Below are 69076 nucleotides of genomic sequence, written 5' to 3'. Positions count from 1 at the left end.
TTAAACCTGTGCCTTGTTCCCTCAAGTTCCGTACACATAACATGCATTACATGAACCGCAGAGACACTGTGGCCAAGCAGGGGACCTGGTCTATCTGCTCTCTCAGGTAAGAGAGTATGGCAGCCAGGCCCCTGTACCAGGCCCAATACACTAGTGCCGGTTGTACCCCCCTGATGGCCACCCTACTTAGGACAGGCTTACAGCAACGGGGTCCGTGGAATTGGCAGACAGCAACAGGGTTTCTGGAATGGGCAGGTGGCAACAAAGTCTCGTCTGAAGGAGACAACAGTATTGTACCAAAGAATAATTCAGGATTGTTGCCACAGCCCATGCCATGGGTCAAAATCAGAGAATCAGCTATGGGATGGAAGTACATAGGATCAAGGCCAGAAACTACAATGTTCTTGTAAGGAAGCTAGGATCATGCCCAGGTTATAAAGGTTCTTTATTGCTGGAGTGATTAACATGTGAGTCAGGAGCAGGCCAGCATCTCATGTCCATGGGGAGGCAGATAGTCCAGCAACCCAAAAGCCACCTGGTGGTGTAAAAGATGAGCGTGCTGCCTTCCATGGCTCCTTTCAACCATATTCTTATAAAAAGTGAACAAATCTAATTCTTTTTCAGGTGGCCGTTTCTTGGAATTTTGTTATTTCACAACATAACTGGAACCATTTGAACAAATATTCAAAAGAAGCTATGATTGTCTTTGAGTAAAACGTTTCTTTTTTTGCCAGAGCACTTAAGCTTTGGTAAGAAGTCAGTGTTACTGGAAATCACACAGGAGGTTTTTATGATCCAAGTTCAACATCAAAAGTATTTGCGAAAAAAATGAATATGAAAATGGTTCGCTGGTCGCCGGTGCAGCAGACAATGATCCCACTCCTTTAATGTAAGATGAAATCCAATAACATTTTTATTTATGTGGGGCAATTCTCCTGCACCTTCTTGTGCTTCCCTCCACTGGATGAGACCACTTTCTGGGGATAAGTGACATCAGCGCAGGACATGACCTCGTACATGACACGATGCTCTGCTCTGATATCAGCTGTCTTCTCCCCAAGTTTCCTGCCATAGGCGCCAAATTCTAACTAAAGTAATTTGGAGCAGCATTCAGTAGAATGTATTAATTGGTTTGGAATGTTATGAAGCCACTGACCAGACCGTAAAATACTATGGTGTATGAACTTTTGACTTAAATTTACTCAATTTAAGATTTTTGTAACTAATACCTGCGTTAGAAACATCAAACACCCCAACCCACTCCCAGAAACAATTCTTAAATCATGCAAAATTTTGTCTCATTCCTAATTTTGGAACACAATTGTCATGTGACACAGGAGCAGGTACCAGTTGGTTGTTGCCATAGAAACTGGGAAAGCTTCTTGATGTCTTGTCCGAGTGAAACAGCCTGTTACAGTGAAAGTGGGGGGGACTTGGCATTGAGCACCCCACTCATTGAGAAAGATGCCATGGCCTACCCATTAATACAAGCTAAAGAAGGGGGTGGTCAATGACTACTTCAAGCCTCCATCTTGGTTAGGCGGCAAGAAGTAGGCCATTCAAAAAAGCGAAAGTATAAAAATCTTAAAAATAAGTGTATATTGGGACATATGGGGCAAAATGGTTCTTATCGGCCATCAAATTCTATGTCTCTATGTTGTTTCTTAATTCTCTGATAAATTCTGTACCAATTAGTGAGCAATGTGAGAATGCTGGCATAAAGACCTGTTTCCGGACTAAGTTACATCCATTTCCTTGTTAATAAAGTGATCCAGTTCCTATTAGAATTTAACTGCCGGATTATAAATTTAATTTCCTGTAATTGGGTTTTGCAAACAGCTGGGATGTAACCCTAGTTATAAAATGTCTAAAGGTCAACAAAGCTATACCAGCCATGAATTATTTATTCCTTATTTTATAGCTATATGGCACACCAGAGGGCAGAGAAACATAGAACCAGATAAGAACCATCCGGCCCATGTAGTCGGCCCATTTTTCCTGCTCTACAGACACAGACTTCGAACGGTCCTTGTCCTTCTCTTAGATTAAATCCCCTCACTGCAATGTCTTCCATTTATCTACTACTCTCTCAGTATTTTTTTTTTCTGGAAACCACTGGGGTTTGAGTGAAGCCTTGAAGTTTAAGAAAATAATAAGAATTTCGTTTTTTTGTTTTTTTTTATTGGACCAACATAGGAAAAAAAAGACGTAGAGTCTCATGAGATTTTGAGACTGCCGAGGCGTCCGCTTCAGATATCCTTGGCTTTGCCCATATAATGACTTTGTTTCCTCTCAAGTACAAAAATACATTAACAATATTTGTTGACATTTAATGTACATGTTTTTTATTGTAAACATATAGATTATTTTTTAATTATCATATTTATCTCACAATATATTATGAGAAAATATCCTTTACCCCAAAAGTTGAAATGAGCTTCACCTGTAAAGCTTAGCCCAAGGTAAATACGCCTTTTTTTTTTTTCTTTTTCATGGTTCATTTCATAGACTTCAAGGATGGGTCATTGAATCTGATCATCAAAGTATATACTTCTGTAGCTCCATTCTCTGCCTTGTCCACAGGGCCATTGGCAAACTAGGCAGCCACCTAGAGTGCTCTCCTGGTGGGGAGAGCCACCATCATATTTTTTCCTGTATGCATTAAAGGAGGGTGGTGGAAAGAAAGTTTGGCTGGGGTGTTAGATAAAGCTAGAAGCCCCAGTGCCAGCCGTGCTTGTCTGCCTGCAACTTGTAGCCAACCATTTCAGTTCCTCCTAATTTGAGTTCTCTCCGCTCCGAAATGTGGGTCTGATCTGAACCCACAAAGCCAGCCGCTGTAAGTAGGTCCCTAGAAACTTACGAGGAGAGGGAATGTGACCTTTACAACTTCCCGGGGAAGGTAGACAGTCTTCACAGTTGAAAGGGCTGAAAATGTTTGCTGCTCAGATAAGAGTTGCTAAGGGGCACCAAACAGCATGATGTGGGAGGGGGCGACAGGCAGGCATTCTTGACATTCCTAAAAAGTGCTCATCCACCCAGCAGATTTTTATCTGCAATCCGGTAACTTCCTCTAACATCACCGCCATGGATACAGAACAGGTTAAGTCATCTGCCCGTGACAGATAAAACATAAGAATGACCTCACAGATGTAAATGATCTGCCATGCTCCAAAAACAAGCTTCCATGGGAACATCTTGCCCCCTTATTAAATGTGTCATGGGGAGGCGCACGTGTTTATCTATGGCACGGATCAGACGACTCATCCAATTCCCCACATCTGTGAAGCCTCACACTTCAACCGATTTAATCCCTATTAGAATAACGAATTGACAGAGATTCCAAGACTACCTTTTTTGGGCTAATATTTAATAGTTTAGGGTGTTTTTTAAAAAAGCTTAATCCTCAGGTTTTGGATCACCAGTTCCAATTAATAAAAGCTTCCATGTGGATAACGGATGAAAACATGTAGCTAAAGATAGAGAATATTTGGGAAAGGAAATGTCATAAAATAGTCGTATTTTGTCTTCAATAACATTGACCTTCTGAACAATAACATGGCCATTGTTGGCTGACTGAAGGTGTGCTTGGCACTGTCATATTTTCCGGCACTTGGATTGCCTTTCACAAGACATTGTACTGCACACGTGAAGTGAATATTTTATTGCCCTTTTTATTTAACCTGGAAATATGGTTAAAGCCCTGCGTCTCTCAACAAAAGTGTAAGGCACCCAGGGGTATATACAGCACGGAAATTACTGGATGGGTCAAATGGTTCTTATTTGCCCCCAAATTCCTCGTTCCTAGATCTGAACTTTCTGGCCCAGCTGAAAATATTTTACGGTCACATAGCCATCACAAGCCACGTGGACCACAATGAGTTCTAAAAGCATTACTGGCAACGTTGCATCCGTACCATTTATTTCAAAAACACATGCCAGTTATATTTATTTTACTAAAATGAAATGTTTTTCTCGAATAACCATAATACGCCAAATACTTTAGCAATGTGAAGATAATTTTTGCATAAACATGCGCAATTAGACATATTATCATGATATCGAATATTGTGAGAGGTAAAATAATAAGAGTAAAATAAATATTTACGTTCATTTGGCCTGGGGGGGTCGTACAGAATGACTACGTTACAGGAAAAAAAAAAAACAAGTGGCATAACAGAGATTTCAAAACGAGATGAACGCATGTTGGAAAGTCCGGTTCCCAAGCCGTTACCTAATAGAACTGGATAATCAGATATATAAGGGGAAGTCCCATGGAAAAACAAATATGGCGAGCATTAGATACAGCGATGTATATAGTAATGTAGATCAGCATTGACAAAAGATGGTTTAACTCATTTTGTTCCGATACACTCCTATGGGTGACTTTCCCTGCTCAAACACCGCACTGAGCTTTACTCCATAGATCTTCATTAGTGATAGTATCAGCGTCTGGGTAATTGAAGGGGAACTCCCATCATACTTTTACATCCGTTTATTTCCTATGCTTGTAAGGAACACATAGGTAATATTTGTTGCAAAGAACCACATAAACAATAACTTTATCATTTATTCTTATGTTTCACGCAAGTATACCTAGGAACCCCAGGGGTTAGCCTAGGGGTAGCCTTGGGGTGGTGGCACCTGGGTGCAGTATTTCTTCTGCATCCACCCCATCGGTAAGTAACATGCACATACTAACATGCAAACTTGCTCTAACACCAACTCACCCTAGCATCCAAACATTCTCTCTAACACCATACACTTACACACTGCTCCCTCACACGTACACAGTCACACTTACTAACTTGCACAGCGACACACACAGGGCCGGACTGGGACTGAAAAGCAGCCCTGGAAACATTTGGAGAGCAGCCCCATATAGTTTATCTCGCGATTGAGCTCTTATACCCACACGCACCCCTTATACATACCCGAGTCACACTATTTGCCGTACAAATAACTATAAAACATTCTTTTTATCATATTATTTGTATTAAAATACCAGAAAGCAAGACTGTTAAAAGGCCCTAATAAATGAAATATATTACACATAATGGAATCAAAACATTTACTACTGCAAACATTTTTAGATTGAGACATTTTTTGTTTTTATTTCCTTTTATTTGCCAACCTGCCAACAGCCCCTTCTACCCGCTTTTTATTTTCTTTTGCACAGAGCCCCATGTCAAGGAGCTTTCAATTACTTAAGTTAATAGAACCTGATTAAGTTAGTAGAATCTGATGTCTTTTCGTATTGCAGGGTACATCCAGAAAACAAACACAGATCAATTCTGGTGGAGTGCCAGACATCTGCCCCAGGCTTGCCACTCTGCCCCCTTTTAACTCCCTATATGCCCCTCTGCCTCCAGAAATGCCTTATACCCCCTATATGCCACTCTTCCATATAGGGGGTTAAAAGGCATTTATAGAGGCAGAGTGGCATATAGGGGGTTAAAAGGCATTTATAGAGGCAGAGTGGCATATAGGGGGTTAAAAGGCATACCATGGGGCACTCCAGAAAAGCCTTATACCCTCCTATATGCCACTCTGCCCCATGATATGCATTTTAACCTCCTATATGCCACTTTGCCTCCAGAAATGCCTTGTAGCCCCTATATGCCACTCTGACTCCAGAAATGCCTTATACCCCTATATTCCACTCTGGCATTTAGGGGGTTAAAAGGCATATCATGGAACAGAGTGGCATATAGGGGTATAAGGCATTTCTGGAAGGAGAGTGGCATATAAGGGGCATAAGGCATATCAGGGAGGCAGAGTGGCATATGGGGGGCATAAGGTTTTTATATAAAAAAATATTATACAGTTTGTTAAAAAAAAAAAAATTTGTTTATTTACCTTCTACTTCTTCCACTTTGGGGCTTTTTCATCCTGGCCTCCGTCCTCTGGTAGCTGCAGGCCGCCGTTTTCTATGTTGACAGGATGTCAGTGACAGGACATCCGGTGCTCCAGCAGTCTGAGTGTGAGGGGGCGGAGCTTTCACCCCTCACGCTCCACCCATCACTATGCGGCCATCAGATTAATGGAAATTTAATCGAAACGGCCGATGCGTGCAGCTACCGGCCGGCCGGAGCTACTTTAATACTTTTTTTTTAAAATTGAATATGCCGGATCGGCTTGCCATATAAAGTAAAATAAAAAAAGTATTAAAGTAGCTCCGGCCGGCGGTGTCAGCACGCATCGGCCGTTTCGATTAAATTTCCATTAATCTGATGGCCGCATAGTGATGGGAGCAACATGAGGGGTGAAAGGTCCGTGCGAGGGGGCGGGGCTTTCACCCCTCACGCTGCTCCCATCAGTAGGCGGCCATCGCACACGGCCGCTGAGTGCTGATGCTGCCGGCCGGCGCTGCTTTAATACTTTAATAAAAAAAGAATTGAAGTAGCGCCGGCCGTTTAGATTAGATTTCGGGCAGCCGCCCGGCCTACGAATCTGCCAGCCCACCGGGAAATTTCCCGGTATCCCGGTGGCCCAGTCCGGCCCTGGACACACACTTCCCTTTTTATACCTTGACCCTGCTCTTGGGGTTATACCTTGACCCTGCTCTACTTCCATACAGTAACAGACACACGCTACAACACCATTCACTCACACACAACCACTAATGCTAACATCATATGCATACACATTCTAACACCATATACTAACACACACACTAACACCATACAATAATACAGATGCACTCACTCTAATACCATAACTTACACCATACCATAACTTACCATACATATACACCCTCACTCTATACACAAGTGTCTAACGTATACATCTATACAGGGCCGGCCGAAGACTTAACGCCGCCTGGGGCGAAGTTTAAAATGCCGCCCCCCGCCGACGCCGGGGGGGGCGGCATTATCTACCCCCCCCCGGTACTTACCCTTAAACAGTCCTGCGGCGAGTCTCCCTGTGCTGCCACGGTGCCGGCTTGTAATGCTGAGCGCCGGAAATTCGCGTCACTTCCGGCGCTCTGCATTACGTGCCCCTCTCTCTCTCCTCCGCTTCAAAAAAAAAGTGCCCCGCCTGGGGCAATTGCCCCAGTCGGCCCCATTGTAGGGCCGGCCCTGCATCTATATATGTGTGTGTTTTGAAATACACCTCATAGGCATGCCACTTTTTTTTACACTATATACATTCTAAGGGTATGACAAAACAAGAATTCACAGACTAAGAGACTATATCACCAAAAGTATGTGGACTCCCCTCCTGATTATTATTATTCAGCGGATTTTTATTAAGTGGATAAAATCGAGCACATAGGCAGCCATCTCCAGAGACAAACATTGCCAGTCGTACTGACAAGCTGAAGGAGTTTATACATGGCACCACCTTTATACATGGACTTTATAGGACACCACCTTTGCCACAAGTCAGTTTGTGAAATTACTGCCCTGCTAGATCTGCCCCGGTCCCCTGTCAGTGTTATTACTGCGAAGTAGAAGCATGGAGTAACAACTGCCACAGTAGACCACACCGCGCACTCATAGAGCTGGATTGCCGAGTGCTAGAGTGCTTAAAAATCACCTTGTAGCTTCACTCACTACAGAGTTCCAAACTCAAAGCAACATCAGCACAACCGCTGTGTGTCGGGAGCTTCATGAAATGGGTTTCCATAGCTGAGCAAAGACAAAGATCACTGTGCGCAGTGCCAATCGGGTGCATTGGGAACACCTTTGGGATGAATTGGAACGTCGATTGTGAGCCAGGCCTTGTGGTCCAACATCAGTGCCTGACCTCACAAATGCCTTTTAGCTGAATGGGCACAAATTCCCACAGACGCACTCCAAAATCTTGCGGAAAGCCTTCCCAGAAGAGTGGAGGTTGTTACAGCTGCAAAGGCGGTCAACTCCATATTCAGTGGGGTTGAGGTCAGGGCTCTGTGGAGCTGGTCAAGTTCTTCCAGACCAAACTCATCCAACCATGTCTTTACGGACCTCGCTGGGGCAGGGTCACGCTGAAATAGAAAAGGGTCTTTCCCCAAACTGTTCCCACAAAGTTGGAAGCATCACATTGTCCAAAAATGCCTTGGTACGCTGAAGGGGACGTACAAAGACGTTTTGGACAATGCTATGCCATGTGAACAGAGCTATGGGAAATTGGTATGTACATTCCAAGGATCCAATAACATACTACTACTTTTGGAACACATCACTTTATGGAACGTTACTCTGTTGTGCCGGTATACATGGAGGACATTTGTTGTTTGGTCATTGTGATCCTTTTATGTATGGAACCCACTGTAAGTGCTTTCCAAATTGAACAGCCGGCAGGCAAACTGTTTTTAGCGTGATCATAATTCGCTGAAATATAATACGTATGTTACATAGTTAATCTGTGATGCATTGTTAACCATGGACATGTGTGAGCTGAGCGAGGCATGAGCAATACAGGCTGACGGCTATACTGCAGACTTATTGCACTGATGCTGGCTTTTGTTTATAAATGGTGGTTACTATGGTAATGGACGTTCCCGTCCCGGTGCCAGGACATTAAACCTCCAGGTGGTCCTTTGCTCTCCTTTTTTTTTTCCTGATTTGGGTCGGGGGTGAGTATTCTTTTGGGTTGGATTTTTTTCACTTGTGTACACGGGAGCGACTGAAAAATCAAGATTTTTGTAATACCTAATTATGTAATAATAAGTTCAAAAAAATTAAATATGCAACATAATCACGGGGATATTTATGCTCAATTAAAAAAAACCAAAAAAACAAAATGGCCTTATTTAGGATAATACTTCGGCTTCGCGGGCACCGTGCCCGACATTAGCTCAGGCTAGTAGTGCCCAAGAACCATAATAAGGAACACAAATCCAAAACTGTATGTACGTTTTTCTGCTCTTCTGCTTCAGGTAACAAACACCTACTTAGGCATTCTTTTATTTACTTTTTATCGCCCAAAAACTAGAACTGCTTTAAGAAGGAATCAGCATGATATTTTTCAAACATTACCTGTAAAGCTGTCTTTGTTCTGGTACCTAAACCAGTTGGAGAACTGCTGTGACCTTAAAGAGGGAGCGATACAATACCAGTCTTTAAAATAGTGCCTGTTCCCCTTTAACAGAGATTCAAGAAGCACAAGTTAGGCGCAGTTTATCTTGTTACTCTAGTGGCCATGTGTGGAATTGCACGTAAAATAATCTCTCCCTGCGTGATAATTGGACAGGGTTTGGAAAATAGAACACTTATACTACTCAGGTGTCTCTGTTTAAAAGGGACAGTCCCTCTTTGGGACTTAAGCCCCTTCTTCTCCTGTTGTATCTCATTTCTGGGAGCTCAGAAACTTTGCTGGGCATAAGTGTATCGCGGTATCTACAGCCCCAAAACCCACGTTAGTGCATAGAAAATGGATTTAAATTGAATTATATACTTCATGTACATTCTTCTAAATGTCTTACTCAGCTACATAAATAGATAATAATAGGTCACAGAGTTACATAAAAACTTTCTAGATTGTAACCTGATTTGAGCCCAAAAAAAATGTTAAAATTGCTCTATAAAAAAATTCAAATTGCCATACCTGGGAACTCTCCGGGTGTCGCCTGGAGACTACGGGTAAAGCGTCGCTTCTCTGGGTCACTGCGGGGAAATTCCTGGTCGCGGGAGTGGCATTGTGGCACGACCCACTACCCTCCAGAAATTACGTGTGTCCTGCGATGCCAGCTCCCCAAACAGCTAAACAGTGCCATCTTGGTCCCCAAGCAGTTAAACAGTACCATCTTGGTCCTTAAACAGCTAAACAGTGCCATCTTGGTCCTCAAACAGCTTAACAGTGCCATCTTGGTCCTCAAACAGCTAAACCGTGCCATCTTTGTCCCCAGTTTCTTATTGTCAACCTTGTCCCCTAACAGCTTCACATTGCCAACCATATCCCCAGTTTGCCGACTTACCCGACTGAAATCTTCAGAACACTGGGCCTCTCTTGACCCCTCCATGTGCCCCGACACCTTGCTGGTTTCCCACTGCTACACTGGCACCACTGCCAGTGCCGCTCCAAGAAATTATCGAGCGGCGCTGGCTGGCTCAAATCTTTTTCCGACGGTCAGGGGCGGCTTCTTAAAGTGCGGCCCCAAGATTCGACTCTGCTGAGCACTCTCATTCCGGGACAATGCTTTGTGAAGTCCCATTGTGGGACTCTCTGGGGCAATCCGGGACGTGTGGTCACCCTGCTCCTTCTCACTCACTCACTCACACTCCTGCGATGCACCTTGCTGACGTTCTGTGACCCCACTGAGCTCACACCTACTGAGTTAAACCAGCCCTGTTTAAAGAATTTGGACTGAGATTTATTATGATTTGGAAATCAGAATATAATTAATCCATTTCTACATTTATTGTACATCACTGATTATACTTTTTTTTTAATTGACAAAGTCTCGTATTTTAATAAGCATAGAATGGTTTGGTCAGTAAATCCCCGGCACGCTGTGTGTTTGTAAATCACTCCTCAACTCGTGTTATACCTGTATGTGTAAATGTATATTTCTTTACCACCCCGCCTTTATATTGTACGGCGACTCGTAATATGTTTTTAAATAAAGAATAATGAAAACACATTGTAATCATGACAGCCTTCTCTCTGGCATGGCTCCTTTAAGAGATGCTCCGCCCCCTCTCCATGACATCATACAGGGAACTGAACGAGGAAGTGATTTGCTCACATTGTACATAGGAAGTCAACATCAAGACAAAACTACAACTGTTACGCTGTCATCTGTGATCAGATAGGACAGAAGACGGTCGTCGGGGCCGGATACCAGATCGGATACGGATTACGTTGCCTCTTTCACATGACACACCAGGTACGGAGGCGATAAGGGGGGCAAATAAGAAGGTCCAACCTTGAGTTGCTTTACAGGTATTTTGGTCAAGTAAAGGTTATTATTATTATAGAAACATAGAATGTGACGGGAGATCTGCCCGTTTTCGCTAATGTAGGAACGTAATCAGTTCTTGGTCTCGTCTTACATTTGGGAGCCGTACGCCTATCCGCTGCATGTTTAACCTCCCTTACTGTGTTAACTGTTACCGCTACTGCTGGGAGGCTGAGCCACGTATCTTTTGTGTTGTATTTGTACAGGATGCCATCCCTGCGAGGACCAGCTGGGCTGCTCCTCCGTCCCATACGCAGACCTGTGGTTTGTGGGAGATGAGGGAACGCCTGGGGACCGGTGGATTCGGATATGTCCTGCGTTGGATCAACAAGGTGAAAAGCGGCTTTATTGTTGCGTGGTATGTGTGTATGTGTGCGTGGTATGTGTGTATGTGTGCGGTGTGTGTGACTGGTATGGTTAGGATGCTGTGTCACCCGGCAATTATTCTAATTAGCAAGGCATGTGCCCTAGTTTAATCTTCTTGTGACATGTCTGTGCCGACCTGCTCGGTGTTACAGGAACGCTCCAGCCATAACACGTAGGATATCTGAGTGGTCCACTTGAGTTTGCATGTTGCCCATGTTACAAATGGATGGGAGGAGGTTCTGTAGAACTCTACTAATGCCAATCAGTAGCAAGAATAGTTTCACCATGGAGGAGAAGGGCAGCTTCTGCAGCGGGACTGCAACTTCTGTTATTATTATTATTTATTTTTGTTTTAGAAGGGTTACATTAATATGCGTTATTCTAACGTAGCGGCGTCAGGAACATTAAACTGCCTCTTTGCCGATACTGTTCCCCTTAAGCCTGCTGGGTTTGTAGCATGTTCATTCTGGTCTGACAGGTGCTGCTATCTTAATAATTTATCATTCTGATTGACAGCTCTCGTCTCACGTCCTCATTTTCCATCTTTCTGCAGGAAACCGGTGAACAGGTTGCTATCAAACAGTGTCGTCAGGAGCTGAGCCCCAAAAACCGGGAAAGATGGTGCCTTGAAATTCAGATCATGAAGAAGTGAGATTGGCCTCTGTTTTTCCTCCCCGTTGGTCTCTCCTTTGCTTTTTTTTGTGCCCGCCATCGCGCCGTCCCATGTTTATAACATGCTTTATTACATTAATCATACATATTTTATTTATCTCTTCTGTGTGTTCTGTTTATCTTGTTTTTATAACCCCTGTGGATAAAGAGGAACTGCCGCATTCCAGACTATGCCCAGTCCAGTTTCCTATCCGTATAAAACCCAATTCTGTAGCTGTAGAGACATTTGCTCATTTAACACAGGATTGCATATCCTTGCCTCTTTATCACTCCCATCACTCCTTTATCACTCCCATCACTCCTGTGTTCCAATGGCACGTTGGGTTCACTGATCCAAGTTTAACTTTAAAAGGCTAATTTATTGTTAGAAACCCTTTCGCAATCGTGTTACAGCCAGAAATTTCCTTGTTTTCCATGAAAACAGCTGAGTGACCCCAAACTTTTTTACGGTAGTGTATATTCTTTTCAGTAGCTTTTCTTTGCTCCATGTCCATGTTGTTGCTGCAATTCACGCTTACATTGTTTAAGAATTCTACCAACCTTTCCACTTTTCCTTTTTATATTCTTGTCCGTGGTTCTTTTCTACGCGTCTCGCTCCCACCAATCTCTAATGTTTCTGCTTTCTTTCTTAGGTTAAATCACAAGAACGTGGTCTCGGCCCGTGAGGTTCCGGAGGGGTTGCAGAAACTGGCCCCCAATGACCTTCCACTGCTTGCCATGGAGTACTGCGAGGGTGGAGACCTGCGCAAGGTGTGTGGTTTTTTGTTACATGCCACTTGCTTGAAGTGGATTGTCTGCGCAACAGCCTAGGTGATTGCTATGACGTAGCATTGTGTGCCGACTGTACTCAATACTAGCTTGGGTGCTTTCTGTATACTAGCGTGTACACATTAACCACAGAAAATACAAATATACAGACCGGAAACCACACTGAGCTGATTGTTCATGGCAATGCTAATGAAGTCTGTTCCCCTATAGACTTTCATTAATCACTGAGTCCAACTGGGTGCTTGAGACCGAGGTATTCTATTATTTACCAAAAGGCAGCATGATCAGGAGACAGGGTGTTTGTCTAGTAGATTGGGATAAAATAACAGACCTAGAACACATACAGATGGCTAATGTGCAGCTGCTAGAACTGTTTAGGGGAAAAAGTACAATATTTTTAAAAGTCATTTTAACCTGTAATAAAATAAATGTCGGGAGCTCCCCTTTAAGTGATTTGTCTTTATTCTAGTACCTAAACCAGTTTGAGAACTGCTGCGGCCTTAAAGAAGGAGCCATCCTGACCTTGCTCTGCGACATCTGTAAGTATGCAAAAAAAAATAACCTTTTATGCATCACTTGTGATGTCACAATATTTTTTTTTTATCTCTCTCCAAGGTAGTCGGGGTCTTGTCAGGTCACGGAATACTTCTAATCTATACATGTCTTTCTCCAGCCTCTGCCCTACGGTATCTCCATGAGAATAGAATAATCCACAGGGATCTGAAACCGGAAAACATTGTCCTACAGCCGGGAGAGCACAGGGTGAGTGTATGGGGGTATGGCTTAAAGAAGGGGGCAAAAGGCAATGTCTGGGATCCGTTATGAATGTTAGTCCAGGACTGAGCATCGAAGGATTGGGCACCAGCTGCTAGGATGGGATGGTGCTAGGAATCTTTGGGATCTGTTCACTAAAAGGGGAGTTGAAATGAAAGCTGTGGTTTAAACTCCTTGACATCACTACGCATTGTGAAGGTCCAATCCCAATAACCAAGAGCTGGCCCTGTATAATGTAAAGGGTAAATCAATAAAATTTCTCCAGTCTCTTCACCTGTTGAGGACCAGCCCAGCTTTTCTTCTTGTTGGACCCTGCCAATGTTGGGCCCTCATCATGTATCGTGAACTGAGTAAGTTAAAAACCACAACTCTCACACTTTAACGCATACGATAGCTGGTGGTCCCACCCCATGTCATTTAAGAATTGGGGCAAAATATTCTAGAATGGAATTGGAAGCCTCTGAGTGGGAAGGGTCGAGGTGAGTCGGTGGTCGAGGTGGGTCGGTCAGCGACGAGACGGCTCTGGATTTGATCTGATTAGAGGTGGTTTGTTGCACAAAGTGTTGTGTGAATGTGTATTACACACAGTAATACCGGGGTGGCTCTAGGTAAATGTGGTCCTTTTTTTTTTTTCCCAGCTAATCCATAAAATCATTGACCTGGGATATGCCAAGGAGTTGGATCAGGGCAGTCTATGCACCTCCTTCGTGGGCACCCTGCAGTATCTGGTAAGTGATCAGTATGTTTGGGGGTTCACAGGAATTATGAAGCCCTTCTACAGGCCTTTCTGCTCCTCCGCCATGCAGCCCATACAAATTGCAATACGATGCCACCAGGCAAAGAGAAATGGCCCCATCAGCCCCGTGTTCCCCAACTGGCACGTTACACTTACACACGCTCGTGCTACAAAACGTACACTAACGCACATTTACACACTTATGGTAACACAGAGACACATATATACTTGTGCTAACATGCATTTACACACAATCATGCTAATACTCACACTTATATATATACACTCATGCTAACACACATGCAGAAATGCAAATACACATGCACACTCATGCTAACACATACATACTCATAGACAGTCATGCGCACATTCCCTCTAACACACACTCACTCATACTAACACATGAACATTCATGCATGGATATATACTCTAACTCCGTTATCATCTCTCTCGTTCTTTCCACACCTTTCCTTACCTTCCCGGAGGCTTCTTTCACCGCGGGTTCCCGCTTCTACAAGTGGGCTAGTCCAAGTTGGACCAGCCATTTTTTTAAGAGTTTTGGAGCAGCCCACCCCTGGCTTCATAGATGAGGAGAAATAAGTTTTGGGGGGTAATTATCATCTAATGATTATGTAAATCTTGACAACATTATGTTAACGTGGCTGCTCCTACGGCAGGTTTTCTGATACATCGCAGTACTTATTTTGTTACATTGTTTTGTGTATTATACTGAAAAGAAAATTAAAGAATATGGAAAAGTGACACCAATTAATCAATTCATTTGTCTTCCTTTGTGGATTTCCTAGTTATTTCACGGCCCCTTTTTGCCAGCAAATGATTTAATAACGGATGTTTTTAAGCACCATGTGTAGAAGTATCAGATCCCAAGGCAATTTTCATTATTTCCTATTTGAATTATATGCATTCATCCTAATCTGGGGACAGGGAACGCAACATCTGGCAACCTACCAGCGGGCAGCCTGAGCATGATAGGAAATGTAGCCTACAGCAGCCAGAAGAAGGGTTCTGTGTCCAGGGATTTCATTTCCCTTACCATTCACCCCAGGGACACCCTTTCATTATGTTATACAATGGGGCCTTATCTACCTCCCGTGTTATTCCAGCTATATGGCACTGATTGCTTATCTTTCCCTAAGGGCTGTTTCCTTCCCAGTTTGCAAACACCAAAACAAAACAGACAGAATAAACACAGTAACAGTAGTTTCGGAGCTTTAAGGTTGGTGCATTAACCCTTTCTGGCATATGGGGCCGCCATAGCAGAGTCCCTTCATCTGGCTACCTCCAGCATACTTTCAGTACTTTGAAATGGCATCTGTTGACCTTTCTCCATTTGGAGTCTTCAGAGGGCCGAAGCACACAAGCAACATTAATGGAAGTGCTTTTACGAGATCGTTTGTAAACATGAATGTAGTCTCCAATACCAGGGGTTTGAAGCTATATAAAGGTCATTGATAGACATGATAAAACTTAAAGGATAACACCCATCATCTGACACCTTCCAATACTGGTTTATTACAGCTGTATAGTGTTTTGTTTTATGTGTTAGGTCTGTTAGACGGACACATTAAGGTCTTCTCATACTGCCTTTTGTTAAACAAAAAGAATATCTTGGTCCTAATCACCCAGAGAGACTCTCTGACTAAAGAAGGTCTACGAAGAGAAAGGTCCATTCTCTCACCCTCTGCTTTTTTCTCAATACGTGGGTTTGTAATCCCTCCCCAGGCCCCCGAGTTACTGGAGCAGCAGAAGTACACGGTGACCGTGGATTATTGGAGTTTTGGGACACTGGCGTTCGAGTGCGTAACAGGATTTCGTCCTTTCCTTCCCAACTGGCAGCCAGTGCAATGGTGAGACCGCATGGTGGAACGGGCTTTCCTTCCCTGATGTCTAAAGCCAACCAGCCTTCCCGTTCTGCTTAGCTCTGTCCGTTTTGACCCGGTGACATGCGAGCCGGCTCCAGCACTCCCGTTCATTTAAATAGTAGTGTTTTCCTGTCACTGATCTGTCACTCTGGAGCTGCAGCTTCTCCCAAAGGGAAGTCTTTTTTTTTCCCCCACCTTGTTAATTTGATGAATGCATCACAAAGTAATTACGACATAGTTATGGAACTGGTGGCGTGTATTTGGGGTACAGGCACGGAAAGGTGCGTGAGAAGAGTAACGAGCACATCGTGGTGTATGAAGACCTGTTGGGATCGGTGAAGTTCTCCAGCTTTCTACCAACGCCCAACCAGCTCAGTCCGTAAGTGGATGTTTCCCGCGTTGCCTGTTCTGTTTCTCAAAGAAAATGTCATTTTTCTGGATATTGGGTGATTTACGACGTCTTTTATCTCTCAAGATTTTGGCTGTATATGGCATGATAATCTCTGTGGAATACTCGTGCCATCAGCATGTAAGGTTGCCCCTCCAGAAAGGCTTAGGGGTCTATCGCAATAAGTATGTATTATAAGTGACCGGTTAAAATAGTTTTATCACCAGGGCAACCAGTGGAATGCGCCTGCAACAATTCAGTTGGTTGCTATAGTAATAAACTCTAGAATCGCTTTTGAATATATGACCCCTGCTGATTCTAAAATAAACACTATAGTTTGGTATGGAGTGTAACGAGAAAAATAGAGAAATAAAGAGAATAAAAAGCACCACATTTTAGTATTAGGAAGGGTAACATTTTATAAAATAAATGTTAAATAGATAAAAACAAAAATATGCATAGAAGTTACATTTTCGTGTTTTGGTTTTTATCATACTGCCTTCTGGTAAACTAAAGAATGCCTCGGTCTCAATCACCCAGAAGGACTCTCTGACTAAATAAGGTCTCTGGAGGGGCTTTATTAGCCTAAGCAGGATTTCATTAGCATTGACATGGTGTGTTAGTCCTAGAATGGAGGTGAGCCGGGGATAAGGAAGTAATTGGCAGGTTTTGCCACCAGCTGCCACCTCCGGTCTCCTGATGAAGTATTCGCTTACTTTTAGACTAGTTACCTTCAATTACAATTACAAATAATGATGGTAAAAGCTGTGCAGTTGGTAGTCATCCTTAACTGTTGGACTTTGTATTAAAACCATGACACTCGGCACGCATGATAAATTATAATGCTTGTCACCCTCGCTCAGGATCTTGGCTTCCAAACTGGAACGTTGGCTCCAGCGTATGTTAATGTGGCACCCCAGACAGAGGGGCACTGATCCGCAAAGCCCTGATGTGGGCTGCTTCCAGGCTCTGGACTCCATCCTTAACCTCAAGGTAGGTGATGCACATTAGCAAAAACATCAAGACGGGAAACTAAAAGGTTGTGATCTGAGGAGGAGAACCAGGTAGGAACCAGAAGGATCTAAACAGTTTTCTCTTCCTCCTAAGATTACTCCAGGCAGCTGCGGATCAGCCATTTGTCTGTGTTCTAAATATTTTATTTGTATGTGTTCTAGCTATTTTATCCCAGCCCAGTCTGTTAGACAAATGCCCCGACTCCTTAATAATGCTGCCTGTAATTAACAGTAGAATGGCTCCGTCTTAATCACATTCTGACTAATGAAAGCTAACCGACATTACTGTATACGGAACTGTACTTTATTTTCCCACGGGATATCTCCTTTTATTTGCTGTAGTTGCTGTCTGTGCTAAACATGGTATCGGGCCGTGTGCATACCTACCCCGTGACGGAGGAAGAGACCCTGCAGTCTCTGAAAAGTCGTCTGGAGGAGGACACAGGGATACCAGAGGAGGAACAGGAGCTTCTACAGGCATCTGGACTGGCTCTCAACCCTCTCCAACCCCTCGTGCAATACGTGTCAGACCACAGGGTGAGGGCTTGCAAGCCACAGGTTTACCCATCTAAAATGTCTTGTATGTGTGCAAAAAGAAGAGGTGATAAGGGAGGAGGAAAGCCTTAGCCCATGGGAAGAACGTAGAGGTGGAGCAGGGGAGTATTCCACGTTCCCTGGTGGAGGATATCCAAGGAGAACATCTTCATCTTCTCCTTGGATACCTTTAGCTTACACGATTCCTGGGTGCTGACGTTGGGTATTGGGATGGAGACACACAGAGGCTGCTGCGAAATACCTTATTAAATGGGGTACTGTTTTTGTTGGCAGATTACCGAGGCCCGTCAAGGAGAGAGCGACTTGATATTTCTCTTTGATAACCGGAAGACAGTGTATGAGCCTCAGATATCCCCACGACCTCATCCAGACAGCGTCGGCTGCGTATGTGAGTAGCACAGTAACGAGAGTTGGACCTTTTTTTTTATTGTTTTGAGTTCAATTTAGTTACGTCTCTTGATGAATAAATATTTTGGTACCAGAGAACTGTCTTATTACCTAGCTGGACGCGCCATGACATCACGGCTGCACCTTCGCTTCTGTTTTCCAGTGCAGGACCCCAAGCATCAGCTCACCTATGTCCAGCTGCGCAGGGTCTGGGGTCAGATCTGGCAGACCATTCGGGCCCTCAAAGAGGACTGTACCCGCCTGCAGATGGGACAGCGTGCAACTCTGTAAGAGGGGGACACCTCATACCCCATTCCTGTATAAGTAATTGTGGATGATCGTACACAGTGGCCACTTAACAGCTTGTATATCAAAGTATGGTGGGCAGGAAGGAGACCTTTGACAGCAGTTTTAAAATTTCTCGTATCCGAGTTGTAATCGGCTTACCAAAAGATGGCCAGCTCCTGGAAGAGAAACTTTGGTTGAAGTGGTCAAAATAATTTAGAGAAACAAGTTCTTCTTGGACCATACCACTTCCAGGAGCAAGGAAGCTCTTTGTACAAATACTGAAGGTTTTATATATATATATATCCTAACGAATATACCGGTAGTTAAAGAAAATCATTGTATGTTTTTAGGGTGAATCTTCTGCGTTATAATACAGAACTTTCTAAAAAGAAGAACCTGATGACATCAGAGTGTGAACAGCTAAAAGCCAAGCTAGACTTTTTCCGGAGCAGTATCCAGATCGATCTGGAAAAATACAAGGAACAAATGGAGTTTGGAATCAGTGAGTCCTGAAGCTCCCTATTCCGGGCGTCTTTAGTATAAACTTTTTATTATGTCAGTTGAAGAGATTTGGTAATGTGAAAGCAAAAACTATTTCTGATTTCTCTATCAAGACAGTGTTACACTATAACTCCTGAAAGGAGAAATGTGCATTTTTCTGTAGAGGGGTCTCAGAGACATTTAGATCTACCGGTAATTTTGAACCTTCATTATTACTCGCTCTTTCCTCAATTATTAATGATAATACTTGTTTGGCTTTTAGCGTCTGAGAAGCTACTGTCTACTTGGAAGTATATGGAGAGTGCAGTGGAGCTGTGTGGGAGGGTAAGTAATATATATATATATATATATATATATATATATATATATATATATATATATATATATATATATATATATCTCTGAATATGCTCACTTTAAAAATGGGTCAAATGTAGTGCTTACCTGTATGTTTCACCTTCATCAGGAGCAGGAGGTACAACAACTGGTAGAAAAAATGATGGAATTACAGACAGACAGCGTCGATTTGCAGAGAAACCCACTTGGCAGGAAGTATCGTGGGACGCTTGATGACATGTAAGTGATTCCTTTTTAAGAAGAATAAATACGTTGAATACATTAGTTCTTTTGACTGGATTTCCTGATCTGTGCTTGGAACCTTTTTTTGTTTTGTTTATAGAGAGGAACAAGCTAAGGAATTGTATCGGAAATTGCGAGAGAGGCAGAGAGGTAAGCAGTCTAGAATTTGGCTTGTGGAAGAACATTCTGCTATTCTGGGAGCCAAGGAACTATTTTTATTACTAAAATAATAATAATTAAAAAAAAAAAGTTTTCTACCATATTTTATTTAAAATAAACTGTTCTAGTTTTCCTATAATGGTTTTCATGCAGCAGCGTCCATGAGAAAAACATCCTGACTCATTATTATACTGCCTTCTGGTAAACAATAGAATAGCTCAGTTTGAATCACCCCGTCAGACACTCTGACTAATGAAAGTCTACGGAGGACCAGACATCATTAGCATTGCCATAAAGAATCGTGTTTTGAGCGGGGAAAGTCAGCCAAACCACCACGTTACTGACAACAATGGCGGCCTCCAGGTCTGTAGACAAAAGAAGTTTATTGGGAAAAAAATAGGATAAAACCAGGTTTCAGTCAATGCTAACCTACAGTACTGTATACAGCGCTGGGGTTTAAAGCTTACAGTGAAAAATATTTATTTCTATGTGATTTTAACCCAGATCTGATGTGCTGACATCTGATTCCACCTAAAAAAACAAAAAATGTAGACCTTAACTTATACAACATCAACCCACGTAAACACATGAATAAACCAGGACTTCTGTTCCATCTTATATATGGATACAGGGTTACTTGTAAGGTATTTCTTTTCAGATCAAAGGACAGGAGGCGATAGTCAAGAGATGGTTCGTCTCCTACTCCAGGCTGTCCAAAGTTTTGAGAAGAGAGTTGTGCTAATATATGACCAGCTCAGGTATATAATATCATCTTTGAATACTCCTTGTATTTGCGGATTGTGTTGTCCAATACAATCATTCTTACCTTTTTGTTTGCAGTAAAACGGTGATGTGCAAGAGGAAGGCCCTGGAACTCTCTCCAAAACTGAAAGAGGTCATGGAGCAAATGAGACAAGATGACCAAATGGTTGTAAAAAGACAGGAGAAGAGGCAGCAAGAACTCTGGAATCTCCTGAAGATTGCATGCGTGGGTATCGTACATTCTAACAGGACACCTACCCATCAAATACATGTTGGACACTTATTTCTAAATGAATATGTTTACCTACCCAGCCAATGCATGCCCTGTATGAGAACGTTGTCCTCAAACAATGACCCATCAGTGCCAGTAGGTGGAACAGCAGTTTTAAGACGTTGGTGCTTGATGAACCAGGAAGTTCTGGATTCTTCAACACTGCTATTACAAATGTTGACAAAAATCTATAAAAGTGTCTTTATTTTTCCCCGTTGAGTGTAAGCGGGCATTATTGTGGAAGGTATTTCTTTAACGCTTTATGTTCTCCGCTCAGAGTAAAGTGCGCGGTCCGGTCAGTAGCAGTCCTGACAGTTTGGTTACATCCAGGATGGCGGCACCAGCCACGCTGCTTTCGCATCCTCCAGTCCAGTTAGCCAGCCCATCCCAAGAGCATCTCAGGAAAAGGTGAGTGGAAAAACAGCAGATCATAGATCAGAGAAGTAGCAAGAATTTGTAAGAGGGGGGGAATAATCTGTAGGATATAAACAGGAAGAAGAAAATAGGTAGTTGAAAGGGCTGTGTGTAGTAGAGACAGTGGTAGCTTAGAGAAGATATAGAAACAAAAGATGAGATTGGACAGCAGGAGAGAAGATGGAGGAGATGCAGGAGATTTCTGGTAAATGGAAGGAGAGAGGGTAGTTGCTGGTTAATGACAAACAGACGGCAGGCAAGAGGGTAAGAAGGGTGGTGAATGGCAGGCGAGTTGGTGAAGGAGGCTGGTGGATGGCAGGCGAGTTGGTGAAGGAGGCTGGTGGATGGCAGGCGAGTTGGTGAAGGAGGCTGGTGGATGGCAGGTGAGTTGGTGAAGGAGGCTGGTGGATGGCAGGCGAGAAGGTGATGGAGGAGGCTGGTGGATGGCAGGCGAGAAGGTGATGGAGGAGGCTGGTGGATGGCAGGCGAAAAGGTGATGGAGGAGGCTGGTGGATGGCAGGTGAGTTGGTGAGGGAGGCTGGTGGATGGCAGGCGAGTTGGTGAAGGAGGCTGGTGGATGGCAGGCGAGAAGGTGATGGAGGAGGCTGGTGGATGGCAGGCTAGTAGGTAAAGATGGTGTTGGATAGCAGGCGAGAGGATGGAGGAGGCTGGTGAACAGCAGACGTAGAGAAAGTGGTGTTGAATTAAAGATTGGAAGTGGAAAGGAATAATATATATCTCATTCACAGTGAGGAACTTCTCTCTGAGTCCCGGAGTCTGTGTGGGCAACTGGAACTTTCAATGAGAAACTTCTTGACAGAACGGGACACAAGCCTGGTGGTAGGTATCGTGAAAAGCCTCTGCTCTCGCCCTAGCACACACGATGTTCTATACTGCAGAAAACTAAAGGGTAGTAAGTTAAATCTACACTGTTTTAAAATAATGCACAATGGGCTTAAGAAAGCCGAACCCCAATTTCATAACAAGATCGAACTACAAATTATGTATAATACATGTATGAGTAATGTATGTTATTATTATTATTGTATTATTCATATAGCGCCATCATATTCCACAGCGCTGTACAATGTATAACCATGTATACACACCGATGTCCCATGCCTGTCACATCGTAACTGGAGATACATTTCAGTCTTTAGATTGGTCATGGCTGTCGGCTCAGGAGGAGCAGTTGGTTGGACATCAGAGCACCGGAACGTGAGACCCGATGACGACACGGAGGAGAAGGCCGTACGCAGCATCACATAGAGGATCGTCAGACGCACTTAGCGACGCGCACTCGTCTGCTTTGTGTCCGGTCCCGATTTATAGAATTATGAAATAACGTTGGGTTCCCATCCAGATCTGCGAGTTGCTAGCAATATCCAACACAACGCGACAAAAGGGTTCTTGTGTTATTACCGATTAGAGGCAAGTAACCGCAAAAGAAATACTAAAAAATTTATATTTTTTGTACTTGGTTTTTAGCGGTATGTCCGTATCATAACTATTTTTTTTTTTTTTTTGTGAAATGGCATGTAAAAAGGAATATTTTGGGATTGTCCTTTTTGAATAAATGGATTTTAAAATGTTTTGTTTGGTTTGCTGCATTATTCCTCAGTGGTGAGATGAGCCACAGACAAGTCCAATGATAAAAAAAAAAAGGATGGTCGAATGGTTCTTATCTGCCATGACATTATGGGGCTCACACACTTCTATACATTATAAGGGGCAGACCCCAGTGAGCTTCCGAATGATTGGGTGGACCCTGCTTAATGCATAATTAAATCAGTGAGACTTCAGGAAGATCACCCTACTGATTGAAATATGCATTATGTGGGGCCAGCTCTGCCTTTCTTGTAGCAGAAGCTTTCTAGTGATGACCCTGCATAATGCATAATGAATTTAGTAAACTCAAACCACCTGCACACTTCCCTTCTTAAGTGAATATCTCCCTTAATCATTATGTATGTAAATGCACTCTAAAGGGACTAAGTATTTTAACACAATAACTGTCAAGGAAGGATAAAGGGTTCAACCAGATAACTGCGTTGTATTTGCAGTAATTACCATCCGTCCCGGTTTGGTTGAAAAGTCTTAAAGAGTTTTTTGCACACAAAATGCACATTGTCATGGAGGGCTGGATGGCGGCTGTATGGGCAGACTGGCGGAGTACGGTTTCACGTTAGCTGGGAAGGTACACAAAGCATTATGTGAATAAGCAACGTGTGGCTGCCGCAATTTGCCTGGATGATGGACTGGGGCAGCAGAAAACTGTTGAGGACAGAAATCTCCTAGGAACCACCAGCGTTAATTATATATTATATATATATATACATTTTTTTTTCTGAAGATGAAGCCCAAGATATGTCTTGTATTTAGCCACGCGCAGTTACTGTCAGCACCATGTAAAATACATACCCACCAGTAAATAAATCTGCCATTGTGTGCACCCAATATACTGCTATCAACCCTATGACAAAATCAATTGATATAACCAGATCATCATGAGCATAGTTTTCTATTCCATAAGAACAGCCAAGAAAATCAGTTGGATTGGCATTTTGTCTTCGTGACAAACCGCTATCTCTCATACCAAATCCCAGGTTCCTAGAGGTCTTGGATAGTCCAGTTTTGTCAGATTGTAAATATTACTAAGGACCATAGGACACACACACACACACACACGCACGCGCTCACTCCCTGAATATTACACATAATGCTTGGTTTCACCCTCATGCTCAGAAAGGTTTTGTATAGTTTAAAAACTAATAGAAAAAGATTTGAAAAAAATGACCAATGTGACTACTGTATAAAGCGCTGATGTTTCATTTCATGCTGAATCCCTTTTGTTTCTACATGCTTCATGCCCAGACATTGGCTAGTCCTGCCTGGTATCATGGATAATGTACACTTTGTATTATTATTGGTATTATTTATTGTTTTGTATAGCGCCATCATGTTCTGTAGTCCTGTACAATGTATTTAACTAATCCTTTGAACTTTTATTTACTGCTGGGCACTTGTATTGTGCATCTTTTTTACGTTGTAAGCCTGTGAGCCGGGCCCTCTTTACCTAATGTATCGGTTTGCCAATGTCTGTCAATTCTAGTTTTATCAGACCCTTTGAATATATGTAAGCAGCCCTGAGTAAATTGTCGGCTCAATATAAATAAAAGATAACAATATCTCTGATTGCCCAGTTTTAAATGGCTTATGAAACAACTGTATGTAGTAACCAATCGTGCAGCACGGAGACAAACGCAAGTCCTTGTGATGCAGAATGTAAGCAACTTGTACCACGTTAGCTGTAGAAAGAATATAGGCAAACACTGTGACAACGAAAGCTTTATCGGCCAACTCGCATTAGATCACGAGACTATCTAGCGTCTCAAAGCTTGCAATCTAATGCAATTACATGTATGTAAAGAAACACATCAATGTTTAGCGCAATCCAGTTGTTATAATATTGTGGATTTATATAGCGCCATCATATTCTGCAATGCCGTACAATGGCTAAACGGGACATAACGTAGTGAATTACATAATTAGGATTTACAGAAACAAAAGGTAAGGAGAGCCCTGGTCAAAGGAGTTTACAATCTAGAAGGAATTGGGGTGTATTGCAGAAGAGGTATGTCTTTGCATGGACCAGCCATATAATTAAATCATACTGCTCAGTACAGATGGAACTCTCTTGCTCTGATAACATTATTCTCTGAACGTACAATACATGCTTAAACAGAGAGCACTGCATAGTCAATAAGTCTCAATAAAGTACTGCGCATGTGCAATAAAAAAAAAAAACCGCCGGAAGTATATTCCAGTATATTTGCATATAGCATTTACCAGAACAGCCACTCTAGGCGTCTTGCGGCTCTATGGTAAAAGCCGCGCTATAGTGGGCAAATGATCCAATTGGAAAAGAGAATCATACGTGGAAAACGACAGCTGGGCGTGGTTTAGCGGTGAGTAGGCCGTGCCCTGGGCGTGGTGTGTTGGTCACATGATGCAGGCGGATCAGCGTGACTTGAGCGCATGCGCAAAGTGAGGTGAGACGCAGAGACCTTCAGCCAGGGAGAGGTGATAAAGGGGGCGAAGAGACGGGCATTTGTTTTTCGGGTGTGGTATAAATGCGTTATCGGGTGTGGATGCAGTTACATATTAAATGGGCACGTTTACTCGGTAGATAAGGGATTATTAGAATAAGCAACTGGACGTCGCGAAGGTTATATAATCAATATAACGGTTACCGCATAGACAGTGTCCGCCGCATAGAGCAGCAGTGACGTAGTATGTGTGACATTTGTAGGATGCATATAGACGGACGGTGACCCGGGGGCATGACCCCGGACCGTATACTAGCACTGCATCACTTCCATAGTGACCTAATTAACGTTACCTTTAAAGTGTCAAGTCACAGAATGTCACCTGTCAGGAATATGTACCCTGCCATCAGCATACAATGTGTTAACCTGTATGTTATAATGTGTGTGATGTGTGGACTTGTATGTTTTGTGTTACAATGTGTGCGATCCAGGTGTAATGTGCAGACTTGTATGTTATGTGTATGGTCCCGGTGTAATGTGCAGACTTGTATGTGATCCCAGTGTAATTTGCAGGCTTGTATGTTAATAACTAATATGTTTTGTATGATGCTGCTGATTGGCGGTGGTTCATCATATTATAAATAGAAAATGATTGTTGCTTTTGTGTGTTCAGACACGGAGTGGTACTCGTGGTGATTAGTATTATAAAACATGCAACGAGAAAAAAGCTTTTCCCCCCGAACTACCTCTTCAGAAAATTGCTGATCATGCAGCATTTAAAGGGACGGATTAGTGTCGTCCCCTCTAAAGAAGAATGCAGATTAAAGCGCTCTGCGTATTTTACTATGAGGTTCTCAAAAATGGGGGGGGGGGTGTCTCTTAACCTGATGTAGAAGCTGCAGCCCGGCAGCTGGCTTCCTTTTCCTGGGTCTGACAACTCTTGTCATTAATCAGCCAATCAGTGGCAGGGAAATGCTCCAATTGAATGCAGTGGCAGTGCTTTCTGCGCATGCTCATAAGGGACCAGCGCAGGAGGTGAGTATATCATGTGTGTGGTGTCTGTCCGGCCGAACATATCTCGGGGGGGATTCTGCTGAATCCTCGCGTACGATGGCTGGCGTGTCCCATTACATAGATGCAATGAGGCGTGTGGTTGGCTGCAAGCTGATGTGTTCGATCAGAGGAAATGGGTTAATCGTGTGTGTCTTGTGTGTCCATCCCTAGAGCCCTGGGGCCTGGATAAAAGCATTCAGTAGGAGTATCATGAAAAAGAGAATATGGTGCAGAATAGTTAACACGTTTATGGCGGCATATAATGAGTTATAGGGTTGTTGTGGTGATTACCAATGGGAGAAGCTAAAGCTTTGGTGCATATAGAAGTGGGAGGGGTTATTGAGGTTATGTGAAGAGAGGTTATAGAGAGACAGAGTTATAGAGTTATGTGTTATAGAGAGAGGTTATACGAACAGGCTAAATACACACGTAAAGTTCTGCTGAATTGCCTTAAGCTGAATTTCTGTGGAATGGAATGGGAATCGTGCGCACGTTATTCATTCACCTGCGCATGTGATCTGATGTGAGGTATGTTACAGCCCAGCTCCACGTCTCATCCCAATGATATGGAATCGTTAGAGGGGTACAGAGAATGATGCGCGGAGTCGTGGGAAAAGGTATAGACTACATGTGGCGACCAACGTTACTTTGTAACGATGATTTCTTTCCTTTCTCAGGAATCATGGCAGTGCCACCTACCTACGCAGACCTGGGCAAATCATCCCGCGATGTTTTTAATAAAGGCTATGGTGAGTAAGTGAAACGCGACTCGTTACCGCAGAACCTGTTATCATGGTTAGAGTAGACCTGCAAGCTCCTCAGATCGTCATCTCACTTGGTCTAGTAACTTTTTTTTTTTATTTTGAGTCTTTCCTCCAAGCCTCGGATAAAGACGGGAAAACCGAAATATTCGTCCCATCTAGTCTGTAAAAATCCGGTGTATGTAGAAATGACCTCGCTGAATGAACGTCTACCGTAAAGAATGAAAACGATGATATTCTTCATTGAAATGTTTCTTTTTGGGGTTTTTTTTTTTGAGCAGTTGTGCTGCCCGCTGTGATCTTTGCGCGTTTCGGTGTTTTTGGGTACATCGGGAAATATCAAACTTGTAGCTTCCATAATCTGCAACCTGCCCTTTGGATGATGAGCATTGTAGTTCAAATGCCTCTTCTTGCCCTTTCCTGCAGTCATGCCCGGTGATGTGCATAGTTATCAAAAGGCCGCCCCGTAGCTGCTATGTGTAGTATCGGGAGGAGCGAGCGACTCGTGCCGATGCCGGTACTCGCCTTGATGAGGTTTTTTTCTTTCAGGGTTTGGCTTGGTGAAGCTGGAATTGAAGACCAAATCCTCCAGTGGGGTGGTAAGTAACCGCGAGACTCGATCGCATACTTCAAGGGGTGGTTTTTTTTTCCTCTTTTAAATATAAATATTTAATGCATGTTTACATTTTCTCCTTTCTGGACGCTGCCTTGGAACTTCTGCAGATGGTAAGACCTTACAGAGCATTTACTAGGATAATAAAGCCTCAAAAGAGAACTTTCACCCAATTCCTGCTTTGTAAATAAAGTAAAATATGTTTTTAATTACCTTATGGTAACTAACTGCATTAACACTAGATTAATGTGCATTAGATGTCTCAGATCTAAAAGAATTTTGTCATGTAACCAAAATACTTGCGTCGCATAGGACTTAATAACGTAAATTGTTTTATATAGCGCCATCATATTCCGTAGCGCTGTACAATGGGTAAACAGGACCTAACAAGTAGTATGTAACAATTTGACTTACAGAAACAAGCTAACAATTTAGAGATTGTTGGGGGGTATTACACCAGAGGTAAAAGTGCCGTCGTTGGGGGATGCATCAACCACACTAGTATAAAGCGTTGCAGGAGAGGGACTGGGAAAGGTGAGCTAAGGACAGATGGCTGGAGAACACGTTAAAACGTACCGCTTCTGGTTTACAGGAATTCACAAGCAGCGGCTCATCAAACACAGACACCGGGAAAGCAACTGGAAACCTTGAGACAAAATACAAGCTGAAGGAAGCCGGCATCACTTTCACCCAGAAATGGAACACGGACAACACCTTGGGCACGGAAGTGGCCATCGAAGACAAGGTGAGGATGGTGGCCGCATTGCCCAGGAGGGGGGGGGGGGAGAGGCTCTTTAAGAGGGTGAAAGATCTAATGATGTGACGCGTTCCTCTTTTGTACAGTTGGCTAAGGGATTGAAGCTCTCCCTTGACACTGCGTTTGTTCCTAATACAGGGTGAGTTCTCGCATCTCCTGCTTTTATAATGTTAGGTGTTCACACGTCATTAAAAATTGCTTCTCCTGGACAACGTCTTTATTAAATGTATAATTTTCCTAGCCGTCTTGTTGCCCCACACCTGGGCCATGTTACTCTTTGCCGTCTTCTCATATCTTTTCATTTACTTTTTCTGCTTTTGATTAAAATGTACCAATATACACTATTAGAGATTATGATTATACAACGTTGCACATGGTTTACATTACTCTTGGGATATGTATCACATCTTTTGTTTTACCAACTACTGTGAAACTGTGTAATTTTGAGTAAAAAAAATAATCTGTCTCCTTTTAATTAGTCTTTTTTTTTTTTTTTTTTTTTTTCTTCTTCTTCTTCGATGAGCAATGTACGTTGGCTATTAGAGTTCACCCTCTATCTTCCTCTCTTTCAGGAAAAAGAGCGCTAAGCTGCGGACCTCCTACAAGAGAGACTATGCCAATCTGGGCTGTGATATCGACCTGGACCTGGCAGGCCCCACCATATATGGTTGGGGAGTCCTGGGCTACCAAGGCTGGTTGGCTGGCTACCAGATGGCCTTCGACACGGCCAAGTCTAGGCTGGCACAAAACAACTTTGCACTGGGCTACACCGCAGGAGACTTTCAGCTGCACACTAATGTGTGAGTTTGCAATCTGTGACTGCGTGTTATGTATGATGAATCCATGTTACATACAGAGGGATGCTTAGTATCTATACACGTATGTCAGTTATGTGTACACTGATAAAGAACCCTGTAGGGTTACATGTTCGGTGCAGCGTATGAATGCTGGTTCATGGCATCATCTGATCTTCTCTCCTTCTCTATCAGGAATGATGGCACCGAATTCGGAGGCTCCATCTACCAGAAAGTCAATAAGAATATAGAGACTTCGGTGAGCCTGGCGTGGAGTGCCGGCAGCAACAACACCCGCTTCGGTATTGGCGCCAAGTACCAGCTGGACTCGGACGCCACCATCTCTGTGAGTGAGAACTGTGATTTCGTAAGGATTCCTGTGCTATGTACAAGAGAGACCAAGGATAGGTTTGCTTGTAAAACTAACGAGCCAAAATAAGGTGTGCTGAACTCGGATATTGGTTATTTTGATCTGCAGTCCCCATTATAACATCTGTTCTTCTGTCTCTGTTTCAGGCTAAAGTTAATAATGCCAGCTTGATTGGACTGGGTTACACACACACCCTAAGACCTGGTGAGTAAAGGATTTCTTTATGTCCAAAAACCGAGACCTGCGCAGCCCTCTGCAAGGGCAGATGGGGTTTCCACCATTTAAACTACTTGCCGTCCTCACTAAAAATACTGCTTTCTCACAGGTGTGAAGCTCACTCTTTCCGCCCTGATCAACGGGAAGAACTTTAGCTCTGGTGGCCACAAGGTAGGCCTCGGCTTTGAGCTTGAAGCATAATGGGAAGAATTCGCAAAGGATCCAGGAGTAATCATTCAGACCCCAACCCAGACTCCCTCCAGTGTTTACAACACAGACGGGATTTTAGCCACACCAAGAATACTCAAGCAGTGCCAACATTACTCTGATACGGGAAACACCGTGCGGATGTTCAGGAGTAGCGTTACCCTTGGAACAAGAAGCTGAAGAGTAACACAACACTCCTTAGTGACCATCTTCACATTATTATAATGAGGAAACACCAACCAGAATTCTAAAGAGCACTACAGACGTTTCTACAAATTTATCAACTTCCTGAACACTACCTTAAAAAAATATACACTATCTCTCCCCTTAATATATATATTATATACAGTTTTTGGTTCTCTGCCATTGTTCTAGAATAACCTGCTGCCATTGCCTTGGTTGTAGTTATTAACATAAAGTCCCCCGTTTATACATTTATTTTTTTGTTTATTACGCCCCCTTCAGGATTAATCCTTGCTTTTAGTGTATTCATATGGAAGTTGTACATCCGTGTTCTCCTAGTTGTACGCAAACGAGGGTGGAGGGGGATCCTCTAAAGCCATTTGGGGTATTTATATATAATTTGGTCCTTGATGTGGTGAAGATGGTGGTCACATGTTCTGCGGTAATAACAGTAAATGCACACCCCATTACCCTTGAGTGTTTACTTGAGTTATTGTTTAGTTATCACAATAAAGATGGCCGCTGCACACTGGATGGTCTGGTTATAATTTCGCGTTATGTCTTCCCTGGGGCGTGTATAGCCCTTTGAGAGAATATTATGCTAGCCTTGGGAACCTTGAAAGGTAATTTAACAGTCAACTAGAAAAACAGGATTTATAGCCCGAGTTTGAGGTCGGGCTTTAAGAAAGTTACATAGTCCATTCCAACGTGTTAACACGTTCCTGCCCATGAACATTAGAAGTATATATTCCCTTTGTGAGAAGATCCCTCATCTGGCCCTTGAGGTCTGACGGTCACTCAGTTGTGCTGGATGTTTATAAGGATATCCTGAAATGGTCTGAGTGCAGCTCGGCAGGTGATATGGAGGGAAGGTGTTGGTACGCGTTCCTATGATATGCAATAAATATGAATAATTCTTAATTGGGTCCGACAAGAATGAACTGAAACTCTGCTCCTCAGCTCCCGTAGTGCGTAGGAAACGAGTGCCTGCGGGTAGCTGACCTGGGAAGCTCCCGGATATACCCAATATCTTCAGGTGGATGAGACCAGGGCTCTCTTGGGCTTTTAAGGTGTCCGTGGAAATGGTCTGCTAGGGCCTTTCGTAGCATAACTGGGTTGATTTTTTTTTTTATTTTAACGTGGGGCCGCATATAAACTATTCACAAGATGGTTATCATGTTTCGCTCTGTATGATTCCACGGTATAAGCCTTTTGCCACATTTCTTGCTTTTCTACACTGTGGAAAAACAAATAAGTGCTCCTTCAGGATGACCGTTTAAGAAAGGACTATAGGGGAAGAACATGCCCATGGTACGGAGCCCGGGGGATATGGGCCACTTGGGAGATCGGGCCTTTTGTCGGCGCTCTTTTCCTCTGACTCAAAATAGCATTGTGCAGGGTATCTGCCATATACTGGCCCTTCCAAGAGCAGCAGTCCTTTTTATTATTATAAAGGAAATAATGTTTCCAAGAGAACATTTGCAGAAGGTCTTAACCCCAGCCACGTCCTGACCAAGGCATTCATAAGGCTCAGAACTGAATGCAGAATCACACTTTTCCCTGTTTATAGGCAAGGTCATTAAATCTGTAGATGGGCTTTTGAGATCCTAGTCTTTTAGTATTTCTGTTGTCTTAAAACAGGGTCCAGTTTTTAAACATTTTAGCGCCTTACTTTACATTTATTCACAAAACTCCATAAGCCGAATGGCATCCATTGCATATCAATGTGGAATATGCAGTCAGACAAGTTTTGTGCATTCAGGGCTGATATAAAGTAATAATATATATATAAAAAAAAACCCTAAGCCTGCCATCTGCTTGAAAGCCACCGTGTTTCATACACTTGTTGGGGCTAATTTAGCCCCGCATAATGCATAGTTAAAATCATTGAGATTATCTTTGTTATGTTGCCCTTACGGATAAGTTGCTGGTTGGGGTTCGGGCAGGATTTGTAAAGGAATGTGTGCAGGGACAGGACATTGATGAGATAATGCGTCATCCACGATGTTTCCACGATTATTCTAGATACCTCCAAACGCGATTCTGATTAACAGATCAGATCTGATTAACAGAACGCAGAAGCTATAGGCAGCGACCGTTTCCTTTGAAGTTAGTGCGACGATATGTAATTGCTTAGTACATAAACTCCACCAAATCCCAATTTGCCCATAAATGAAGTAAGGCTGACTGCATGGAACGCTCCGAGTATAAGAAGCGGTAACGCCAGGTTACACACGTAGCACATTTTCTGCTCCAAAACTGGAAATTCAGGTTCCATTCCACTGGAACTGCAAAACGGCACATGCCGAGATGTACAGATCTGCAGACATTGTTGACGCTAGCGGTTACAGCCTTGCCTCCAGGACCCATGTAGCCACGAGCCTCACTTTTTGCTTCTATACTGATGTCTACGGGTGGAATCCCACCTTGCTGCTATAAAACTGAAGCCGGGTCATCCATTTTTCTCACTGGATCCTAAATTCTATATAAAATTGTCCAGCCCCAAAGCTAATAAATGCTTCATGGACTACGTGGAAGATTATTACGAGTTACTATACAATGGCAGGCAGGCAGGCAGTAAACATTAGAAAACGATCAGCCATCCCCGGCCGGGCTGCGCATTCCCTGCTAATTATTTCAGGCACGTGGGAGGCTCATTACAATCCACTATTATATATTATATACACACAAACAGGATCACGGCCAATTTATTTTTCTATACGCCAGTCATTTCACACGAGGAATTCATTTTGTCTTTTTTAAATACATAATTATATTTTTGTAACAGTCACAGGCAATACTACAGTAACCATTCACACCCTATAACCTAAAATGGCAGAAAAAAAAGAAATTATCGCTACGTTAAATGAACTTTTTCTGGCGAGTCTCTGGCGCCGTAGTGTATATGATGCACAAGTCAGCGCGTACCAGTAGTACCAGTAGCGGCCGTTATGCCATCTGCTGCTGCCTAAAGGGCCATACGTAGCAAGGCCATTAAATAATTATACATCTCTTACCATTACAGTATGTTTCAATTGTGACAATCTCCACTTAACGCACCCCAAACACAAGCTTAACACAAAGAGTTAACTCTTTCTCAATGTGCTGGACCTTAAAGCCATCTCAGAAAACTTTGAGTCTAGTAAATCTATGCACTGAACTGTTTAGTAACCGGCCCTTGTTTAACGATTAAAAAAATTAAATTAAAATACTGTTATATATGTAAACAAAATATTTTTGGCTTTTTTTAAATAAAAGCAAAAGGAGCTGCCCAAAAATGAGATGCCTTCGTAATAAATACAATATTCACAGGGTGTCTTATAGGTATGAATTCCTACGTTTTTGGGTTTTGTTTTTTTTTCTTGGTACTGTGATTGTTTTTCAGGGGAAATAACCATGATTGACGTAAAATCTCCTTGAAAGGAAACAGGACGCTCTTTCATCATCACATAACATACATCCCACCAAAGTTACAGCTAATCACAAACATGCACACGGTAATACATAATATTCCTCCCGGTTTTAGGACCCCATCAAAGATCAGTAAAATAACCGGAGTTTGCCTTTACTGATGGGCTGGCTATGGTAAGTAAATTGAACTGGTGCAAAGGCCTAAGGGTCACTCGCTGCGTTCCTTTGGTTCCCGGTACTTGTATTGAATGTAATCAAAGATGTCTTTCTCGCTTTCTATCAAGAGGGGTTCCCCTGCTATTCCTGTAAGGAGACAGAGGAGACGATGGTCAGTTATAGAGGAGGTCAGCCATAGCATTTCCAGAACTACAAATACCTTCTCTGTATCCCAAACACCATGGGAGTACCGGCTAATCTGCAGGAGACACTCAAGGCTGCTGCTCTTTCATGAAGGACAACAGTCACTTCTTCTAGTCCTGGCCAGAAAAGACGACTGTTGGGAAATGAAAGCTCTGGATAGGACCCCAGGTCATTGGGGTCTATTTACTAAACAGACATTAGGTTGAACATTCCTTATGAAGGGCAACTGACTCGATGGACAGCCCTGGATAATGGTTCTATTTCAATCATTATGGAGAGTTGGAGGGAATTTCTATCATTACACCAAGACAGCTCGGCTATTCTCGCAGGAGAAGCTCGCTGTGGCTGATCATTAACACAGGGAGCTAAAATATTCATCTTTTAGGGCAGATTCATGCGTTAACGCCAAATCTGTAACACTTGGAAACATCCAAAAATCTGTATGGGTTACATTTTGTAAAGTGTTCTGTCCGCAAACACAATACTCCGGCTTACAGCCTCGAAGGAAACCTCTTCGGAACTGACCTGTGACTCCTAGAGGACGCAGTGTGTACTCATTCAAGGTGAAGCCTTTCTCCAGAGCGTGGGTGCGCATGTTCTTATTAAAGATATCACTACCAGTGAAATACAGCACGCCGCAGTAATACTGGTCCTTTGGAATCAGCCTGAGGTGGGAGAGAACAAAGGGTATGATTAGCAGAAAAACACATCGGTGAAGAAAACTGTGGACCCAGGGACTTATCCCTAGAGTGACCTTCAAGGACTTCACAGAGGTGGCCATCATCCAGAGGGCTTAATATTACCTGATATCAATTCTGCGGAAGGGATACACTTTGTCTTCTTCAGCTGGGAGCTGGCAAACACCCTGCGGCAAAACAAAACACATATATTTCATATAATTTTATAATACGTATCAAATAATATTATATCATATAAACTTAGCATCGTTGGAATGCAGCTTAGTTAGTCGGCTCCTTTGGTTACCATTCTTACCATGAATTTGGTGTCTCCTTTCACCAGCGTGTCTGTAATGAACCCACAATCCTCCAAGGACTGAACTACCTGGTGCAACAGGTGCGGCTGTGGATTTAAACACAAAGACAATATGTTCCGGTATTAGTTGTTTGTTTTTTTTTCTTGTTATAATTTAAGTTTCCTCCAAACGAAGAAGTCCCTCGGCTAGTGACCTGTTTGGCAGACTCTGACGTGAAATCCGGATGCGTCAGCAGGATATCCATATCCCCACTGGACTCCGCACCTGAGGAGAAGCAATAAGAATAAAAAAAAGGTTAGAAAGGACAGAAAATAAGCCAATAAAATGGACCATGTCCGACAGTCTTCTGGAGATTCCAATAACTTAGCGTGACGCCAGAGTAACGTTACAAATAAAAGACTCATCTTTCCATGACCCAATTTACTTACATCAGCCATAATATATAACCTTCATATTTGACAGGAAAACAGAAACCAGACAAGGCTCAGAAGTGCTTACCTCGCCTGAAGCTTCCACACACTGTGCCGATGTACTCTGGATCCAATTCATTCACATTTTTTAGCACAATATCCTAAAAACAGAGAGACCCGTATGATTGAAAGATGTACCTGCAGACACCCCGACGGTTAGGAATATATAAAACACCGACGCCTCTTCGCTGAGCAGCAGATTTGCCGGATTACATCCAAGTGTCTAAAAAAACGGATCTGGTGCGAAATCGCACAGATCTGCTTCTGAATCAAGTCCTGTGGCAATCCAGAGGGACTCCCGAGATACCGGGGAGCCTGAAGGATACCACAGATTCATCTGCTGAAAGAGGCATCGGTGGGAAGCCTTTCTGAAACCTTCTATATAACATTTCTGACAGCCTGGCCCATCACTTACATACCAAGCTGGGATCTGTCACAGACTTTGAAGTGGATTTTAAGTAAAGGAATGGAGAGGGTGAATGCGCATGCATGCACTCGGGCAACAAGTGGTGTGTGTATGTGAATTATTTACATCATAGCCATGAACAGCAAGCTACATTAATGCAGCCTGCACGCTTGTGTGTTAATCAAGTGCGCGCAAAGCATTAAAGCAAAACAAAAACATATACCTGCATCTGGAGCAGCTCGCTGCGGGGGATGCGCATCTCAAAATCTTCAAAATATCTAGAGGGAAAATAATACAGTTTCTAGTTTTTAAACCAATATCACATCACAATGCTCTGGGTTTGGATCATGTCCTCTAGAAATATATATATATCACATACATACATACACGTTCAAAAGTTTGGGGTCACTTTACCGTTTCCATGGCAAACAAGGACATTTCAAGACATAGAAACATAGAAAGTGACGGCAGATAAGAACCAGTAGGCCCATCCAGTCTGCCCAACCTCCGAGTACTTTCCTTGAGTACCTGCCCTTATCCTATATCTAGCTTGGCCTTATGCCTATCCCATGCTTGCTTAAATGCCTTTACTGCTGGAAGGCTATTCCATGCGTCCACTACCCTTTCCGTAAAGTAATATTTTCCGATGTTACCATTACAGAAAGAAAGCAGATACTCACTTCAATCCAATCTTTTGATGATGATTCAACTTGTGTTGGTTATTCCGGAGATCTAAGAAGGAAGAGAGATCAACTTGGTTTGTATGTATAAACAAACCACAAAACACACGTGGCGGTGCATATTCTGATACGAAACAAGAGAACTAATCAGATAATTTCTCAGACTTCTGCCAATGCTCTCTGACTCGCCATAGAAGTACAGCCATTAAAATATAAGATCCTATCCCAATAAGTTGACCGATGGTAGTTAACAATGTTGTAACCTAAGTGTTCGGTGAACACGCTGGTATTGTGAGTTTACTTGTTGCTTATCTGTCTAATTTATATATCAGTCATAATATATTTATTTATACTATGTATCCTTAGCTTTTTGATTAACCTGTAATGTGATATTATTGATGCTCCTTTTCACATTATATATATATATAAATTAAATTTAAGAAGGTGATGCTGGCATCCACTATCTCACTTATATCACACGCTGACCCATCCTCTGCCCTTATATTAAAACCGATGATACCCTCGTGAACTCTGATCAATAACCGACTCACCTTCTAAACTCTTAATTCCTTCTTCCACCAGTTTGCGAGCAGCAGCCGGCCTGTCGCACAAGTCACAGATACAATACGTTAACCGATAACATGATTTTCCAGATGATATTCTTATCGTTTATAGGTTTACCGATACGGCTTCACTAGTTCCAGACTAACAAGTCTATGTGACATGTGACAGGTGGGCATACATCCCAACGACACAGGACAATGCAAGTGTTGGCATTAAGCTATGAAATAAAGTTGGCCAATTGCTCGTGTTTATTAAAGAAAAACCTACAAAATGATATAAAAAATAATTACCAGCTAAATCTCAAAAGAGTGTATTAATCATAATCAATGCGGGCAGATAAAATATAAATAACGGAAAAATTGGGAATAACGGTACTCACCCGATACCGCTGACCCTTGTTAAGAAATTAATTGACGAGCTGGTATCATCTTGTCGAATCTACAGGAGGAAGCAGAGTTATGGGGTTTGATAAAGCGACAGAGAAGCTTACACTCCTTCCAGAATTACGGCCATACTGACCGGGTAAGTAGCAGGACTGAAAAGACGATTACACCGCTGTTGTTTAGCAATCACTGGGGATACATTAGGGATGTTTTACCTTTTCAAGCTTGCGCAGTTTTCCGGTGGCCAGAAATTCATCGATCTTCTCGGCTATCTTGGCTCCAACGCCATCCTGCAGAATGACATAAAACCACGTCATTTGGCTTGAAGGTTCTGTGATTAGCTCCAGCGAGTATAAATACATTGCGGTGTGAATCTTTATTTAATCATTCTCTCTGGGGTATTTTTTTCGATTATCCTGCAGGAAGGGCCTGAGCTGGCCCTGCGTATTGCATAGTTTAATAGGTGAGATGACTTCCAGGGACTCTCTGTCTCCTCAAACCTCTTCTTCCAGGAGAAGCTCACTGTGGTTGCCCCATCATTGTAAACGCCTGTTTTAGTGAATAAACCCCTCACATTTGTGACATTGCACTGTTTCTATCATTGTCAAACCTCGATATAGCTTCCTTCCCAATATGGTTTGCTCACACAACAAGGCAGCCGAAATAACAGCAACCGAACCTTCCTCCCCACTTGCAGGGGATGAATTAGGCCCTTTACTATCCTTAGAACAGGGCTGCAACGCGGGGACTTTTAGCTCGATATCTTAGACTAAAGAAGGAAACATCTTGGTGCTCACCAGCTTTTTTGCTTCTGTCCCACTCTTGATTTTTGTGGGGTACTTAGAAATCACAGACGCAGCTTTTCTGGGGGGAAAAAAAAAAAATAATAATAATTTATTGATTTATATAGTACAACTGATATAAAATTATTAAAAAAAAGAGAAACAAAAAAACAAAAAGAAGCGACCCACATCTATTCCTAATTATAGCCTAATGAAGCATTGACACAATTATAGCAAAACCACCTGCAATTATTATTGCATGGATACACAATAATCTACCATGTCGTAAGGCAAAGGAGCTCTGGATACAAGTAATGAACGTTTGTAGTTTATAAGCAGTTCCGTGCCTTACGTTATCACTGTACAGATGATTACACTGGATGTTTAATTATATTGTTTATTTTCACTCCAGCAATCGTTCGCCCTTTAACGCATATGACAGCGGATTGTCCCTTTACATTTTGGCAAATGCATGGGGGGTCCTACAGAATGCCCCCATGTGTATTTGCTCCCCTCAGCACATCTGCATTCAATATGTACTTTTCTTTAATGTCAGTGACGTGATTCTGTCCCTATGAGTCCAGCACTATACGAGTGGGTACCGGGGCCAAACGCCCCACAATGCCCCTGTGATTTCTGGGTGGCGCTCTAGAGTATAACACACCGTGAGCTACTTGGAGTTGTGAAGTTACTGCATCTTCAGCAATTTATCTACACAATCGGAACTTCAGGCCTTCGTGATCATCGACAGACGAATGTCACGTTCTGCGTTAATGACATATTTTGGCACATGACGAGCAGACGGCGCCAGAATGCTAAACGTCACAAAAAGCAAGCAGTCACACGCGTGTTAATCAGCGATCCCAATCAGGGGCCGCGTGTTCTCGTTCGCTGTCATACTGAGCAAGAATAGAAACACGACCGCGCTGTGTTATAGTTCCTATAATTACTAAAAGAGAAATGTCTAATGCCGCTGACCCCCCTCTGAAGATAAATGTATATTAAAGAATTCTGTGGGAACCTTTAATATGAATTCTTCCAAAACAAATAAAAAAAAAAAAACAATAAAGCACTTGCCTGACACAGAAGGGGCTCCCCTGCAGCAACCCTGCTCCTCCATAATGTGACTATTCTTGCAGCTGATTGGCTGCTTGAAGCAGCCAATCAGTGGTAGAAAAGTGTACCCATTAAAATAAACTGGCCCACTTTCCACATGTGCAAGGGGGGTCTGAACAGTGGGGGGGGGGTGGAAAGGGGCAAACGCATGAAGGGAATTCTGCAGAATCTCCCAATGTGTATTTACAAGACAGATAATACAAAATAGGGACATGAATTAAAGGGCAAAAGATGGCTGGAGCGTCCCTTCCACGTCCACGAATCTAATCACAACCCAACATCCCTGCTGAAAGCACGAGCGGGACTGGGGGCGTCTTACCGGTACGCATTGTACTTATGGATGGCTCTGTTCACATTGCGCTCATAATTGGCCAGTTCTGAAAAGAGAAACGAACGTTGATTAAGGAAAAGGTCCAGCGACATCCAGAGCGTCCGCGGCTGCGTTATATCAGACTCCAGAACGATCCTCAGACTCCACTCGCTACAACCGGAGCGCCGAGCCATTACAGAAAGGAAACAGTTCCCCAAATTTCGTCCCAACAGAAAGGGCAGGAAACACATTTCGTTTTTGGTCCATCAGACCTCGCGGACGGCTCCCGGTTATTTCTTTATTAATCGCAGGAGGATTCCAAACAGTCATTCAACTGAGCATAGAATTTAAAGGCAGATCGAACTCATGCGGCCGTCCAGTCTGTCCGTTTTTCCTGATCTAGAGGCTCAGACCCTAATCAGTCGGTGGTGTGTGTTTCTATTATCTTACTTCATTAGCCTGTACCGCTTCTGCTGGGAGGCTGTTCCACTTGTCAACTTCCTTACATTACCTCTAAGATAATAACGGTTAAAAGCAGCTTTACATCAATGAATACAGTTTTATATCATGGCGAGCGTTTCATTTGCATTATCTGTCAGCTTCCTTCGGTATGTGAATTCATTAACCCCCGCTGTTAACCCCTTGGTTACCAGCAGGGTTATTCCTACACTCGCATACACACCACGGACCACAATGGCACTACGTATCGATGTATACGGCGCCATCGTATAAACGGGCAAAGAGACAACGTAACCATTTGGATTTACAGAAGCGAACAGGGGAGAAGGACCCAGCTCAAAAGGAGCTTACAATCTAGAAATAGCCCATGTTAACCCTTCCCTGTTGTGGGGACAGAGAATGGGGAACCGGCAGGGTGTTTAGATAGCAGGAGCCATGTCTTGGGTTATATGTATATAAAAGCAAGTTGGCAGAGTTCTAAATGTAGAGAGAACAATCACCATGGAAACCGCATGAATGTCCCCACTGAATAGTATGAATAATATTATGTATTAATATCACTGCCGGTGGACTGGTTTATTAACACGGCCCATTGTACTCATTCGCCCCTCTCTCTGCACGCAGACACGGAATCTCCCCGCCTCGGCGTCTCTCTATTAATAACACAATCACGGAGCCGTCACCTGTGAGAAAGTCCGTTATCCCTTCATTCGGGGACTCCTGGGGGGCCTTCCTTTTACTCATCTCTAAGACTGTTTGATCGGCTCTACTCCTCTCACTCGAGGTCCCGGATTTAGATCTCAATGCAGGCCTCAAGCGATGCGCTCTACGTCACTACGCACGCTTCTAGGAGAACATCTGCGTGGCCGGGTGACGAGAAAATCCGAGATCTAAACACAGAAGTCAAAATGCAAATAACTTTCCCGTCACCGTTATGCGAGTCGTTTGGTGGAGGTTAAACCAGCAGCAGAACCGGCCATACCGTTCGCTGTGCTTGAAACATAACGCCTTGTGTTGTATTGTGTATTTCTATTCATGTACCCCCAACTAAAAACCTATGAGCATGTTTGGGGTCAACGCAGTCCCATAGAGAGTGAATCTCTAGTCTAGTTGACTAACTGAAGTATAAAAGATTGGAAGCTATAATATGCCTGAAGGAGAGACCTAGATGGCCTCAAAAGCTTGCTCTGGGCCTGTATTTGTTTGCACGAAAACTGAACATTTTCTTCATCTTGACTTTGCTCCCGGGTGAGCGTCATAAGGCAGAGCTGGTCCTCTAGGCGTACAGGGGGAAACTTTCTGGGTCCGGCTCCCCGGAGCCCCCTCTCCTTTGCGGGGTGTGGTGGGCTTTCTCGCTGACACTGCAGGAAAGGCACTTTTTTTTTAATGGGGAAGTGGACAGGGAGTTCCGCAACACTGCCCCCCGTGACCTGGCCCCACGAGAAGTGGCACCAAACACCGAGCGTTCCCAGGTACGACTGTATGCCTACTCCTCGATTCCAGCACAGAGGGGGCAGGGCCACACACTCCGCCTGATCCTGCAGCGTTGAGTTCTAGGCTACACGGTACGGATACTGGGTAGTTCGGAGCTCATTCACAAGCGTTTAGGCTGCTCGTGCATAGTGTAATGCACTGTGCATAGGAAGTATTCTTATGCCGGAACAGACCCAAATTTGACGGGACAGGACCCCCAAAAAACAAGACTATCCCAGGAAATTGAGGACTGTTGACTAGTATGCTGTATGTTATGTAGTTAATGTGCACTTGTCATTGAGAAATGAAAAGGTACCGCTTTGTAGGTGGTGTCTTTTGAGCTATACATACCTAGCTACAGTGGTTTCAGAATGGTTCTGGTCTACATATTATTTTAGTAGCAATTCCTAAAAGCTACATTTTAATTGTTACCCAGCTTTTTTCCCCTTTTTGGTTAATATATGTTGTGGTCTAGCGGGGAACAGAGAGATTTGTGCCTTCATCAGGATTCCCTTCCCCATACGGTCATATGTCGGGACAACGGGTAGCCTAAGCTTCACCTCTCAAGCAACCTGGTTGGAGAACAGAATAGACGGGTCCCAAAGAGTTGCAACCATCCACCTGACCAACCTCTGTAGTTAGATCAATACAACATAAAGCTCCAGTGCCCCCGTCCACTTTAACACTCTCTATTACAGCCCTCACAACCTGCAATACCCACCTTCGTGTTCCCCACAATCAACTGGTTTTTCGCCTGCCCCTCTCCCACTCGCCCCAGTGGTGTTCTAATATATAGACAGTTGAGTACCAGCTCTATTGGAACACGCCAGTAGAGGGCACCAAACTGTAGATCCCTTTACTATCCACTACTCTCCATTAAAGCATTCCAGATCCTATCCCTCCCTATCTCTCTGCCGTCAAAGCTATCCCGGTACCTCTACACTAAACCTTTATATGTGAAACCTACCTATATTTGCTCTACTACTCCTGTCCCCCACATAGTCTTCCCTATTCCTATCACTCTAAACCAGCAAACTCAATCAACATGCGCAACCTAACCAATCTTATTCCTATCATCTCCAACCATAAGCTACCGCCCCATTGTGCCCTATGGAATGCCTGCTCGGTATGCAACAAACTCGCTTGTATACATGACTTTTTTCTATCCCATGCTTTTAACCTCCTAGCTGCTTCTGCTGCACTCTCCTTCGGAGGGCTACACTTCAGCCACACTCCTAGGCCTGATGGCAGAAAGGGTGGTGGTGTAGGCATCCTTCTCTCACCTCACTGCACCTTCCAGAATATACCAAGCCCTCCATCCCTCTCATTCTGTTCCTTTGAAGCTCACACAATCCGTCTTTTCTCTCCACTCTCTCTTCAAATTGCTGTCATATATCGCCCTCCAGGTCTTACCTCGCAGTTCTTTGACCACCTTTCTGCCTGGCTCCCTTTCTTCCTCTCTCCTAATATCCCCTGTCTTATTCCTTTAGATATATCTAACAACTCTGCTAGCTCCAAACTCCTCTCCCTGACATCCTCCTCTGGTCTCTCTCAATGGACTAATTCCCCTACGCATACCGAGGGACACTCACTCGATCTGGTTTTCTCCAGATCATGCTCCCTTTCAGACTTCTCCATCTACCCGTTCCCTCTGTCTGACCACCACCTTCTATCCTTTTCTCCAGTGCTAACCCCTAACAAGACATACTTACAGCGCTCACCTCATACTTGTAGGCCATTACCAGACAATACCATTACCCAACTGTCAGCCTCACTTGAACCTCTCTTACCTTCCATGTTAACCCTTTCCTGCCCAGACACAGCAGCCTCTTTTTATAACAACACACTTGCTTCATCTCTCGACACCATAGCTCCAATTACTACGTTACCCCCGACAATTTAAACGCCAACCATGGCATACCAAAACCACACGGTTTCTTCAGAAGTGCTGCCGCACGGCTGAGCGTTATTTCAGAAAATCCAGCGAAGACTTTAATCATTATAAATTCATGCTCCACACCTACAACTCTGCCCTCTCTCTCGCCAAACAGCTCTACTTCTCCACTCTCATATCCCCCCTTTCTTCCAACCCACAACGCCTTTTTTCTACTTTCAACTCCCTTCTCTGTCCCTCCACACCCACACCACAAACCTCTCTCACTGCCCAAGATCTTGCTACCCACTTCAAAGAGAAGATTGAGACTATTAGAAAAGACCTCTCCTCCTTACAACTCCCTCCTACACCACTCAACACCACTCTCTCCACTCCTACTATACTAACTGCCTTTTCCGCTTTTTCGATCCCTACGTTCCTCCCATGGGCTAAGGCTCTCCTCCTCACTCATCACCTCTTCCTTTTCCCGTCTACAAGATTTCACTCGAGCTGCCCCATATCTCTGGAATCTTCTCCCAAGGAACCTTCAGCATTCACCCTCCCTCCTGACATTCAAGAAACATCTAAAAACCCATTTCTTCAGAGAAGCCGCACCATCTTAGCTGCTAGAACTTCCTTGTCATCGATACAACCCCCACAATACCTCTCACCCTTTCTCTGTGCCTTATGTTTGTCACCCCATTTCCCTCTAGATTGTAAGCTTGCGAGCAGGGCTCTCTCCACCAAATGTATCGGTTTGTCTTAGTCTGTCAATTCTTGTCTTGTCATATCCCTTGAATTTAGTGCTGCGTAAACTGTTGGCGCTATATAAATAAAGGATAATAATAATAAAATAACAGTGACGTGACCGCGTTCCCGTTTTTTTTAAAGAAGAAGGACGATTCAGGTTATAGAAAATTGGATATTTTTTTATTCTGGAGTTTACGAATGGCCATAAGAGCGCTATCCTGTATCACTTACGTTATGGACTTTCTCAGAATGCTTTAGGCACATTGCATCTCCTTTTTATGAGTCCGTTGGTGCTTAAGCAGAACCGAGCTGTACGTGAAGCTCTTCCCGCACTGAGGACACGTGTACGGCCTCTCCCCCGTGTGCGTCCTCTGGTGTTTGACCAAGGACGAGGTTTGCGTGAAACATTTGCCACAGTCTGCGCAGGAGAACGGTTTCTCCCCTGTATGTGTGCGCTGATGGTTGACCAGCGCCGAGGTCTGAGAGAAGCTTTTCCCGCACTGGCCGCAGACGTACGGTTTCTCCCCGGTGTGGGTCCGCCGGTGCTTTACCAGGGCCGAGCTGTGCGAGAAGGTCTTCCCGCAGTCCCCGCACGGATACGGCCTCTCGCCCGTGTGCGTCCGCAGGTGATTGGCGAGAGAGGACTTATCCATGAAGCTTTTTGGACACTGGCTGCAGGAGTAGGGTTTCTCGCCCGTGTGCGTCCTTTGGTGTTTGAGCAGCGCCGAGCTTTCCGTGAAGCTTTTCCCGCATTCGGCGCAAGCGTAAGGTCCCTCGCCGGTGTGTATCCGCTGATGCCGTACGACGTGCGACCGCCGCATAAAGCGCTTTCCGCACTGGCCGCAGGAGTACGGCTTCTCTCCCGTGTGAGTTCGCGAGTGCGTCAGAAGGTTGGAACTCTGGGAGAAACCCTTTCCGCATTTATTACAGACGTACGGCCTCTCGCCCGAGTGAGACCGCTGGTGGCGCACCAGGTGCAGTTTACATATGAAGCTCTTCTCGCAGCTGCGACACGTGTACGGTTTCTCTCCGGTGTGGGTCCTCTTGTGGACGACAAGCTGGGAACTGTCAACGAAGCTCTTTCCGCATTTATCGCAGAAAAACGGCCTCTCGCCCACGTGAATCCTTTTGTGCCGTAACAGATGGGAGCTGCGATTAAAGCCTTTGCCGCAATCTGTACAAGCGAAAGGTTTTTCTGCTGAATGGGGACGGCTGTCGGTTACCGTTTTCCCAGTGACACCATCCCATGCGATGGTTCCATACTGGTTTTCCGTTACTCTACTATTTACATGTTCCGGGGGGTTGTCGCCATTGTAATACGGTGGATCACATAGGGTCGCAAACGTCATTTCCAAGCATTCTCTTTCACGCTTACGATCCGGACGTAGAAACGGGTCTTCTCGTACCTTCTTCATGTTGTAAGGCAGCTGTCTGCACGTGGTTTTCTCTACATACCAGTACTGTGTATGTCGGTTACTAACATGCGGTACCAGAGGTACACAGTGCTGTTCTTCCTTAATCTCAACCTCAGGACCTGCTGGAGAGAATGAATCACACCGATGTTTAGACAGGTCTTCTCATTAATTATACCAAATATAAGCATCTTCAAATCCTCATAAAATGTTTTCTTCCCCAATTTGAATATATTTAAGGATCAATCATATCATGTTTTTCTTTTTTTGGTTTTTAGGACTGTTCCTTTAATAAAAACCTATTAATGGGGAAGTATCATACACTACTGTTCAAACGTTTGGGGGTCACTGAACTGTTTTCATGGAAAACAAGGACATTTCTAGCTGTAACATAATTACAAAAGGTTTTTTTTAACAATCAATCAGCCTTTTAACCCCTTAAGGACAATGGGCGGTCCCTAAACCCATTGAAAACAATGCATTTTGAGCCCGTACATGTACGGGTTTTGTCATTAAAGGGTTAAACGTGGATGAGCGAACAAAACGTGCCATTGGAACACAGGAGTGATGAGAGTGATAAAGGAGTGATGGGAGTGATAAAGTCCTCTGTACGCCTATGAAGAGATTCCATTAAAAATCAGACATTTCCAGATCCAATAGTCATTCAAGTTAATACGTGGGATTGACCTTCTGAATACTCACCAATCTGAGCCAATTTTCCATACGGCTCCTGTCCCAGTTGAATCCGGGTTATAATGTCTGGTTTTTCACAAATGCAACCTGAATGTGGAGATAAAAGTGACTCAGAAGACTGGACAGAGAAATATGTACATTTAATTGACGTATACTGATAGTAGAATGCATTATATACATGTAAATAGTTTTTTCATATGATAGTATCTTCTCAAGAATAAAGTATTTTTATAAAAAATTGCTATAAGTAATGATGGATGGATAGATAGATAGATAGATAGATAGATAGATAATCTCATGCTGCTGGGGATCTATGGAGGAAAACATATTTACCTGAAAGCTTTCTTCGCTGGAAATTCATGCTCCTTTCCTATACTCCTGGCTCCACATCACTTTTCAATATGAATCTCTCAAATTCATCCTTTCCTTACGTGAGACAGTACTAAAATACTTTCCGATATCATGTCTGCATTATTGCAGCTCTCTACTGACTCTCCCCCTCTGCTCCTGCCTTCCCCGGCTACCGCCCTTTCTGCCGTACACTACTGCCAGATGAATCTTCTTACCCCATCCCTATTCATCTCCGCTGGACTCCCATTCCCTCCAGAATACATTTTAAACTCCTGGTCCTTTACTTTTTTGGAATTGTTATTGTCAAAAAATTTAATGATACATAGATAAATAGATATACAGAATGACAGGTAACATGTCTTACCGAGAGAGCATAGGGTATGGTAATTGTCTATCATAACATCCATATAAAGCAGTCTCTGCCCCGCTCCTAAACATCCCCACTCCTCCTCTGAGAAATATACTGCCACGTCATCAAAACTAATGGGAACCTAAAAAAACCGAAGGAAACATTACACAGGATTATTTTCATGGAATATAATGTAAGGTAGTAATGTATAGCTCTATATTCTCAGACACCCTGCTGCCCCCTCACGGCCCTATCCATCTCTTTATACACCCAGACACCCTGCTGCCCCATTACTGCCGTATCCATCTCTTTATACACCCAGACACCCTGCTGCCCCATCACTGCCCTATCCATCTCTTTATACACCCAGACACCCTGCTGCCCCATCACTGCCCTATCCATCTCTTTATACACCCAGACACCCTGCTGCCCCCCTCACTACCCTATCCATCTCTTTATACATCCAGACACCCTGCTGCCCCCTCACCGCCCTATCCATCTCTTTATACACCCAGACACCCTACTGCCCCCCTCACTGCCCTATCCATCTCTTTATACACCCAGACACCCTGCTGCCCCCTCACTGCCCTATCCATCTCTTAATACACCCAGACACCCTACTGCCCCTCACTGCCCTATCCATCTCTTTATACACCCAGACACCCTGCTGCCCCCTTACCGCCCTATCCATCTCTTTATACACCCAGACACCCTGCTGCCCCATTACTGCCGTATCCATCTCTTTATACACCCAGACACCCTGCTGCCCCCCTCACTACCCTATCCATCTCTTTATACATCCAGACACCCTGCTGCCCCCTCACCGCCCTTTCCATCTCTTTATACACCCAGACACCCTACTGCCCCCCTCACTGCCCTATCCATCTCTTTATACACCCAGACACCCTGCTGCCCCCTCACTGCCCTATCCATCTCTTTATACACCCTGCTGCCCCCTCACTGCCCTATCCATCTCTTTATACACCCAGACACCCTGCTGCCCCATCACTACCTTGTTATCTTGTTCTCTGTACATCCACATATTATATATATATTTTACCAAAGTACCTCTTGATATTCAAAATAAATCTGCATCTTCACATTCTTTAGTCCACACAAATAGTCTCAGAAGTTAAACTTCACGCCAGGCCTGAAAATCTGTCAAAAAAAAGTATAAATATGCTAAATTACTGTTTATAAAGTAGATGCATCCAATGTCATTTAACAATTTGGGGTAAAATACATGCATTTTAGTATATATTAATACGTATGTAAAGCATATGATAGATAAGAGGTCCCTTTAAACCTTAATGCTGTCCCCTGTCCAAATGGATGGGGTTCTACAGAACCGCCCTATACGCATTTGCCCCTTTCCCAATTATTATTATTATTATCTTATATTTATATAGCGCCAACAATTTACGCAGCACTAAGGTATTATTATTTTTTGCAGGTTAATTAATTGCATGACAGTATAAATCACTCTCATACGCATTCATTGTGTAGGGGGCTCTCTGGGACACTGGAGTGTCCTTTAACATCCATCAAGATCCATCTGCACCAGTATCCCTTCACCGTGTATTACTCGTATTGTTAAATTTAACATTTGTTATTTTGTCTATCACATTATATATACAGTATAATCATTAACAGACGTTAAACATACTGGTACAGAAGAACAAGAGGTCTTTGGAGCTTACAATCTATTTGGTTGAGGGGGAAGGACTCCTTCCACTTACCCTTTAGCACCAAATCTTGCCTCCTTCACATCCAAAATATCTAACATTTGCCCTTTCCTCCCGCAAAGCATAGCTGAAATAGTAAGTCTCCCCCTTGTGACATCCCATCTGGGCTGTTGCAACTCCCCACTAACTAGTCTCTCCATCTCTCGCCTTTCAGCACTCTAATCCACTCTAAATACCTCCGCCAGAGTAATCTCCTTATGCCTCCGCTCGTCTGCTGACTGACAGCGCCAGTCCCTCTATTTCCTCCAGATACCCCCCAGAATACAATTTAAACAGCTACCCCTTACTTACAGCGTCCATGACCACACCGCGTCCCCCTCTACCCCCGATCTCCATACGTTCTCCTAACTTCTCTCTTAGATCTACCCACTCAGGTCTCCAGGATTTAATATATGCTGCCCCTGCTGTCTGGAATTCCATACGTCATTCTATAAGATTCACTCAAACTTAATTCTAACTTTAAATGTCCGCCAAAAAACCTACCTGATCAGAGATGCATACGATCTGCCCTCTTAATACCCCACAACCTGCGTCCTGTAAAGAATCTGCCCCGTCACCTTCGAGATCTCCACTCCATTGGCTTCTACAAGTCACCTTTGTTTCAATCAAATCATCCTCTCCCAATCCATCCCTCTCCTCCTTCTGTCCTCCTCTCCTCGTGTAGCGGTATGTCTTGGTGTAGCAGTATGTCTTGGTGTAGCGGTATGTCTTGGTGTAGCGGTATGTCTTGGTGTAGCGGTATGTCTTGGTGTAGCGGTATGTCTTGGTGTAGCGGTATGTCTTGGTGTAGCGGTATGTCTTGGTGTAGCGGTATGTCTTGGTGTAGCGGTATGTCTTGGTGTAGCGGTATGTCTTGGTGTAGCAGTATGTGTTATGGTGTGTCAATGGTTCTCTCAATTTCACAATAGATTTACATACTAGGTCGACCACCCCCTCCTCCTCTCGGCTCTCTTGGTCTCTGTGACTCTGCTCTCTCCTGGATTAACTCGTATCTTTCCAACAGATCCTTCTCTGTGTCTTTTGCTGGCGACTCCTCCTCCTCAATGCCTCTGTCTGTTGGAGTACCTCAGGGCTCTGCCCTGGGTCCTCTACTATTCTCTATCTATACTTCCTCACTTGGAAAACTTATCGACAGCTTTGGCTTCAAATACCACCTCTATGCACACGACACACAAATCTATCTCTCCAGCCCCAATCTCTCTACATCTGTCCTCTTTCAGATCAGCAGCTGCCTATCTGGCATCTCTTCCTGGATGGCCTCTCACTACCTCAAGATAAATATGTCTAAGACTGAGCTCCTTCTAATCCTTCCCTCTAACTCTATTCCCCTCTCTGACCTTTCTATCACTGTCGACGGTACCACTATCTCTCCTTCACCACAAGTCTGCTGCCTCGGAGTGACCCTAGACTCAAACCTATATTTTATCCCTCACATCAAAACACTCTCTAAATCCCGCCGCAACCAACTGTGCAACATTTCCAAAATTCGCCCATTCCTGACTGCCAGCACCGCAAAACAACTAATCCAGTCCCTCGTAATCTCCCGTCTAGACTACTGCAACAACCTATTTACCGGCATTCCGACTATCCCCCCCCTCCAGTCTGTCCTCAATGCCTCTGCCAGACTAATCTATCTCTCACCCGACGCTCTGCATCTGCCGCACCTCTCTGCGAGTCCCTCCACTGGCTCCCCATCCATAGCAGAATTAAATTCAAAATACTCACTCTATGCTACAAAGCTCTCACTAACACCGCTCCCCTCTACCTATCCTCCCTCATCAGCGAATATACTCCAGCCCGCCCTCTAAGATCCAACAATGACCTGCTCCTCGCATCTTCACTTATCGCCTCCTTCCATGTCCACCTACAGGACTTCTCTCGCGCAGCACCAACCCTCTGGAACTCTCTTCCCCGTGCTGTCCGACTCTCACCAACTTTACCCTCTTTCAAACACTCCATAAAAAACCTCTCTTCAGGGAAGCCTACCACTGACACAAACATCAAAACTTCCCTCTCACCCACTTACAACCCTTATCTCGCCCTACATTAACGTCATTCACTACCACATAGTCCTCACCTCCTGGTTCTCACCCCTTATCCACCTAGATTGTAAGCTCCTGCGGGAACAGGGCCCTTCATTCCATCTGTATGTCAATTGCTGCATTGTACTTGTCGTTATCTGTAACATTTTGATCTTTGTACAGCGCTGCGGAATCTGTAGGCGCTTTATAAATAAAGTATAATAATAATAATAGTAATAATAAGGAGTAGACTGCTTGCGTGAGGATGATTTTGGACTAAATAAATTCATACTCGTTCCACTTTAGCACCAAATCTTGCCTCCTTTACATGTAAAATATCTAACATTTGCCCTTTCCTCCCGCAAAGCATAACTGAAATGGTAACTCATCTCCTTGTGACATCCCATCTGGGCTGTTGCAACTCCCTACTAACTAGTCTCTCTATCTCTTAGCACTCTAATCCACTCTAAATACCTCCGCCAGACTAATCTCCTTATGCCTCCGCTTGTCTGCTGACTCACAGCCCCAGTCCCTCTATTTCCTCCAGATACCCCCCAGAATACAATTTAAACAACTACTCCCTTACTTACAGCGTCCATGACCACACCGCGTCCCCCTCTACCCCCGATCTCCATACGTTCTCCTAACTTCTCTCTTAGATCTACCCACTCAGGTCTCCAGGATTTAATATATGCTGCCCCTGCTGTCTGGAATTCCATACGTCATTCTATAAGATTCACTCAAACTTAATTCTAACTTTAAACGCCCGCCAAAAACCTACCTGATCAGAGACGCGTACGATCTGCCCTCTTAATACCCCACAACCTGCGTCCCGTAAAGAATCTGCCCCGTCACCTTCGAGATCTCCACTCCATTGGCTTCTACAAGTCACCTTTGTTTCAATCAAATCATCCTCTCCCAATCCATCCCTCTCCTCCTTCTGTCCTCCTCAACCTCCTGGTTGCAGGTCCTCCTCTCCTCCTGTAGTATGTGTTATTGCGCGTCAATGGTTCTCTCAATTCTGTATATTGGTGATTTTAATGTTACAAATAATTACATCTACAATTCTTAACTGTAACAGCGACACGAGGCCTGCTCGTGCTCTACAAATAAAATGTAATAATAATAATAAAGCGTTAAAAAAAACAGGAAAATAGTTCTTACGGTTGGGCGTAGTCATCAATAATAATTATATAGTAAAAGAAAAACCCCTTATTCATTTACACAATAGATTTACATAGTAGGTTCCTATCATTCACATAATACAAAGAATTCATAGCTACCTGGTAACCCTGGGTGACCCTTAACTGGTCAGACAGCTCACTTCACTTACCCCAGAGTCTATATAATCAGAATATCAGCATTGAGTAGCAGAAGAGCGAGGGATCCTGGGACTTGTAGTCCTTGTGAATTTGGTACATTCTTGAAATTGTTAAGGAGAACAAAAGCACCCATTGAACAATAAAGAAGAAATCAGGGGACAGCGGTTAAGCCATCAAAAAGAATCACAAGCCATATTGTCCCTGCTTTGCGAGGCTTTTGCTTTGAGGTACGACAATTCCCACAAGTCTCCGTAAAGAGGAGATGTTGCTAATCCGTACTATGTCCACTCAGTCTGGCAGATGTGGAAAACAGCGGGAGCGAAACTACAATTCCCATAAGCCGACGGGGAGCGGAAGTGACGTTTCTTGCCGCGTACCCGTGGCGCTCTGGGAACTGTAGTCTGTACGTTGGCTAACGTGTGAAGCCGGCTCAAGAGCAGAAAAAAAAGAAATACAATTCCCAGGAGGCTTTCGTACCGCAAGGTCACGAAACACCCTGTGACAGCCAATCGACGACTGCATTTCCGGTCACGCCCCCTTCCCCTTTACACACAAAGCCTTCAAGCTTCACCAGGTGAGCCGCGAGTAGCGCGGGGTCTTGTGGGAGGGCTCGGTTAGTTCTGGTTAATGTGCTGAGTAGACGCCGTTACAGGAATTAATGCGGTTTTGTCTGCGTGAATAATGTTTGCGAGGGAGGTCTGGCGGCTCCGTGCTGTCACGGAGAGCTCCTGGCCGTGCCCACCCCCATTCGCTGCAGATAAGACTAATACTCTGGCCGTTAGTCGGTTTACTTGAGGAGGAAAGCGGCGGCGGCACATACTGCACACAGATACACAGTGATTGCTCTACACTGCATTCTGATGTCATCAGCGCTATTTTTACCACCATTTAACTTGTTTAAGAATTCTTCTAATAGTAACGGGGCTGCGGTTGTAAACTCTCGTGTAATTGAATGAATGAGACTTTCTGGAACTTTCCCTTACTTGACTATACAGCAGAAGCTCACTGGGGTTGGTCCTTCATAATAGGTCAATCAGCTGAAACACAAATCCCCCTTTCGTGAACAGACCCCAGTACCCCAGTAGAGCCCACCCCTCCCGAGTGTCAGGATACTGGAGCATAAGGCCAAGGGAATCAGGCATTTGCTGAAGGCCGTGGTCCTGTCTTTCTTGGATGTGTAGAATGTGCTAGAATAAGCATCGTCTGTTGTCTGGAGTTATTAAGACGATGTCTCGGGGGCAGCTGTCTTGGGTAAAATTTACATTGAATTGGATAAGATGTTATTAATGTTACAAAAATTAATGCCGGATTGTGTATTTGAAGGTTCCAACTTATATTGATTGAATTGTGAAAATATTTTTTGCCCCCCACTGACTGTGAGCTTGAAAGGTGGGCAGTACACGCCGTCCATCTAACGGTGGCCAGGTGCGCTTACGGTTACAAAGCCGGACTGTCTTGGGGTTGTGAAGGTGCTGTTGCTCCATGTATGGCCGCAAAGAGGGCCGGGTCCCCCGTCTTCTACTTCTGGGGTGACACTCCCCGTAGGGACACTTACTTTAATTGCAAGGGCTGAAAAAAGGGCTGGGTCTTCCTGGTCCCCCCTTCAAAGATGGGGAACTGCTAAAATCTTCAAGGGGATATAGGAACCCGAAGGTCAACCTGCACCCACCCAACCAAAAGCCAAGTCTTCAGGGACCAGGCCCACTGTTGCCTTTCCAGCAGGTGCATGTTGATGGTGGTTTTTCAAGCCTTATGAAAAATGGCGGCACTAAATAAGCCCATGGTGCCCCCCCGCCACCCACTCACAAAACACAAAAGGAGGGTAACTGTCCAGATGTTCCTGAGCTGTACCTGGCAAAGTATCTCTGTATTCACTTGCGTTTCCTTGCAGCTTGCCCGTCATCCTCTCTTCTGGTGACTCCTTTATCCCTTGGAAATGTCTGACCGTGAGTCCAGTCCGATCGCGGAACAAACCTCTGATAACGAAAAGACCCAGGGCGATAACGAAGAGGTGAGCTGAGATCTTCCCACTGCGTAGTACTATTATTCAATTACCTGGTCAGGGATTATGATCTAAAGCCTAGCTGCTTCCTGATTGGCTGGAAGACGCCAGTCCAAATCCAGGGCTTTCCAGGCGCGTCCTGCCGTTACCTGCATCCCCTAACGTACAAAACCTATGGCACGGGTAAGCAGAAAAGCAGCCAAGGTTTGTAACTCTTAAGTACTTCAAGTGCTCTGTGTACTCGTACGAATAAACGTTTACTGACCCTTTCAACACATGCGGTTGTGATCAGCTTTATGGCCACCATGGCATCGGACCTCTGTAAAAGATCTCAACAAAGAAAATAATGGACGTTACTGGGAAAACCCATGAGGAGCATAAAGTACAGTGCTTTGCACATTAATGTAGGGTGCAAATAATAACAACCTGGCTTTATCTTATTTTATTCCAATAAACGTCCTTTATCAGAAAACCAAGAGGCCGCCGTTGTTGTCAGCCGTGTGGTATTGGGGGTGACTTCTCCTGGTCAAGCACCGCATTAAGATGATCCTTTATGGCAGTGCTAATGAAGTCTGTTCCTCCGTAGGCTTTTATTAGTCGGAGTGCCTGTGTGATAACGACACAGGACACACAATGTTTTTAATCGGACACTAGTAATAAAAACAATGGCGGGAACTGACCTTTAACCCCTTCAATGCCAGGAGATAGAGCTTTCTTTTGATACCATAGTTGGATGATTAGCTCAAAATTTAGAATGAGAAATTTAGTAAAAAGTACCGAATTAGAAAAAAAAAAACCACCTAAAAATGTAACAGTTTTCCGGCTTTCATGCCGGAAGCTGTTACATCAGATCGGACAGCAGAAAGCCGGCGATGCTGCCAGATGTCCCTGCCGCTGCAAGAAGGGCAGGACATACCGGTACGTCCATAGGGGATTCTTGGGATGTGTTTTTTGGACGTAGCGGTACATCCATAGAGGACTGAAGGGGTTAAGATCTGGCCAGTTCTGAACACTATCATTTCTCCTGCTGTAGATTCCTATTATGTATTATGAAGACGAAGATGAAGATTTTTCTGAAGCAGAAAACCAGCTTGATGAGAACCCTACAAAGAAGGAGGATGATCACTCTAAAGGTAAATGACAGGGGATTCCGTGGCGCTATTACAACCGGGGAGGGTAGAAACAATAAAATTAAAACCTATTCAAAGTCGACAATAAGATGAATGTTTAGACTGACGGGTACGGAAGGAGAGGAGGACCCTACTCCAGCCAGCGGGCAATCTGTGTGTTATCTCGGGGTTGGAATTGCGAGGCCCATGTAAAAGATAAGGACCCGTTTAAGCGTTCATATTTGATGTGGTGATGTCTTAGAAAAGAGAAAAAGCCACGAGTCGCCCCTACACAGGGCTTTGAGACACAGATAATAGGCTCTAGGCAACAGAGTAAAAACGTAGGCGTGTATCACTCTGGGGTTTGCAGGGGAGTTGCAGTTTCATCTCATACATTACATTATACGGGAACCAACTCCAATGAGTTTCTGCCCCGCGATTAGCTTGGATGCCCTTCCATCTTTCCATCTTGCAGCAGCAACTTGCTAGAGATGGGCTTTCATAACACACAGTGAACTCAGCGAGTTGAAACTACAACTCTCCTGCTAACTCATGCTTTAGTGAATAAGTCCCATATACCATACTCTACATTGTAAAGGTTTTTTTTTTAATCTGCAGAAAGGCACGAGGCTGCTCAATGCATAGGTAATATTACTTGACTGATTGTACTCTTCCTTTTTTAAATAAACCAAGTCAAGACTAAAGTGGACTATTTTTTTTTATTCCTCCGAAAATTAAGCAAACCTTACGTATATTTTTTTACAATTTCAATAATTTCTTCAGTGCCTGGCTTCTGTGTCTCCCCCCCCCCCACAAGTCCTTTCCTAAATTTTACTTTTTTCTTCTCTTCCTTTTTAGATTTTGTGATAGATGACAAGGACGAAACTTTCGTTCCTCCCGTGTCCGTTAATTCGGCAGCTGAAGAAAATACAGAACTCAATTCACAAGAAGACAATGTACCAGGAACCTATATGTATAATATACAACACCCAGTGGACACATCGTACTCAAGAATGGGTGCAGATGACTTTAATGTTTTTAACTCTATTGATCCAGAAACGGGCAAACTAACAGAGATGACGACTTACTTGTGCATCGAATGCGGGAAAAGTTTCACAGATAGCGCTGCTTTTGCCAAGCATCAGAAGACCCACACGGGTGACAAGCCTCATTCATGTGCTGTCTGCGGCAAGACGTTCGCGTACAACTCGCACCTTGTTATACACCAGAGGATCCACGCAGGGAAGAGGCCGTTCTCTTGCTCCTATTGTGCAAAGAGCTTTACCGACAGACCATCACTCGTCAAGCACGAGAGGATTCACACCGGTGAGAAGCCTTTCCGGTGCAGCGTGTGTCAGAAGTGCTTCACTGACCGGTCAAATCTAGTGAAGCATCACCGGATCCACACCAGGGAGAAGTCGTTCACCTGCATCGAGTGCGGGAAAAGCTTCACAGACCGTTCTAACCTCGTGAAACACCAGAAGATACATACGGGTGAGAAGTCCTTTGAATGCACAGACTGCGGCAAGAGGTTCACCGAGAACTCCACGCTGGTCGTCCACAGAAGAAGCCACACCGGTGAGAAACCATACACTTGCAACGACTGCGGCAAATCGTACTCTTGCAATTCCCACCTCATCGTGCACCAGCGTAGTCATACTGGGGAACGGCCCTTTGTTTGCCCCGAGTGTGGGAAAAGTTTTACAGACAGCTCCACTCTTGTTATTCACCAGAGGGTCCACACCGGGGAAAAACCATTTGTATGTATGACGTGTGGAAATAGATACACAAAGAAATCGGCTATGGTCAAGCACCAGAGAACTCACACTGGGGAAAAGCCATTTGGGTGCACTCAGTGCGGAAAGAGCTTCATAGACAGTTCATCGTTGGTGAAACACCAGAGGACACACACTGGGGAGAAACCCTTTGCCTGCATTCTTTGTGGCAGAAACTTCGCAGCCAGGTCCACTCTGGTGAAACATCAACGAACCCACACCGGGGAAAAGCCGTACACATGCACCGAGTGCGGCAAATGTTTCTCCTGTAACTCGCACCTTGTGGTCCACAAGCGCTTTCATACGGGAGAAAAGCCGTTCCCTTGCGCGGTGTGTGGGAAAAGCTTTACCGACAGCTCCACCCTGGTCAAGCACCAGCGGATACATACCGGAGAACGTCCGTTTGTGTGTAGCTACTGTGCGAAAAGCTTTATAGACAACTCAACCCTTATTAAACACCAAAGAATCCACACCGGAGAAAGGCCCTATTCTTGCAAGGTGTGCCGGAAGTGTTTCACCGATAGCTCAACGCTGGTCAAACACCAAAGGATACATACCGGCGAGAAGCCGTACACGTGTAAGGTTTGTGGACGAAGCTTTACAGATTGTTCAACGCTTATTAAGCACCAGAAGGTACACCGAAGGGAGGAATCTGAGAAAACTGCAGCTAAAAATGCAGAGCCTGCTACCAACGAAGAAGTAAAGCTGTGAAGACATTGCACTCGTGATTGTGCCGTGAAATCTATTTTTTTTTCTACCAGAGGAGAAGACACAGATGGGGTCTACTGATGGGTTTCTTCAACAAAATGTTACTGTGAAATGCCTTACTACACCCTGCAACTCTAAAAACATGGGATCCACGGGGGGGGCATACATTGTATTACTGTGTGTCCGTTTAATCCAATATTGACTCCTAGCGTGTTTTTCATGTAATTGGTCTCAAACCAATCAAGAGGGCCCCCCCTTTATTCAATATTCGTGGGCACACCAAAAAGATGTGTCCAAACCTGGCTACCTTTATTTATGGGTCGGAGAACCCTTCTTTCTCCGCTCCACGATCTCCAACTGGTGCGACTTTCTGAAAATTCCACTAGTTTTCTTTTCATCGAATGCACTACTAACCCAAAGGACAAAGAGAAGATATTGCGATGGTGACATCTTTAGCGGAAGAACGTTTGCAGACATTTAAAACACTGGGAGAGACCTCTGCTTCTCAGTACCTGAATGTTTCAGTATTTCATTTGGTGCGTTTAGTTCGTTAGTAACGGGGAGTTAGTGGAGTATTCACATACCGTTCCAGAGACATCGATATATTAAATGAATTGGTTTTTTTTTTGAGGAACGAGTGATGGAGAGAAGCTGCTATATAGAAGAATTCCCATAGCCTCCTGGAATGTATAACGCCGTACGCTGTGTACGGAATAGTTAAGTCACATGATGCAATTAACTCACTTCAACAGATGTACGAGAGCACAGTATTCTAGAACTACCATTGCACGCCAGTGACGGAGGATACGTTGATAGCTGGACGAGCCGTACGAACTGGTCTGTCGAAAGATCAGAGACAAGGCTGTAAAATCCGGAAAAGAGATTTGGGAAGCAGAATATGGCGGTATGTGGGAACTAAGATGCCCTTCAGAACATTTCATTGTACTAACGATAAGCACAGTAAGAAGGCAAAATAAACAAGTTAGCCTTTTTATGTGACTTCTGTTTTCTCTCCACGGTGTCGGGTCCTGCACAGAAACCATTGAGGACTGCTGAAGTAAAATGAATCATCTGTGTGGTCGCACTCGGAACAGACTGCTTCTTTGTGTGAAATCACGCTTTCAATCAGGACTTCTTTCTTTAATGGGAAGACTGATGACGGTGGGGCGAGGGACGCCTCGTTGGTGCTCAAAGGGTTAACTCTTTAGTGAGGTTGTGAAGGGGAGAGAAAGTACCTTCTCGGCTAGTAATAGGGTCGATTCATACGACAAAGCAAGAAAGCCAGAACATTACCTGGAAAAGAGTATTTTTTAAACTCGTATTTGGTATCTCCTGTTACAGTGTCTTTAAACTCAAATTACCTGTTATCTTGATATGAACTGTATATCCTGTTCGGAACGTTTAAATATACATATCTGTTTTGGGTTTGTTTGTTTTTTTCTTTTAAATAAAAAAAAAAAAAAAAAATCATCCATTTCATGTTAGAATCCTATTGTGTTGATATGTTAGTAGTAGCCCTTTGGATTAAATAAAATGATGTCAGAGTATACAGCCCGAATAGGTTTAGGATAGCTTTTAGTGGAACAACATCTATAGAGTAAAATGAGTTGACTAAACAGTCAACACCAGTTTTGTTTTCCAACCTGAAGAACGGACTGCTGATGTCTTGAAATCTTTCTATATTAATGCTGGTCCACTAAAATGTTGCAAATCTCTTCAGATTATATTAGACATATTTTACTTATTCTGGCTATTCCTTTTTGTACCATTAACAAACCCACTTCGCTATTGATAGCACATCCTGAACCTTCACCTTCTCCCTTATGGGAGCAATTAAATGCCCTACAATCTGCACTGAATGTAATTACAGTAAGGCAGACCAACGTTTTAATCATTTTGATTATGATTAACCCATTGATAAGAATTGATGTGCCAGGTACGTCATGGATATGCAGCCTCCAAACCACCCGACAAACCTATGCGTGGTTGGTATCACTTTACTCAAGAGATGTTGCTGAACACATGTTGGGGTGTTTGACAGTGATGTATACCAGGAACTGTACATTCATACCTGAAGTACAGTGTGGGGGGGGGGGCACAAAAATGTAAGTTACAATACCAGCATTTGAAATATCTTGGGGTGTCGTTTTCAGAAATAAGTGGTTTGATGGGGTGAATTAAATTGGCAGACTTCAAAAATGTCCCAGATAGGACATGGGGGCAGTATGGCCAGATTAAAAAAAATCTTTGAAATAGCAGTACACTGCTTGAACTTGTTGCCCTATAAATTGCAAAGAATATTAGAATCTATTTAGGTTTTTTTCATTAGCTTTTGTAGACTAGTACAAAATATGACTTTTTTTTTTTTTTGAAGCTTTTCGCCATATTTTATTTTTTATTGTAAATTAAATATGATCAAAATAACAGCATCTGAAGAAAGCCATCCTTGTCCTGGAAAAAAAAATATACTGTATTTTCTCTTTTTTTTTTCTTTTTCTAGAGCAAATGCTCATTGTCTTATATTCAAGGCCGTCTTATAATCAGACCTCAAATAGAGGCCTGACTACAAGACTAAGATCCCCCCTCAGAGCTGTAGGGGCCGCGGATCCTCCTCTCTGGCAGCCGGTGGACGTCTGCACAATGCACGCAGACAACCTCCACTGCTGCCGGGGCTTCTATGACGGAGCGCCGGGGTGACATGACCTTCCGGTGCTCCACCATAGTGCTATCAGCAGAAGTGGAGGTTGTCTATATGCATTGCAGGCATTTACGGGCTGCTTGAGACGAGGATCCTCCGCAGCGGTGCAGGAGACCTGGATCCTCCTTTCTGGCAGCAGGTGAACGTCTGCGCGATGCACACAGACAACCTCCGCTGCTACCCGACACTTCCGACGGAGCTTCTATGCCTGAGCACTGGCTAAGAAACAGATACGTTACAAATGTAATAAGACCATTTTATATACAGGCTTCAGGGTTTATTCAACTCTTTGAATTTATTATGCATTATACAGGGTCTACTGAGCATTTCTTGAAGCGGAATCTCACTGGGCTTGGCACTCATATAATTACCATAATACTGAAGCTTGGTGAGAACATTGTTTTTCTGGGGGTTTTTTAGTTTAATTCCTGGTGTTGGGGTTTGTATTGAGGAGAAAATGACTAGTAGCCCAGAAAACTGAAATTTCGAGATTCACGTAGAGGGACTGAAAGACTATAAGTGAAGCAGACGGCATCAGAGACTTCTTAAAATACAGAGTTTAGAAAGATTAACCAAAAGCTATAATCTTAGTGTGGATTTTAGTGTGATGGAGTCACCCCAATTTGAGTCCTTACCAGTCCATTGATATGATTTCAACTCATTCCCCTACAATTTAGCTAATTAAAAGTACAGAGGTTGGTAAATTAACCTATTGCCCTAAATGGCCCACAACCGAAGAATGGTGTAGGAGATCACGATGTTTTCTCCTCCTGTTACCATATGCAGGCAAGAGGTGCCTTATTAATGGCGCACAGAGAAGGCTTTAGATAACTTGGGGTGCTTTGACGTAGCGACGAGCGAAGCAATATATGGCCGTATTCCCAATACTTATGCCCAAGTTAGGTTCTTTGAATGCTATCTGTGGGGCATGCGCTGAATTCTTGCCCTGTTGTAAGGTGCCTACAGAGCTGAACGGATCAATTAAAAGGTAAGTAATTGTGGAATGCTTCGATTAACACTTTGCCTTCCATTGTGAATTTGATTTGTGCTAAACCTTCTTTATGGTTGCACGCTCTTATATCCACTAAATATAATGTATTTATACAGATAGCCGTCGCACAATGTCCCGTGGAACGGGACTTCATGCAAACACCATACACAGTATATGTCCATGAAGTCCCATTCACCTATCGTGATATCTCCGCTGCATGGCTTATGGGACTGCCGACGTGTATTTGGCCAGACCTTATCCAAATCAAACAGCCTTTGTCTCCATGTTCGGCATTCTTTATATAAGAGCAATGCTGGCTACAGCTGAGAAGCTGTCAATAGCCAACATGATGTCCCTGTCGCTGTTAAAAAGGCACAGGTACATCCTAAGGACATTGCCACGCTTTACGTATACACCTGTATACTTACAGGGTAGCAAACAGGTTACCCGCTTCTGTGCCATATAGATGTACCAGTACGTTGTAATAGTGTGCTTAAAGCCTACTGGGATGCATGTCCTGGCTTTCTTGCAGCAACAAGGACATCTCCCTGCTTCTTACACTGGAGATCAGGCTGTCTCGACAGCCTGGACTCCCTCTGTCAGCAGAAGCCAGCATCGCATTGCTGACCGATGACTTGTAATTCCGCCTGGCGAGAGCGCCGGTACGCCATTACATAAGGAATGACTGATCGTGTGATCAGGCATACGCTTCTTGGAGGCATCACTGCTGACGTTCACAGAAAGGTCACTAGAGGACATGATCGCCGATTGCTCCCCCTGCTGGCTATCAGCGCGCATTGCAGTGAGCAATGCAAGTCTATGAAACCTTGCTTGCTGATCACACAAAAAATATAAATAAAAAAATAATGAGCTCAGTGATGTCATTGTGACATCACTGGCATTCATAACATGTACAAGCGATCCCTACATGGATCTCTATCCATATTGCACTAATAGTGCAAAAAAAAAAAAACCTGCCCTTCTATGCCCACCCCCTGCCCTATTCACTATGCCCACCCCCTGCCCTATTCACTATGCCCAAAGCCCTTAAGCCAGAAGTATTATAAACACTCGACTAGAGGGTACTATGTAAGGGATGTGGCCCCCATGTGGGGTTTCTTAGGGGATGTTGCAGAACATAAATTGTGTCATTGTTCATCAGTGGCACCTACTGTGTAGAAGAAATTATAAGAAAATAGATATACATATATTTTTTTCCTTTGATACATACAAGCACTCACAATTATTTTTTGCATGATTCCATGGTTTTAAAAAAGGCCCTTTTCAAAGAAAAAAGGCTGTATAATTTGCTGGAGTACATCAAACAGAAACTGAAACCCACATATGGTTAAAAAAAATGGCAGTCCTCAGTACTGAAGGGGTTAGTAGTTTATATTTAGTTTTGGAGGGTATAGGGAGCCAGCGGAGCAGCAGAAGAGCGATGGGCTAAGGCAACCAAGGCGGCAGAGGAGCGCGCAAAGGCAAGCAGGGGCAGCCAGTTAGTAGGTAGTTGTGATAATATTTTACAGCTTCTCGATCCAAGGAGAAATCCGGTTGCCTTTTGGAGTCAAGAAGGAATTTTTACCCCTGATGGCAGAATTCAAAGTAGCTTAATTAGGGGTTTTTTTGCCTTCTTTTGGATCAAGAATATGAAGGTTAGGTAGAAGGGTTGATGTACTATATAACTATGAGTAATCCAGACAGACTATCCCTGGGCACTTTTCAGCTCCGGCTACCCTTGCGGGACGCAGCCAGGACTGCACATTGACGACGGTGGGCGGTCCCGCTGACATAGTGGGAAACACCCCCATTTAAAGGGAAAATAGGGGGGGGGGCGAGGTGTCTCAAGACCCCGCTCCCCGGAGAATTCGGGTCTTGACCCAGGGAACTGGTGCTTCCCCCGGAGATCTCCGGGACAAACCCGGAGAGTTCCCAGGTATGAGAATATCCCCCAAACATGACTTTGTATATTAACTTTGTCTTGTGTGAGAATAGGACAAAATTGCTTGGTGTTTCACAGGTTAAGCAGATAGGGCAGGGGGAGAACCTGCAGTAGTGAGATATGGATGAAGGATCTAGGGAGGGTTCCTTTAACATGGATCAGAGGGAGACAATATATTTATATGGGATAAGCATGCGCAAACACACAGAATGTATACAAGACATTCCAATGTTACATAGAATCATAGCGTATGACCCGTGTACTGCGGCAAGATTACATTTCAATGATCTGACACAAGCTATAAGGAGGCAAGAAGTATTTTTACTTTTCAAACAGATTTAGAAACACAATAAATTGTGTTTTGTACGTTTATTTTTAAGCTACCCAACGTTTACATGATGTAAAACATTAAACGATACAAAATAATTAGTGATACCTGAAAATATAAATGATTGATTAGCGTTTTTTTTTTCTTGGGATTTCAAAATTAGCAATGGATTAAAAAAAAAAAAGAGAGAAAAACCACCAATTCCCAAATACAGCAAATAGATAGCAGTACTGTGAACAAGACACGGGCAATTTCAGGGCACTTTAGCTAAATCAGTAACTACATTTGGCCATTTCTGCATTTCCATGGCAACGATCATTCTATTAATTAATACGTTTTGATGGGAGAAGGGTTTGCGCCTCTGTTTCTTAATAAAATGCCCAGCTTCATAAACATTTACTAACCACATTTAAAATCTCTTCCTGCAGTAGCATAGAAGCCAATAACCATACCACGGAGGTGCCTTATCCCTTCAGAAGATCTTTGCCAATAATATATCAGATACTGAATAGTAAAATGGTCCAATATATGTCGATATGATGTTGATCCCGCATTAAATGTGCTGTGGAACCCTTTAGAATGTTAAGCAAATAAACCTAAATATATTTTGTATGTCCCTTTTTCCCTATTGAGAGTTAATCACATAAAAAAATAATAAAAATATAAAAAAGTAGTTTCTATGGTAACTGTGCCTGCTTTTTGTGTCACATGGTAATCAAGGGTTCCTGGTAAAAATGATAAACGAGACAACTAGGGGGTGATACTTCTTGGCAAGTTTAATTGAAGAAAAAAAAAGAATTGTTAAATTTAGCAGTAAGTGGAACGGCACCTTTAAACCGTCAAAGCAGAAGCCTGGCTGCTTCATTCCTGGCAGGGCTATAAAACAGGTAAAGGATGAAAACAACATACTTATGGAGAAGCTGCAGTAGAATGCCTCTTCCATGGTCCACCGATTTGTGTATTGAAGCAGCCAATCAGTGGCAGGAAAACGCTCCTATCAACCTCAATAAGAGAGTTTTCTGCATATATATATATATATATATATATATATATATATATATATATATATATATATCATACACACAACCCTGCACCTGGAGCTGACTGGCAGGATGTATATCATGTATAAGGGCAAAGGGGGCAAATGCATATGCAAGGGGGACGCCACGGAAACGAAAAGGGTCCACGCGGGTATCATATGAATTAAAGTGTCCCTTTAATATATTCCACTATGCAGCTGGCGTCCCCTTACTGATCATTTAACAGTTCAGGCTAAACACGAGGGGTTTACACCAATCCCCACCGGGCACAATGCCACGGAACAGATATGCTGACATCCCAAGGAGTGCTAATAAAAAGCACCACCGCGCCTATAGACATTTATCACTTACTGTTTAATATTCATATTCTTGGACCTTATGTAAAAAACGGCATCAAACAAGACAGAAAATGAGGAGGAAGAGAGCGTAATATGTACTGGTTTAAAAGGGTTTATTCACTAAAGGCAGAGTTGGCAGGAGAACTATGGAATTCAATGTATAAGGAGGCATCTCATTCATTTAACTATACATTACACAGGGCCAGCCAAGCTCTTCAGGGTCAACTCTTCATTACGTACACTAAATCCAAGAAGCCGAAACACAACTCTCCTGCGCAATCTCCCTTTGCTGAATAGTCCCCAACGTATCGACTCAATGAAAACAGTACTGCGATATCAGACAGCATCAGTACTTCTTCGACAACCGGTTGTCGGGTGGGGGTATTAAGGACATTGATAGGATCCGTACAGATTGGAGCCAAAGCCCTTCGGGTGCCTTTTCAAGAAGATTTATTTCTCTTCCATTTCATGTTAAATGGTCAAAGAGGTCCTCGAGCGTCACACAAAATGTAGCGTGTGAACATAACCCGACTTCGATACAATGAAATCATTCAAACTAAATAGATAACCCTGCACCATCCAGTTTAAAGCAGATTTTGTTTGCTCCCCCCATCCTTTATTTTCCAACACATGAAATAAATCAATGTACCGGCGCTTACATTTTATAATGAGCAATACACGTATTAGAACCCCACCTTATTTGTATACCGCGGGGGAAGCCATTGTGCATTAACCCCTTAAGAACAATGGCTTGTCCTTAAACCCATTAAACACAATGCATTGTGAGCCCGTACATGTACGGGCGTTGTCATGAAGGAGTTAAGAAATATCTCCCGTATCGTTAAGTTGCTGGTTGTTGCCGATTGGTTCACGCAGCCCTGGCAAGGGAGGGAGAAGAAGGGAGAATTTTTTTTTTTTTTGCACAGGACCGTAAAACGCAGTGTTTGGGTGGACAAAAAACAAAACAAAACGACAGAACTGCTTTAAGGGTACCAAGAAGAGCAATATTTATGACACTTTCATATAAACCTGTACGATAATGTGAAGCCTTCGTACTTTATGTTTCCTTCTCTTTAAAACAACCCTTAGTATGCGTGATACAGGTTTCAAAACGTATTTGCTTAAAGAAGTAGGATATCTAAACATTATTTGCTTAGGTATTGTACGGAATGTCTAAACAGACTTATGAAACCAAAGGAAAAAAAAGCTATACAGGCATAAAAAGGTAAAAAAAAAAAAAAAGTTATTTTTTAAGGTTATTTTTCCAAAGAAAAAAATTATTTTGAAATCAAAATTTGCATTTACATTTTTTGATTAAAAAAAATAAATAATCTGGATTAAAATTGTTTCGATGCTTAGCAGGTACAGAATCTGCGTACACAGAAATAAAATAATGAAGCGAAAACAAATAGCCGATTCACTGCCGCTTGTTTAACAATTCCCAAAAAAATCTCGAAGGAATGTGATTGAGATTACGAGGAAGAGAGAGAGAGAGAGAGTTTAGGCTTATTAGAGGATCGTACGGTGCATACATTTTGCTCCAATCAGATTGGATAACATAAAAGGGGTGAGCGAAAATTGGTCGTTATTTAGATACTGATGATAAATCTTCTTTATGAAACCAAAAAAAGAGGCTTTTCAACCATAAAGCAGTCTCTGTACTTATCGTGTTTTGGTCCAAGATGCGATTGCGGGTTTAAACAAGTAACAGATCGCGTGCACACACACACACGCTAACACAGTCTTACTAACTATTATCCTCTAGCGTCTCCTCTTCCTCGTTTTGGTCAGCGTCCCTCAGCGGTAGTTCGTGGCTTTTCTGATGAGTGATTAGAGTGGATTTACGCGCGAAGCAGTCGCCGCACTCAAAGCAAAGGTAGGGCTTCTCCCGCTTGTGACTCCTCCGGTGGACCAGAAGGTGGGACCTCCGCGTGAAGGTCTTTTCGCACTTGTTACAAGCAAACGGTCTCTCCACCTTGTGGGTTTTCCTGTGCGCGTTGAGATGCGATCTCCGTAAAAAGCGCTTGCCGCACGCGCTGCACCCGAAAGGCCGTTCCCCCGTGTGCTTGGCCTGGTGCTTCACCAGAGAGGCTCGGACAACGAAGCGCTTCCCGCAGTCACACGCGAAGGGCTTCTCCCCGGTGTGGCTCCGTGCATGCGTGACCAGGTATGATTTCTGAGAAAAGTTTTTGCCGCACTCCTTGCACGAGTAAGGCTTCTTGCCCGTGTGCGTCTTCTGGTGGCTTGCGAGGTTGGAGCTGCTGGTAAAGCATTTATCGCAGTGCGGGCAAGGATAAGGCCTTTCCCCGGTATGCGTCCTCTGATGCAGCACCAGATGGGAATTCCTGGTGAAGCTTTTCTCGCACATACTGCATTTGTAGGGTTTCTCCCCGGTGTGGATTATCTGGTGGCGCATATAGTTGGAGCTATCCGTAAAGCTCTTCCCGCAATGTTCGCAGTTATACGGCTTTACCTCGTCGTGGGTTTTTTGGTGTTTCACCAAACTTACGTTACTCGTAAAGCTTTTTCCGCATTCGAGACACGGGAACGGTTTCTCTCCCGTGTGCGACCTGCGATGTATCACGAGGTAAGAGTTCCGCGTGAAGCCTTTCCCGCACTCAATGCAGACGTATAACCGCTCTCCTGTATGCGTCCTCTGGTGGACCACGAGGTACGACCGGTAGATAAAACTCTTTCCGCATTCATTGCATATGTAATTCTTCTGCTCCTTTTGGCTTAAGTACTTCTGGATGTATTTTGGTTTATCCCAAAATGATTTACCGCTGTCATTGTGTTTAGAGGTTGACGTTTCCCACGGCTTGTCTGACTCGAGGGTTTTTGCACCGTCCGCATTGCCGTTTTCATTAGATTTCGAAGTAGCTGGGGTTAGAACTTCCTTTAATGGGGCTTCATCGGCGTTGTTAGGAACTTGGCGATTGCTGTCTGTAGAATTACAAGCGGTGTTGCTCTCTTCCATTTCCCAACTGGCTGGGTAGATATTAGCACCAGAATCTCCAGATTTGCTTCGAGACAAGACGGTGCAGTCTGAAAAATGAAGACGAAAGGTCCATATGATTACCAATACCAACATGACCGACGTTGGTAACAGATCTAATAGACGTGCATCGTCTGCAAGAATACATATTATTGAAATGTGGAAATATATACTGCAGTCAGGGGGCCACGGATAATACATTTCAATAATAGTCATTCCACACTCTTAAGATTGATCTCCCTGTCTTTGCAAGAAAGTATATGTAGGAGGCTCGGTTTGCCATCAGCCTTGATACCGGTCATGACTGCAGCTTGAATGGATTATGGACTCACCTACAGCAGGATCCCTTTCTGTGGGGAGAACGTTCCGTCTTCCGCCTCCTGCAGCGCCTGGACAGCCACAGCTTCTTCTCCTTGGGCATCAAGGTCTACGACGAGACATCCTGCTTGAGCATACACACGATAACAGTTACTACCGCAAGTCGGACAGAGAGAGCGAGAGCATACTGAGCCTCAAAGCGAGTGCCGGCAGTCAATAGGTTTAGAACCACCATTTTTTGACCCCTAGGCAGGTATGTATTTAGGTTGCATGATGCCATATCCCGGTACTCCACCTGAGACGGACATGCTGCTGGAGTACAGCAAGGTATGGAGCCGGTGTCAGGCATGGTTGGGGAAACCAAAGATCTTCCTTGTAAACAGCCCATCGTTCACATAAAGGGAGCCCAAAAACCAAATCGGTCAATCTGTCCCCAATCTCTGCGTTCATTCAACGTATAAAAAGAAGGACTATTAAAAAGTCTGTACGTTGTTGTAAGAGTTC

At 43.7% G+C, this 69076-nt stretch overlaps 4 protein-coding genes across 10 annotated transcripts; 2 read left to right on the top strand and 2 right to left on the bottom strand.

Annotated features, from left to right (window-relative positions):
* Window positions 1–11160: 11160 nt before the first annotated feature.
* On the top strand, window positions 11161–22623 carry LOC149277565 (inhibitor of nuclear factor kappa-B kinase subunit beta-like). The gene is made up of 21 exons (XM_089502711.1): window positions 11161–11217; window positions 11805–11899; window positions 12556–12673; window positions 13161–13230; window positions 13365–13453; window positions 14104–14193; window positions 15945–16069; window positions 16356–16463; window positions 17336–17465; window positions 17828–18022; window positions 18314–18428; window positions 18591–18714; window positions 19066–19217; window positions 19479–19540; window positions 19683–19792; window positions 19896–19945; window positions 20613–20712; window positions 20795–20942; window positions 21265–21395; window positions 22151–22241; window positions 22555–22623. The coding sequence occupies exons 1-21, from the start codon at window positions 11161–11163 to the stop codon at window positions 22621–22623; spliced, it is 2229 nt and encodes a 742-aa protein (XP_089358837.1).
* A 4562-nt stretch (window positions 22624–27185) lies between these two features.
* LOC149277564 (non-selective voltage-gated ion channel VDAC3-like) lies at window positions 27186–30215 on the top strand. 7 transcript variants are annotated; one of them, XM_089502686.1, is made up of 9 exons: window positions 27186–27252; window positions 27814–27863; window positions 27988–27990; window positions 28470–28622; window positions 28721–28773; window positions 29207–29434; window positions 29624–29774; window positions 29945–30002; window positions 30124–30215. In XM_089502686.1, exons 1-9 carry the CDS (start codon window positions 27186–27188, stop codon window positions 30213–30215), a joined length of 855 nt encoding a protein of 284 aa, XP_089358812.1. The 7 variants fall into 7 exon arrangements, with proteins under 7 accessions (XP_089358812.1, XP_089358815.1, XP_089358813.1 ...); XM_089502689.1 differs by lacking the exon at window positions 27988–27990 and having other exon boundaries at window positions 29624–29663; XM_089502687.1 differs by lacking the exon at window positions 27988–27990.
* A 3808-nt stretch (window positions 30216–34023) lies between these two features.
* Window positions 34024–41083, bottom strand: LOC149277563 (DNA polymerase beta). Its single transcript, XM_089502706.1, has 14 exons — window positions 41023–41083; window positions 39890–39947; window positions 38470–38536; window positions 37888–37962; window positions 37669–37727; window positions 37277–37326; window positions 36726–36777; window positions 36269–36323; window positions 35668–35740; window positions 35363–35433; window positions 35169–35255; window positions 34979–35040; window positions 34701–34840; window positions 34024–34118 (listed from the first exon to the last, which is right to left on the bottom strand). The coding sequence occupies exons 1-14, from the start codon at window positions 41081–41083 to the stop codon at window positions 34024–34026; spliced, it is 1005 nt and encodes a 334-aa protein (XP_089358832.1).
* A 3606-nt stretch (window positions 41084–44689) lies between these two features.
* On the bottom strand, window positions 44690–68675 carry LOC149277562 (uncharacterized). The gene is made up of 7 exons (XM_089502709.1): window positions 68591–68675; window positions 67008–68304; window positions 56848–56989; window positions 49469–49837; window positions 47256–47382; window positions 46550–46627; window positions 44690–45969 (listed from the first exon to the last, which is right to left on the bottom strand). Exons 1-7 carry the CDS (start codon window positions 68673–68675, stop codon window positions 44690–44692), a joined length of 3378 nt encoding a protein of 1125 aa, XP_089358835.1.
* Window positions 68676–69076: the final 401 nt, after the last annotated feature.

This window comes from Sceloporus occidentalis, unplaced genomic scaffold (genome assembly GCF_023333645.1).
Source record: "Sceloporus occidentalis isolate IW3139 unplaced genomic scaffold, rSceOcc1.0.p SCAF_209, whole genome shotgun sequence".
Taxonomy (NCBI): domain Eukaryota; kingdom Metazoa; phylum Chordata; class Lepidosauria; order Squamata; family Phrynosomatidae; genus Sceloporus; species Sceloporus occidentalis.
Note: the sequence above shows the minus strand (reverse complement) of the source record. Positions and strands in the feature narration are given on the sequence as shown.

Bases quoted from the DNA above. Each gene is read 5' to 3' on its own strand.
- LOC149277563 (XM_089502706.1), bottom strand. From the start codon at position 41,083: ATGAGTAAAAGGAAGGCCCCCCAGGAGTCCCCGAATGAAGGGATAACG. The intron at 39,948-41,022 runs GTGACGGCTCCG...TTCTCTTTTCAG, and splicing joins GATAACGGACTTTCTCACAG to AACTGGCCAATTATGAGCGC. The intron at 34,841-34,978 runs GTAATATTAAGC...CTCCCACCTCAG, and splicing joins TTCCGCAGAATTGATATCAG to GCTGATTCCAAAGGACCAGT.
- LOC149277562 (XM_089502709.1), bottom strand. From the start codon at position 68,675: ATGCCCAAGGAGAAGAAGCTGTGGCTGTCCAGGCGCTGCAGGAGGCGG. The intron at 47,383-49,468 runs GTAGGTTTTTTG...CGGTTTTTTTAG, and splicing joins TCGTATGCATCTCTGATCAG to GTTCCCATTAGTTTTGATGA. The intron at 45,970-46,549 runs GTGAGTATTCAG...TCTCTCCAGCAG, and splicing joins TGGAAAATTGGCTCAGATTG to GTCCTGAGGTTGAGATTAAG.
- LOC149277564 (XM_089502685.1), top strand. From the start codon at position 27,186: ATGGCAGTGCCACCTACCTACGCAGACCTGGGCAAATCATCCCGCGAT. The intron at 28,774-29,179 runs GTGAGTTCTCGC...TGGCTATTAGAG, and splicing joins GCGTTTGTTCCTAATACAGG to TTCACCCTCTATCTTCCTCT. The intron at 29,775-29,944 runs GTGAGTGAGAAC...TCTCTGTTTCAG, and splicing joins ACTCGGACGCCACCATCTCT to GCTAAAGTTAATAATGCCAG.
- LOC149277565 (XM_089502711.1), top strand. From the start codon at position 11,161: ATGAGGGAACGCCTGGGGACCGGTGGATTCGGATATGTCCTGCGTTGG. The intron at 17,466-17,827 runs GTAGGTGATGCA...TATTTGCTGTAG, and splicing joins ACTCCATCCTTAACCTCAAG to TTGCTGTCTGTGCTAAACAT. The intron at 19,946-20,612 runs GTAAGCAGTCTA...ATTTCTTTTCAG, and splicing joins ATTGCGAGAGAGGCAGAGAG to ATCAAAGGACAGGAGGCGAT.